We start from the raw sequence: 72089 nt of genomic DNA, 5'->3' as shown, positions 1-72089 counted from the left end.
AGATAGTAAAAAATTGTTTCCTACATTCCTGACCTGCTACTGAAGTCTCTTATGAAGGAATTTTCAATGTGAAATTAAAATGGAACAGCCATTAGAAATGTGGATTTCTTGTCTGTGTTTTCTGGTCCCTGACATTGGATTGACTTTTGAATAGTTTTTATAGCCAATTTAGGAATTTCTTATCTAGGTAGCATTTTTTACTTTCTAGTTTGTTTCATGATGAATCAATCCTCAGGGTCCCTAGTGTTCTTCTGTAAAATAACAACATGCTTGTCCCAGGAGAGAGGTGCTGATGGACAATGATAGGAATTGAAGCAAATGAAAAAAGTGGACAGGATAAATTAAATCAGGTATAAACTAATGCTTTCTAATATTTTTAGCATACATGATTTCTCTTTTTACTTTTATTTCTGCAAATGCAGCATCAACTGATCTCCAGCGTGGCTGTTTTCCCAACTGCAAATCAGTGTCATTTGCAATAACACAAATCTGCATTATGACATAACACAAACCAGGCAGGAAAAAAAAAAAAGAACTGTGTGTCCTGAAATGGCTGGTCACAGTACAAGCAATAGGAAAATCTGTGAAAAGTATAAACAGGGGTCTTTAGAAATGTTGTCACATAATTTCTAATCATGTCTATTTGCCTCAGACAGTTGAGGACTCTGAGAGTCAATGTGCTCAAGCACACAGTCTGCCCAGCTTCAGGAAGACACAGCAGGCTCATGTCACAGTGAAAAAAATCATGCATAATACTGGGTTGTTGCCATATAACTTGTGTGGATTCTCTCTCGAGGGTGTGCATGTGTGTGTGCTTGCTCTAATGCCCCACAAAATACCTAAACACCCCCTTATACGACTCTTTCCATTAAAAGAATAATTGGAACATAATATATGCAATTCAGCTGCTGTCACTCAGACAAGGCAGCAAATCCAAATCCAAACGGACAGTCGGAGCAGGAAAGTGTTTGCGAATGTAAGATGGTTAGAAGGGATCATCTGCAAAGGAGGCAGCAGCAGGTCATGTCGGTATAGCACCCATGAAGGTGTGAGAACTGCATCAATTTTGAAGGGACTGAAATAGAAATAGTGACAGAGGGTCACTTATTTCTTTAAGACAACCTTCCAAATATGTCCAGAATGTGACTTGTTGTTTCTTTTTAGAACGACACTGTCAGGTTCCATGGCCGTTCTCAGTGGCCATGAAGGACTCGAGGTATCTTCAGGAAGTTAAGTGAGAAAAAGCCAGAGGGATGTATAGCCCCCTAGGAAGTCTTTCTAGCTGGAAGGTTGCACTCAGAGTCCTGGCTAGTGAAGCCAAGATGGGTGACTAGAAGAAGAAGGGTCAATGAGGAGTCTCCTATCCTGTAGTGGCATAACCCATTCAGTGGAGATGTCAGTGGGCAGGCGGTCCTATACTTCGTGTCACCGAGAGCCCTGCGGGGAGCATAGCCTTGGAGCTGAGCAGGCTTGCGGGGTCTCAGCACAGGCTTGAGTGGGTGAATGTGTAAGGGAAAAACAGGAAATGAAAAGCTTGTTGCCATTGAGGAGGATACAAACATCTTCTCATGCACACAGAACACAAGCAAGAAATTGCAAAAGCAAGACCTGGAGATGGTTGTTGGGTTATAGCTATTTCCACCTGGCAATTTCTCACTCTTCTGCTCTGCAGAGTTCCTATGGAAGATGGTGCGTCTATTCCTTTTCTATCTCAAGAAGTTTGGTGCCATGTTTGTGTTCAATACCTGGTAAATAAGTACATGTGTGGCCTCCCAATTATTCTTAACTTCAACTATATATACAACTTCCCTCCTCAAAACATTTCATGATTTCTGTATTGCAGGATAAAATCCACACTTCTTTACTTGAGGTCCAAAACTACATATAATATTTCCTTTAATGGTATTTCAAAGCTATCTCCCCTACTGCCCTATATGAATAATGTACTTCCATGAAAAATTGCTCTCTGCATACATATTGCCATTTTTCCTCATTTTTTTCTTCTAGAAAGATTTCCTTTCCATTTTCCATGCAAAGACCTACTTTCCCGACACTTCTAGATAAATTACTACTTATATCATTAATTAACACTGATACAGTACCATGAATACCAGTGCTAAGCGATGCATCTTGAATCCCCAGGATCTTGCCCATCACAGATACTTAACATATGGTTGATGGCAATGATGCTGATGTAGTGGAGGGAGACCAATAGATGGAGAAGAGAAGCTTCTATACACTCTTAAGCCGGGATCTACTCCCAAGGATGAAACAGAAAGAGAAGAGAGCAGGATGGGGACAGAAAATAAAAATAGCCCCCGTTAGACATCAGCTGGTGGTGAGGAGGCAAGGCTAGGCTGTGGTCCTGAGTGACAAGAAGACCGTACGGTTCTCTGGATTTTATAACAATGCATCATTACTCAACCAGACACTAGAATCGGGGCTTTCATCAGTGCGCTTCAGAATATAAGTGCCCAATACCTCACAGCATCAGTTCTTCTCCCTCACTGGAACACAATGCTTTTAAAAATTGCTTGTGTCATTGTCTTGGGTCATTTTCTTTTTTATCTTCTTAAAACACCCCTATTTTTAGGTGCCACTGAACATCATGCTCCTTGTTCCCTCCTTCTACCTCACCCCACAACCTCAGAGGAATCTACAGATCAGAGGGGGTTGCATCTTCCCAGAAATGGTCCACTATCTGAGGGCTTGGGTTCATGAGGCCTCATGGAAGAGATCTAGTTTCTTTGGGCCTTGATGTACTGATTGGCTTTGGACAATTGTGTCTCAAGGGAAAGGGACTCCCAGTAAAGAGACAAATTCAAGAAAGCATAAGGACTCTTTTGGGGAAAAACTAACCTGGGTATGTGTAAACTAAGTCTTCCAACTATCAGCCAACAAGACTACTTTGTGGTCCATTATATTTCCTATTTTATCATGCCTTCTAGAAAACTAAAAACTACAATTTTGGATTCTATTACATTTCCTTTCTTAGCCATGATTTTTTTTTTTGTCACATCTTTCTTGTTTTGTCCTTCTCTTTTTTCTTGTTTTTTGGATTTTCATTTTCTCCTGTTTTGGTTTAGTTGTACCACATTTGTGCTTTTCCCTCTTATCAGTTGCACAAAACGTTCTAATATACAGGAAGGGGAAAAAATAGTAAATCCATCACAAGTAAGTTATACGGTATAATGTGAGAAATAAATCTGGAAACAGAAAATGGTGCTGACAAGTGAATAGCTTTGAATGTCATGTGAGAAGAAAATAACGATTAATTTTGGGCAAAGAAAAGCCATTGCATATTTAGCTGTAACAAAATGATATGAGCACAGTTACACATTATGAAAGAGTTGTAGAAGAGATGAAAGATTGGAGGAAAATGATGGCTTAGACAAGTGAACATCGCAAGATACTTGAAATTGTTCACTTAGTTTTAAATACTTATTAACCACTCCACAGTCTATCTAAAACTCACAAAGATCAAGATTAGAATAGAGGTAGCAAGAATAATAAGGAATGAGTGCACTGAAATCCTATGCAGCAGGAGCGGTGCTTCTAGTGCGGAGGAGAAAGAGTCCAAAACTGCTGAACACTGACCCGGTTTCCAGGTCCGCATGCAAGAGGCTTGGAAGTTGCTATTCCATCCTAACAAACAGTTGAGCAGGCTGAAAAGGAAACGAGCCTTCTTGGATCCATAGAAGAGGAAAGGACACAGGGCAAACCCTTGCCCACAAGACTGAGGGGCAGACAGTGAATACAGGGGGTCACTAGCATCCAAACAAAGACTCATGAGAGGAAAGCTCTGGGGGGGACGGTGCAGTATCGTCTGAAGCTGATTAACGGCTGAGGGTCAGTGTGATGACCCAGAGTTAAAAACTGCAGGGGAACCTGGCCACAGGGCCTCCACAGTATTGTGAGGTTTACCTCCAGGAGCTCCACAAGATTCCCACGGTAAACATCCAGAAGAATCCCCTTGGGCTTCCGTCAGAGAGACGTCAGGGCACTTTGCACTCAGGGGTCACTAGCGAGTCAGAGTCTAACCTGCTGGGCTATGATCAGGGCCCAGCAGGCTGGGGACAGGGAAGGGACAGCTGCGGCCAACTTTGACCATCCTGTCCCTGTAACGAGGGAGAAATAAAAACTGAGAAGCCCTTGTGAAGCTCACCGGGCAGCGGCTAAGTTCACTCAGTGCCCTCCCCGTACCTCACCGCTGCATTATTAAAGGTCTCCCACAGAGCTTCCTTCAACCTGGCACATTGTGTGAGAGAGAGCATGGAATGGCAAAAATTATGTTTTGTGAAATAATGGTCAGAAACTCCCCAATCTAAAAGACATCAATTTAGCATTCCGGTTCAGTGAGACTCAAGCAGGATGCATTCTAAGGAAAACATAACCGGAGACACACTAAGCAACCTGCAGAACACTAAAGATAAAATCTTGAAAATAGCTGGAGGAAACCAAGGCATGTCATAGAAAGAGAAGCTTTTAAAAAATTTTGTTGATGTTAATTTCTGGATTTGAGTCTAACCTGCTGATTTGAGCCCATATTTTAAACTTCCATACCTTATTAAAATATCCATTGAAATTACTTGAAGGATTACATTGGGAAAAAAATCCACACATCTGCAGAAACCAGGTGAAGATACATCTAGCTACTTGAAATACCCACAAATCTGACAGAGATACAGTGTAGCCAAACTTGTGATGGAAGATCCATCCGGGGAACCAGTGGTAGGAGCCACAGGGAACCCAAACAGAGTTACACTGCTCTTACTGCCGTGTGTAATACTACTAAAGCCCCTGAGGGAAAGTCCTAGGTACTGGATAGCGGGCAGGCATATGGAAGCTGCTACAAAGAGATTCTTTATCTTCTGATAACTTCTGAGATGTGTGCAGTTGTGATATAATGAGTCATAAGAAATACATATTTGGTCATTCAGGTGTAATATAAAATACATATAAATACATGTTTTCTAGATAGGTATATTTGGTCTTCATCCACAGTCCAGAAGATGCTACAGAGTCTTAAAGGTGAAATGGGTGTTTTGTCATGCTAATGAGAGACTTTAGGACCCCCGCCCAAGGGCGAGGGCTGGAGGTTGAATCAGCCAATGGCCAATAATTTAGTCAATCATGACTATGCAATGAAGCCCTCACAAAAACCCCTGGGGAGAGCTTATCCTCTTCTACTCAGTTGGATTCTGCTCTCTGTTGGCAAGAGCGGTCTTGCTTGCGGAACCAGAATGCCTCCACATGCCACTGAGCCAGGCCCCAAGCTCTGTGAGGATAGAAGCACATTTGTTTAGGACCTTGCCCTATGTCTCTCTTCCTCTGGCTGTTAACTTATATCCTTTACAGTATCCTTTATTAAAGTGGTAAACATAAGTGTTTTCCTGAGTTCTGTGAGCGGCTCTAGCAAATTAATTGAACCTGAGAGGGAGGTCACGGGAACCTCCAATCTGTAGCTGGTGGGTCAGAAGCACAGGGAACTAACTGCCTGGGGCTTGCTACCAGTGTCTGGAGTCGGGGTGGAGGGCAGTCTTACGGGACGGAGTCCTGAACCTGGGGAATCTGGGGCTGTCTCTGGGCAGATAGTGTGAGAACTGAGTTGAGTTCTTGGACGCCCTGCTGGTGTTCGAGAATTGTTCGGCGTTATGCCTGGGAAGACCCCCTCCCACACATACACACACTGGAATTGGGTTCAGGAACCCAAACGAGTTACACTACTATTACTGCTGTGTATAACACTATTATTGTTGTTGTATATGAAAAAACATATCACAGCCGTGGGCAAGATAATCCATTGATCACAGAGAGGGTAATTCCAATGCAGAACAAAAAACCTGAACCAGAAGTGATAGTTCGCTGCAGAAGAAAGAGTTCACTGAAAAAATACTGACTTCATATGTATGAATATAAGGTAAAGAGCCTGCTCAGAACATTTTCCATCACTTTAAGAATGAGGGGAAGAGGGAATGTTGGGTGTCTTTGGCCTCCAATTCCACCCAGAGGAAATTGTGAATCTCTTGTGCACAAGGAATCTGATGAAAACTTTTCTTACCTTTTTCCGTTCCTAGTTGTTACCCTGGGTACCTGCCATTATGTGTCTTACTTAAACGTTTGCTGACCTAATGAGATAGCTCAGGAAATAAATGTATCACTTTCTTGTTTAGTTTTTCTGGTTTGCTTCTTGCTCCTACTTAATAAATCTTAACAACTTTGTTTTTTTGTATTTACATATCAATTTTCAGAAAGAAAGCTGATCTTCAAAATTATCTTCATAATAGCTAAGAGGAATATAATGTGCTTATGAATTTTGCTTTATAAAATTGGAGTGTAGCAGAGCAAGAAATACGTTTCTTTTATAAAGGAAATAACTTATTAAAAACATAAAATAATATTTTTAAATAATTTTGCACATCAGAAAAGGCTTTATAGAAATAAGAAGAATAATTGCCAGTTTTGCCTGAACAAGTCTAGTTTACACTTTGGCTTCCCACCTGGAAGATAATGAGCTGTCCTCGCTTCCCTTCCCTCACTCCGTGTTGTTGGTGTCTTATTTGCTTGTCTTTCACCTCCCTTTCTCATTTTTTAGAGACAAATGACCTTAGAATATTCAAATGAGCATTTGAATATTTTTAAAATAACATATATCCTGAGCTAAGAGAATATTTCCCTACAAAATCATTCTGTTCTAGATGATTTGCACGCAGCATCCAGTCTAAATCACTCCAGATAATCCAAAATGGGCATGTTCTCCACATTGTTCAGATGAGAGTATTTCTGGACAACTTCATGACACTAGTGATAAGAAAAGAACAAGGGTTGGACCCCAACATGCTAACCACATCGCTTACCAGCCACAAAATCAGCCAGAGAGTCAATTAATTACAGATCTATATTTTCATTTAAGAACTCGCTTTCCTCATGATTTTAGATGTCAATTCAAAAGGTTTCATTATTTCTTCTATGTGAAGCAGTCTGAAAAAAATTCTAGCTCAAGGTACTAAAAGGAGATTTCAGGAAGAAAATTATTTTATCTGCATGAGCCATAGCCTCATTTCCGGGGACTTCTCCCTGCTCACCACCACACCCCCTCTGCAGGGACAACCACCTAAGGGCTGTGTAGAATTTAGTGTAGAGCACAGCACAAGAGCAATGCCTTAGAAAATTCTAAATAGTCTCACAGTTAGCTAGCATGATCGTGGGCAAACTGATTTCAGAAAATAAAAGGCTAAAAACTGTGATAGAATGATTGAGAGATTAACCAACTGTTTCACCCCCTCCTTCAACTATCCTGTTCGTCGCTGGGCCACCATCACTGGCAGGGAGGGAGGAATTGGCTCACAGAGCAATCACAGCAAGATGCCAGTTTCATAATTTCTGGGTTTAAAGGTACCCCTGGGTTTGTAATAGAATATATCAGCAAGGGAATGCAGAGGCTGAATCCATTCTTTCTCTGCCTCCCACCCCTCCAAATGGTCCTCTGAATCCTAGAAGAAGAAATTTGTTGTATTAAAAAGCTTTCAAGGAGAAGAACAGAGGCCACCCTCTTGCTCCCAGTCATGCCATAACCAAGAGCGTTGTGTGCAGAGGGCCAGGGCCTGCTTCTCATGATTCTTTGGACTGCTCTCTTAGAGAAATAGAATGCTCTGTGTCTACTTTTCTCCCTCCCTCTCCTTGCGGGGTCTGGTTACTTCACCTCCTACAGCTCTTGGATAATCCACACTAATGTCCCTAGGTGGGCATGAAATACCAGAGCTGTTTGGTTGCTCACCTATCCCACTGCACACTTCTTCTTTCATAAGCCCAAGTCCCAGAAGTAATTTAATAGTACTTAAGCATGGGCTGTTCTGCTGTTTCCACCACCACAAAGGGAACCAGTAAGAAGCCTTTTTCTCTTCCTCTTCTGAAGTTCGCTGCCTGTGGCAGAATAATCATAAATCGGGGACCGAGCTTTGGACATCAGCCACCCTTCACACTGTGTCTCCCTTCTGCTGACTTTATTATGTTGTGTTTCAGAGGTTCTAAGTAGATTGCTCCTGAGGCTCTGGAGGTGAAAACAACTTTAAAACGTTGACTCCTGTGGTTCAGGTTTTTATTTTCTTTGAGCACAGCACCCGTCTGCCCTGGCACCATCAAGCTCTCCCCCATCTCTCAGGAAATCACCAGAACAACAAAGTTGTTCAGCAATTTCTTTAAACTTCGGAAGGGTTTGTTGGAAATCATGAAAACATAAAACCTATGAAACAAATTCTTTCTATTTTTGACAAGAACATTTCCAGTATCAGTTTCAGTGTATCATGGTGTCTCTTAAATCAACTACAGCAGAACCTGACTGTAGTAGGTTGAAGCCTAACCCTGAAATGCCACCTTACAGGGGCTAAGACTTTGCAGATGTGATTAAGTTAAGGATCTGGACATTGGGAGATTATCCTGGATTTTCTGGGTGGGCCCTGAATGCAATCACATGTATCTTTATAAGAAGCCAGCGGGAGATTTGATCACACACAGAAAGAATTGAGAAGATGAAGCAGAGAGATTGGAATATGTTGGCTTTGATGGTCAGGACCAGACTGCCACAAACTAAGGAATTCGAGCAGCAGCCAGAGACTGGAAGGGGCACGGACCCAATTCTCCCTTGCAGCCTCCAGAGGGAGCCACTGCCCTGCAGACACCTGAACTTGCCCCCGTGATGCTGATTTCAATTCTGTTGTTTTTAGCCACACCCAGTGTGTGGTCATTTATTACAGCAGCCGCAGGAGACTTACCATTTTAAAAAGAGGCACGCTTTAAATTGTCATTAGCAGATGTAAAGTTGCAAAGGAGAAAAGATTACTATTAAAGAAAAGAGTCGTGTTTGCCAACATTATAGTTCTTCGCCTTAATTATGGACCAGAGAAGCTTCCTCAAAAGAACTAACATTTGTTGAGTGCTTACTGTGTGCTAGGTTCCATAAAACTGGCTTAGCATATGTTACTTCGCTTGATCCACAGCAACACCATAGGCACCTAATTATGCTCATTTTGCTCAGGAGGAAACCAGCTTTGATTCAGGTTAATTGCGTGGCCCTGGTCACACAGCTCTGGGTAGTATTTCCAGAAGAGCATTTGAGGGAATCTGTACAAAAGATTGTGCTATTATTATCTACATGGTGGCTTTCTTTGCGTGGGAATGTTTCATAATTAGACAAACATACTTTGCCTCCAAGCTGTCTTATAACATAAGACTTTATAAAATGTCATAATAAGGAGACCTTTTCAACTATTTCTCTGACTAGTCCCAAGAATTGTTTCGTATAAGCTGTTTTTGATTCCAGGGTATTAAGCTTACAAAGTTGGGAACAGGAATCAAATAATGAATGAAGATTAAATTCAGAGGTATTAGGTAAATCAGACTAAAAAGCTTTTTGGAAGGACATTTAAGGAAGATTTGAATAAATAAAGAGATAAACTAGATTTCTCATGGGAAGAAAAATATTGCAAATACATGACTTCTTCAAAATTAATGTGTGCCTGGAACTTAACACCATTTAAAGAAATAATGGAGAACTTTTTAACAAACAACAAGGTGATCTGGAAATTTAACTTGAAAAATAAGTGGAGGTAAGTAACCAAGAACATCTTGTAAAACATCAATAATTGAGGATGTACATGATCAGATAATAAAAAATATTAAAATTTTACCACAAATAAAAGTTTATTATTGGCATTTGCATAGACAGAATGGTGAAACAGAAGAAAAAGCCGAGAAGTGAACTGAAGTACATATGATAATTTAATATTTTATCAAGTGGCCATTTTAAGTGACTGAGAAAATGGTGAATTATTTAATAAAATGCCCTTGAACAGCTGGTTACGTATTTGGAAAAATCAAGGAAGTGGGGAACCTATCTCACAACATTATTTTAAATAGAATACATTACAGTTCAATGAATAACCATTGGTTTATTTTTTGAGTGCAAGTTCAATCATGATAGGGATATTTGCATTTCACCTATAATAGTTCTTTGCACGATTTTTTGTCCTAAGCCTATCATTGGGCTACATGGCCTCTTAATAAGTCAATAAACACTTGTTGAAGAAATGAGGACATAAATGAATGAATGGACAGATGGGTGGAATTTAAGCTAAATGAAGGCAGGATAGGAGGGAAGGGCAGTGAACACATGCAAAACTAATGGCTGGTGGGCCCCGTTGAAGCTAAGACTTGTTAACATTGAGGCCCCAGAAGGACAGAGCTGAGAAAGACAGACTGCGCAATTGTAGAACGGAGGCAGTTCCAGGTAATGACCAGGTTTCTAGGGTATGAGCAAGGGAATGAGGGACTGAGAAGCAAAAGGGCCAAGCTCCTGAGAGAAGGGCTGAGGGAACAGAAGGGCATACTGTGTGAAAATGAAAATCACCAAGAATTATGACAGGCCAGGAATTGGAGAGAGTGACAGGGAAGTAGGAGGGAGAACTCTGTAGGAGGAGAAACTCTGCAGAGAAGGAGGGAGAACCATCTTAGGCCAATAGTATTGTTAGGAGGGAAGGTGCCTGGAAAGGATGAAAATGTAAGGCTAAGACTTTTAGGAAAGATGCAGAGGACCTGGTTTTGAAGTGGCCACATGGAGCAGAGAGAGAATGAAGAGGACAGAGGCCCTCCGTAGCTGTGTGCTTTCCTGTAGGGCATTTACGTGCTTGGGGGATGAGATCTCAGGTTGGTTACAATTTCTGTTAAAAAAAATAAAGAAATGTGGTGCTGTTCTTTATTTTTTCTTTCCACTTCGTAGAGAAGTTCGTACCAGAGATAATGTAGAGATAGAGATGAACTAAGAAAACAAGAGATTGACATACATTCCCAAATCTTAAGAGTATTTCAGGCTTTAGTGATGTTTAATTCTTAAATTAAAAAAATATACATGTATGTGGGGTATTTTCCAAATGTCCAATAATAAACGTATTAATTTTTAATCAGAAGACGACCCACAGAGCATGTTACTGAAATAATCACTGAGACTTTATGCCAAAGCTTTCCTGTTCTCTTCTCCATCCAGGGACATGGGCGATTCATTTTGCTGCAATGTGCAAGCGCCCTAATTGTATTTCTAGATATCTGCTTCCCTGCCATGTTCTTTCTCCATTATTTTCAGTTCAATTAAACTTTGGAGCTCCCATTAGACTTTCTGGAGAGCTACCAGAGGGTCACTGTGTTATCCTGTGTCATCACACTGTCCTGTCCTGTGTCATTAGTGCTTAAATGCTTTTAGGTTGAAAAAAAATTCAAGGCCATTATTAAGTTCTACCCAGAGCTGCTAAGTCTAGTTAACACCTTCTGATCCATTTTGTTGTATTGTCCTCCTTCACCTTGGCTCCATAGTCCACCAGATAAAATAGATTAAAAGTTTAATTGGGCTCTAATATTAATTCACAAACACCACCAAGGTCAGGTCCCAGCATCTTAAGCTGAAGGACATACTAATTCAGCAATTAAGCCTACAGTTCAAAACAGATATTAAGTGAACATATACCATGCATATGCAGTGTTTCGTAATTAAAAAGCTTTTAAAAATACATTCTCTCATTCTGCCATCAAACTCGCTGAAAACTATTCACCTTCATTAGGACCTAGATTTAGAATTGAATACCCACTCTTGTGTTCCTACTCATTAACTTAAATGATAACAAAAATATTTAGTATGCAGGGCACATAAGTTAAGAGGTGAAGATAATCAAAACTGCCATCCACTGCCGGGAGGACCTTGCCCCTCTCCTCTCAGCAACCCCCTGCTCTAAAGAGAGCACGCAGACTGAAGCCTGTGGAAGGTGTCAACCTGCTGCCCAGATTGTGGCCAGCCCGAGGTGTTGAACATTTGAATGGTGCACTGATTTCTCCACTTGCCTTCTATTAAGAAAAAAACCCTTTTGAAATTTTATTTCAAAAAAGTTGTTTGAATCTTTTATCCACTTTAAATGTGCTTTTCTGCTTAAAAATGAGGTGATGTTATTATGAAAGCATGAGTGTTATAATACAGCCAGAACTAATCTGTAAAAGCCTGTCTTCAGAAACACAGCAACGTCTTCCCTCCCAGTGGCACCGTAGTTTGCTGGTTTTGATGCAGATAACTGAGGAAATTCACATTCCTCCTCTCCTAGCTGACAGTGAATCTTTGTATGGCCCACGACAACCAGCCCGGAGCATTTGTTGCCCCACGTGGTAATTAGAAATGAGTCAACCACAATGACACAGCCAATCAGGCATCTTCTACCAAAGGCAAACTATAGGGTCTACCACAATCTAAGACCAGGAAGGACACTGTCCACCCAGCGAGCCAGGGAAATGCCTTCCTGAACAAGAGAGAAAGTAATCCAGCAAAAGATGAGAAAAATGACAACTTCCAAGACAGATTAAATTTTGCCCACTGGAGCCCCGGGGAGAATTCATGGGCATTTTTCCTCCACGCTGTTTTTGGGAGGAACAGACAGCAGCCATTCCCCAGCAGGTGTCTTCTCGAGAGTCGGGAAATGAAGTGACCATAAGGGACTAAATCAGGGAAGTGGGTGTTCAGCGCCAGACAGGACAAAAGAGGTGCTGTCTGGAGAGAAAAATCGTGTTCCCTCTATCGTCAACTCTTGGCTGAGATGCCCTTGTACTAAAAGCTGAACAACAGAAAAACAAACACAAGCTTATCAGTCCCGGATGCACGGAGAGCCCCAGGAAAACTGAGCAATTCTCCCAAATGGCTCGAGCCACACCTCTTATACCATCTTCAGCTAATGACAAAAGAAAGATGTTGGGGGCGGTGTAGGGGTTCCGAATGAGTCACCCCAAGATGCATTACTTTGGCAGGCAGATTATTTCAAGCCCAAACAATCAAGACCCAGAAGACACTGAAGGAATTTTTGATCTCACTAACTGCCTGAAAGGATTTAAATGGAGGACCCGCCCCAGGAAAAGAGCTCTTACCAAAGATACCTACATTCTAATAGGAACCAGGGGACGTACACAGGGAGGACGTTAGCAAAGTCTGTTTCAGTTCCTCTCTGTGCCCCATTGCTTCTCGGTCCAGAAAACATTTGTTCACCAAACATTTTACTCTTTTTCATCTGCCTGTGAATTGCCTTCCTTCCCTTTGAAGTCCCAGACCTTACCTTCCAGTCTTCCAGTCTTCTTAGTCTTCATATACCCCCTCATTTTGCCTGTTTACATGCCTGTATTGTATGTGCGAAATTAAATTTCATTTTCTCCTGTTAATGTGTCTCATGCCAATTTGATTCTTCAACCAGCCAAAAGTAACTTGAAGGGTACAGGAAAATTATTCCTCGTCAACAACGGGGAGCCAGGGGTGGGAGGCTGTCAGGCAAAGCGCAGTGAACGAGAGAATGGTTGTCCACATTTAAGTCTCTGACTTCTTCACCAATCAGGGTTTCTGGAGATTTTTGTTATCCTTCTCTTCCTGGTACAGCAAAGGAGACACCCTTACAAATGGAGATTTCCCTTATAAATGTAAATATCTCTTAAAAAAGGGTAACTTCCTTTAGGTTTTCAGAGCTTCTCTTGTGTCTGTTATTTCTTAAAAATAATCAGCCTAAAGTAATCCTTATGGAAAAGAAACATATTTTGGGGTGCCATATTCTGCTCCTGTTCCAAAGCCAGGGCCGCCAAAGAATGCTGCCGCTCCTCAGAGCTTAGCAAAGGCTTTGGCGGACTTGCAGGAGACCTGAGCGCAAGCGCTTGTTTTGCAAGCTTTCATACACGTGTTGAGAACAGTCGGGATCGAGCAGTTATGAGTGAAGTGAATAGATAAGCAGACAGGTCTCCCAGGATCGCTCAGTGTCCATCTGCGTTTCAACTGTTGCATTTTTGTATCTATGCTATGTTCTCTAACACAGGAGTCTTTGAGAAATTAATTGGTGATACCACCTTTTTGCTACTGTACCCTTGCTAGTCAAAAAAGGAAGGATTCATCCCTCTCCCTCTCACAAGAAGGGCAGAGAAAACACAAATCCCTGGGCTGCTCTGAAGTCTGGTAGGATCTGGTGTGGCCCCTGAGCCTGGAGCAGGATGCTGGCCTGGGTCAGATGTCCGGCAAACAGGGCCCTCCTGAGAAGGGGACAGAGTGCTGGAGAAACAGGGGTGGCCCACTCCTTCCTGAAGGAGAAGGGAATGTCAGAGGGCGGCCTCACACACAAGTTTCTTCTAGACACTGACCAAGATGGCCTTAACACTCCCTTCAACTTGACTCGCTGTAGAGAAGCTTCATCCTGCCTCCAGGCGCCAACCTCCTCTCATCTCAGCCGTCATGGAAGCTAGCAGGCTTAACCCCAAAGCTTCCTGTCTCTCTTTTCTTAGAGCACTTACTTTAGATAACTTGTCATTGTTAAGTTCTTTACCTGTTCCCTTGGAGGTGTACATTTTTTTTTTGTTAAAAAAATTTTTAAAGCCCCTGCTAGTTTTACAACCCAGGACTGTCTTTCTCAAAGACCTGGGAGCCATCCCTCTGAAGCGTGGTCACCTGGGAGGACAGCGCCCTCCTCTCCCCGTCTCTGAGGGAGGCTAGGAGCCTAACTCAGTGGGGGCCTTGCTCCGAGTTGCACATCTACCTCCTGTCTCTGCAAAGGAGGAAGTTTACTTGTCCTTCGGGCAAAGCCAATTAGCAAACACAGACCTAAGACCTTCTCCCTCCACCGCAACTCTTAAAACTCCCCTGTCCTTGGTTACAGTGGAGCTGGGTATCTGGACTGGGTCTGCACTCCTGCCCAATGGCTGGCAACAGTATAGGAATAAAACTCATTCCCTTGTGCCCACCTTGGCTAGTGCCATTTTTCCTTACCAGTCCATACACAGGCCAGAAGTCCTCTAGGGTGACAGTGGAGGGACAGGAATCCCCAAGAACAAATGATAGTAACATTCTCATCAACATTGGCAAATAAGGATTTATTATTATTATTATTATTATTTTTTTTTTTGAGAGGGCATCTCTCATATTTATTGATCAAATGGTTGTTAACAGTTAACAACAATAAAATTCTGTACAGGGGAGTTGATGCACAATCATTAATCCACCCCAAGCCTAATTCTCATCAGTCTCCGATCTTCTGAAGCACAACGAACAAGTTCTTACATGGTGAACAAGTTCTTACATAGTGAATAAGTTCTTACATGGTGAACAGTGCAAGGGCAGTCATCACAGAAACTTTCGGTTTTGATCTCGCATCATGAACTATAAACAATCAGGTCAAATATGAATATTCGTTGGGATTTATTATTTTTAATTTAGTAAAATAAAGGAACATGGCCATTCTTGCAGTTGAATATTATGGAGCAATTTAGAACCTTTACATATATGTTTTGTTGATGTATAATGATGATATAAAAAGACAAAAACTAAGACAGGGTTCAACAAAGCAGACAAACAGATGTAGGGCTTTTTTGAATTTTTTAAAAATATTGCTTTATGTTTTTAAACTGCATTTACAGTGGCTAATAGTCTTTTGAATTTAAGCATGATCAGTACTGAAAGTGTGAACAGAGGGATGCAGCGCTTAATACAAATCAAAGCAAACTGAAGATATACTTGAGGTCTTCCCTAATATCCTGCCAGTCTCTGCCCGTTCTGTGGTAACTTACGGGGAACGGTCTCCGTGAGCTGATACAGGGGGGTCTGAGGCTGGCGTGTGCCACGGCAGCTCTGAGGAAGCATTATATTGAGCACTGGGGGTGGGGGTGGTCCATTTTCAGACACTGAGCCCTAGAGGAGATTAAAATGACACTTATGCCACCTATATAGGCACAAGGAAGCTCTTGGAAAGCAAATGCGGAGAACAGAGCAGAGGAAGTGAAGCAAGCGCTCTGGTCAATGAGGGACGCTCAGGAGCCCTTTGTATTTTCTCCATTGGTTCTCAGGGGTTTTGCCTGCTGGTGCTCTATTATCTGGCATGTAAATATTCGTGGCTTTTAGTATTCATTCAGATGACATGCTTTATATAAGTCTTTTCTGCTTCTTTAATGATTTTTTCCCTTGAATTCTGCTTTGTCAGCTATTTTGATCATAACCACAGGCTTCTGCATTGTATACCTTTTTCTATCCTTTTATTTTCCATTATCATAAATTGATTTGTATTAGGTGCGTCTCTTGCATTCAGTTTTTAATTGGATTTCAACTTTTGCTCTAATCTGAAAGTCTTTTAAGAGGTGAGGTTAGCACGTTTCCACTGATGCTATGGGAGATATATTTGGTAATGTTTCTACTATATTTTTTGTTAATGAATTTTAATAGCTTTTTAAAAACCTTACTGTAAAATAATTCAGTTTTGATTTGTGTATTTTTCTAATAGTTTGTAGTATTATTTTTCTCTACTTTTTATATTTCATTTTAGCAAATTATTATTCCAACACCATAAACACAAAAGAGAACTTGCATCTTTCAAATTACTGAGGCAGGAAAACATGCGTTGAGTTTATTTGAAAATAGAAAACAAGTATTTAGATATGATTAAAGTACAAACAGGAGCATTAAAGCCTGAAATCTATATCAAAGTCTTTATCAAAGTTAAACTTTCATAAAATAATCCTGACCTAAGAAATCAGTAGTAGATTAGAGATCAATACATATAATAATATTTTTTTATTGTTCTTAGGCAATTTCTTAATAAGATAAAAGAGTATATCTATGATTGTTTGAAAAAATATTTTTATCTGAAATAGTCTTTACTTTGAAATATGTATAGACATATACATGCAATTTAAATATATGAAAAACTTAAAAATCCAAATTATGATACCTTGATAAAGAAATCGATGAAGACTTTTAAAAACTATCATGACAAATGTTGAGCTGCAAATTTGGGAGTATCTGATGGCTGCCCATATAGGTAGGCAGATGATGGCCTCCAAAGATGTCCATATACTAATCCCTAAATCCTATGAATGTGTCATATTACATGGCAAAGGGGAATTAAGGTTGTAGGTGGAATTCAGGTTTCAAACAAAGCTTTAAATTCAAAGAGATTATCCTGGATTATCCCATGGGCCTAATGTGATCACAGGTGTCCTTGAAAGATGGGAGACAGGCAGAAGGGCAACATCACAGAGATGCGATGTGAGAAAGGCTAAATGACTGTTGCTGGGCTGCAAGATGGAAGGAGGAATGCTGGCAAACTCTAGAAGCTAGAAAAGCCAAATCATAATGTTTTCCCCTAGAGCCTCTGGAAAAAATACACAGCCCTGCCATCACCTTGATTTTAGCCCACGGGAATCCACCTCACACTTTTGACCTCCAGAACTGTAATATAATAAATGTGTGTTGTTCTAAGCCACTAAATTTATGATGCTTTGTTACAGCAGTAAAAGGAGACTAATACATTCATTTTTGTAAACATGTGTGTGTGTGTGTGTGTGTGTCCACCGCAAGGATGCTCAGAAGCTCAGTGTGACTTTTGAAGCTTATCTTAAGAGGTGAATACACACATTCCCAAACTGGAACACCATGATTTGCATTATTCCCAATTCTGAATGAATTCAAATACTGTGAGGCTTAGAACATTGAAAGCGATATACAAATATTTAACTGTAAAGACAAGTATATAAGTAATATTTTTGAACAGACCTCACCATATTCTATACTGCATACTCTTCATAAAATAAATGTGAACTTTCATAAAAAGCTTGCTAAGTACCCAAACCATAGTTTGCAAACTAGAAAATTTCATCAGTTTTATTGAGGAAATATTAATGCATTCAGAAATGTAATGTGTTTGACATTTTGCTGAATTTCAACATGCCTTTTGCTGGTCTGCCATGGAATTTGTGAAGCCATAGGATCAAATAGTGGGTAACATATTGATTTTGCCAGGGCCACCTTTTTTGTTTCTTTGGATACCCTGAAATAAAGTTCTTCAGCGGTTGTCTGGATTTTCCTCTGTGTTGAATAGACTGAGTGAAAGGACGTGACTTTAATTGACAGTCTAGTTATTTAAAGGAAGCAGATGAAAGATTTCTGCTCTGCTGGTGGGTTTCAGGTCAAGGTATGAACATTTGAAATGGTAATAAACTAAAACGTCAAGTTTGCTAAGCTTCTCACAGCTTTTCATGCCATACTTATTGAAAACGCATAAACCATGTATTAAATATCTAAAACTAGGCGTCAAATATATTCTAAACAACAGGATGTGCCTGATTCTTGTTTATTACTAAATAACTCTAGAGTGACAGCAGCCACCAGTGATAAACTTTAACTTTGAATTAGCCCTTTGCTTATATTGAATGAATTGAATATTATGAATATTTGAGGCCCTTTGCTAGTTTCTTTCATCATAAGCATAAAAAGCAGGTGAAAGAAGGATGATGCTGGTAGAGCCCAGGGGCCAGGATTGCCTGCTGAAAATCTATTCGATGGGATGCATCTCTGCATAGCTGAGATGCCAAAGAAAGCAGAGAGAGGAAGAGAGAAAAAACCCTGGCATCTTCTCTTCTCCACCCTTACATCTTCCTCCAGTGCTTCTCAGTGACTGGATGTACCTAGAAACCAGAAGACAAAAAAGCCTGGGAAATATATTTCCTTAAGATACACATAAAAGCAGGAGAAGCATAGAGAATTAAGCTGAGGGGAAACAGAAAGGTGATTGACACACCAAGCATTGTCACAAATACCCAAAAGGGAAAGGATTCTCCACTTCTCTTCCACATAAGGATGCCAACATGCGGAAGAGGTAAGGTAATGTTTGCACCTCGTTTTATTTTCACTGCGACCTCATCAAAAGAGACTCAGGGGTGTAGAGAATTCCAATGGGTGTAGCATTCCAAAATTAATTTGGGTTTTCTTGTGTAGATACATATATTTTTTAACTAAACAATGCTATTGTTTTGGCCACACCCTCTAGTTACATTTCAAACACAATGGTTAAAACCCCTATTACATGCTAACTTATCTTGTGTGTACAAGATGAAGAACACTGCTGTTTATTTTCAGATTTCTGCTTTGTTTTCATAAATGATTCATCACTTATAAACATGTCTTTGTAATCAGTTTTAAAGGTCAAATCGTGTAAGTCAGAGAGAGAGGCAGGGAGAACTTATTATTTATTATCCACTTATACTTTTCCACACTGTAATACAAAGTGTTAAGCATTGAATAATTCCAAACTGTTTTTTTGAAAATTAAGACTCTCAACAGAATAGCAGAGCTATTTAAATTAGTGAAATTACATTTTATAGTTAAGTTGGTTTTGATGTCCATTATTAAGTGAATAATGATGATTTTGGCATATAAAAGAGCATAAATAAATAGAATTTTAGGGATAAAAATAAGATTTTTTTTTTAAGACTTCTTTTTATTTTGCAAGACTAAAGTGAAACATAACATAAAGTGGTGTGTGTGTGTACCCAAGGGTATTTGCTAACTTCTTCCCATTGCTTCTCAATGTCTTACTGGCATGTAAACTATTACATACTCTGTTAACATCTTGTACTTTTGGTCATATCTGTAGTAGGCATATTTTTGACCCCACAAAAATGTTCATACTCTAATCTTCAGAACTTGTGAATGTGCCATGTTTACATGGTCAACAGGACTTTGCAGGTATAACTAAGTTTGCAGACCTTAAAATAGGTAAATAATCCTGGATCATGCAGATGGCCTACTCTAATCACATGTGCTCTTAAAAGCAAATAATTTTCTCTATCTGGAGTCAGAGAGATACAGCAGAAGGAAAACTCAGAGATATTAGCACAAGAAAAATTTGACTGTGACTGGCTCAGAGATCATGGAACTCACGTGCAGGACCAGATAGAGTTTCTAGGAGCTCACAGTTCACCTGGGAAAGAATGTGGCCACCTGTAGAAGTAAAGACTGTGCCCTGGCTTACAACCAGGAAATGACAGCCTCGGTCCTACAGTCCCAAAGAACAGAACTTGATCAACAAGCCAAATGAGCTTGGAGGCCGATCCCCAGAGCCTCATAAGAAACACGTTCCACATCCAGTAGCATCCCTTGCCCTGCCCCCTGTGCTTTGTTCCTTTCCCCAATCTCCCTCCACACCATTACACCCACAGCAATGGCTAAGATGCCCGCTTCCCACCCTGACAGAGCCCTCCTCATCTGTAATTTCATCTTCTCTGTCCTTGTCTGTGGTTCTCCCAAACTGTTTTAATCACATCCCCATTTAGTTATTCAATCAATATTAATTGAGCATCTATGTTGTTGCCTGATAGTCTCCTAGGGATGTATTGGTGAATGAAACAGATGCGGTGTACGACCTTTTAATGAAAAGGATACTGTGGGATGAAGCATAATAAAGAATGGGATGAGGAGATTGAACTCCTCATATAGATTTGTTGTGGCATTTGTCTAGCTGGGTATGATTAATTCCTTTACATGCATGTCTTCAAAAGAAGCCATTGAACTTTGCAAAGCATAGGATATATTATGCATCATCTGATGAACGAATTCTCCTTAACACAGCAATTACATGACCCATGAGCTTACTTAGGCAAGAGTTAGAAAACCAGGGATTAGGAATTCAGCTAAGAAACAGAATCCACCTTTCCTGAGAAACAAATGACAAAGCTGAAGACTCAGTGAGAGGCCAGGCCCATTAACTGAGGAGCTGCTCCTTTAACGGGGAAGTGGTATCTCAAAGGGTTCCATGTTCTGTGTGCCAGAGAGCTGGCAGCTGGCAGGCAGCATTAGAAATAAGAAGCAATGGGAAAAACAGAAAGGATCAAAGGAAAAATTTTAAATCTGAAAAGTGAAAATGAATATTCACATTTCTGCTTAGTGCTCACTGTTGGATAATCCAGGCTTGCCTTCAAATATGTGGGCATCGCTGTGAAAGGGGAGCGCTGACTTGGGCCAACACCTCTAGTGGGACCCCCCCATGGCAAGCCTGGTCCGTCCTTGATGATGTCCTGCTGGTCAGTCTGTCTTTATGTTTATTTTGTGCCAAAGGGTCTTGAATTCCAATCTGTGAAGAGGACAGATGAATCATACTATGTCAGTCACATACAAAGAATCTCTAAGCATCGTAATGTTATTTTGATGCGTAGGATGATCATAAGAATTACTCTGTTGTAGACATAAATAATCCAAACCCTCAAATGAGTGTTTCTTCAAATTCAGTCTATATTCTTAGATATTCTTCATTTCCAGCATTCCACAAATTGTGCTTAGTTTGAGGAATTAAATTTTTAAATGGATTCTCCTTCCTTCCTGGAGGATTCCTTCCCCAAGCCTTATCTCCTCAGTGCCAACGTGGATTGTTGCCCTGTCGTCTGGCACTAATCTTCGTCATCTTGTCATCCCAGAACCCCCCTCACTGATAACTTCCAGTTGGATGCATTATTGCTCAGATCTCATTTCTTCCTTTTTCCTGGCATATCATCTATTATTAGCAAGTATCTTCCTTGTGGAAAAAATTTGTCTATGCCCTTGAAGAGCAAATGATGTGTTTTCAGTTTTTAAAATGTGGATGATCAATGTCTATTGCAGCTAGATATAAACTTTTCCTTAGAGATGATTTTCTTTAAGAATTTTTAAGGTAACTGCTCAGTTGTTTCTGGCACCCAAAGTTGCAGGTGAAGAGTCTGATGACAGTGTTTCTCACTTATTTGTAAATAAGGTATCTCTCTACCCTAAATCCCAGAAATTTTTAGTATTATCCCTTTACCCCTTGGTATAATAAAGATTTAAAATTGCATGTCTAGGTAATATCCCACTGTAAGGATTATGATTCAAAAGTACTAAGAAAAAAAATGTTGAGAGTAGGATAAATCTACAGATATCTTATTTTCTTGCACAGTTTTCTTGAACGGATAAGCTACTAAGTAATGAATCAGACAAGAAATATTCGCTCTCCCTCTGGCAGATGAAAGTGCATTGAGAATGAAGCACTGGATATTGGGCACGTCTTGAGCCAACACTGGCCTTAACCTTAGTGTTTTTCCTAAAAACGTTACCACTGGGAGGCTTTGTCTACACCACTAGCTTCAATAAAAATCTCTATGCTTATGAACATAGAAGAAGCAGGTAATAAAATAAAGCCCTGATGGGCTTCATCAAAGATGCTCTTGGCATCTGGCAAAATGAGTGAAAAGCTTTGGATTAAGATGGGTTAAAATGAATGAAAGATCTAAATCAGACCTGCCCAACAGAAATATAAGATGAGCCACAGAGGTAATTTTAGGTGTTCTAGCTTACTAGCATTTAAACAAGTAAAAAGAAACAGGTGAAATTAATTTTAATAGTACATTTTATTTAAACTTACAAGCCCCAAATACTATCACTTCAACAGGCAACAAACACGAAAGCAGAATTACTAGTGAGATATTTACATTCTTTCTGTTTTTATTCTAAGCATCTGAAATCCAGGGTGGATTATACTGATAGGACGTCTCAGTTCACACTGGCCACATTTCAAGTCCTTGACCTGTCAGTGCAGGACTAGAAAAATAGCTATGATCTACATGGACAGTTGCAAAGTTCTTTACTATAACCTCTCAGCCTAATTTTCAGACTATATATAGTATTGTTTCCTCTAAAGGGTCTCATCTTGTAGTTAAAATGACAACAAAAACAGAGTAGGAAGAAGAGGCAGGAGGAGGCAGAGGAGGAGGAACCTGGGCTGTGGGTCTCCACACACGCTGGAGTTTGTCTGGGTCCCATCCTTAGTGTTTTTCCTAAAAACTCAACCACCAGGAGGCTTTGTCTACACCATTAGCTTCAATAAAAATCAATTTGCTTATGAGCATAGAGGGAGCAAATAATAAAAAACTTTCAAAAATTAAAAAAACTAGTAGATAATCAATAAACATTATATTGAATTTACTTACTTATGCAATACTTAATACACCGATTTCTACAAAGGATGAAAACGTAGCTCCTGAGTGACTGTGGTTTTGCTTTAGGCGATGGGTGCAGGGGGGAGACTGGCTCTGATGTATGCTTTCAGCAAGTCCAGATGCGATTTCCACACTGGGTACAGGCGTCTACAGTGAACCGAGATGATTTCATTGTTTACAAGGAAATTAAATGTTTTGAAAGCCCTCAAGTGACCTGATAAAACCCCATAGAACAGTGTTTCTCAGACTGTCGTTTCCAGACCAGCCCCGTTACCAACTCTGGGGAACTTGTTGGAAATGTACTTCAGACCTTCAGAGCCACAAACTCCAGGGGGCCGTCTGTGGTTTGACCAGCTCCCCAGGTGACTGCTGGGCACTCACGTTTGGGAACAGCAATCACAGAGCTCAGTGCAGACTCTTTTTTTGTTCTTTTATTTTATCACATAGCTTATGTTTGAAAATAGCAGTGATTAATTTTGGTTGCTTGGAAAGGAGCAAGGTATGATACATGATAAATTTCCTTTGGGTCCCAGATTTAGTTTACCCTTGACAAAAACTCATGTATTTCTTTCTCAAGGTAAGCATTTCTCCTAATGACTTGTATTTTACTTCGGCTGCTGACAGTCTCAGAACTAAATGTGAGAGGAGCCCTTCTCAGAGTAGAAGCACAAATTATTCTTAATCCTTCGCTAAGTGTCACCTCAGCATGGGCAATAAAAGTTGAAGAAGAGTTGTAATACATCCCCCAATTTTCCCTATTATGCTCAAACTCATCAGATTCTGTAGTTCACAAAAAATGCCAGTATTTGAGGCTGTAAATGCTGGCCTGATGGAGAGCACGAAACAATGTTCTTTCTTAGCAAACCTCGTTTAGAATATAAAGAACTAAGAGACTCATATTAATGATGCTTATTTCCCATTCCATTTGGCCTCATCCTCTCATGCTGCAACATAGATTCATTTACAATATGCTGATCAAAATGCATAATTTTAATGAGTGAAATGGAACTTTTGCCTATTATAAAAAAAGTGGCTACAAAGGAACCAAACACAACAGCAAATGTGTTAAGTCAGATCTCTACACACTTCATACAGTTTTGTCCAGGGTCATCACAAAGGCTTGCTAATGATTAAAATATGGATATAGGGCATAGATAAAGGACTGTCCCCTTGAATTCTGTTTTTATCTAGCTTTTTAAAGCCAAAACTCCAAACCAGAGTAAATACCTAGAATCACAGGGCACAAGCCAGTAATGGAATGGCTCTTTTCTGTCTGTATTCATCTCTATCACCTGTGAAAGTCATTGATTGTGAAAGAGTGTCATAGCCAGAAATGATTGGACTTCACAGGAAATGTGGCTCATAGAGTCTCTTTAGCAGAGCCAATGAGGAAACGACCAGAGGAGGCATGTTCTCTGATACAAAGCCTACCTCAGGGATACAGTGGTCTCCATGGGGCTGTCTATCTTGGGTTCCCTCCCCCCACACCAGTACAACAGAACTGATGTTGAAGAATTCTCTGAAAAAGGGTAGGATAAAGAGAATGGAGGACAGGAATGAATGTATGAAATCTGCTAAGTATTTTACATTCTCTCAAACAAAATAATGAGGAATAACATCAGTAAGCAACATCATTGGTAAATGACAAGAGTGTCAGTGGCGTCTTAGGCGTTTGCTGCTGATATAATGTAATGCTGTGTACAGTCACTGGTGCCCTGAAAGCTTTTCAAACTGTTCCTTCTGTGCAGTTTCAACAAGGTGCTTATTCATGAGTTTCCATTATCAAAGGCCTGTCAAAAAAGTTTTGTTCTGTGTCTGGCCCTCCTTCCGAGTGCTCATTTTCCATCTAATTCTGTGGCTGGGAGGTTTTGCGCCTGGATCTAGGGTTGTTCTGAGGTCCCTGGGATATAGTTTACCCAATGCTTCAGTGAAAAATGTTTACCCATTTGGCATACTCTGTTTAACCTTTTTGGCATAGCCAGGAAGGGTGCTCTGATAATACATATAATTAAACAGCAGCCTATTTAATTATGAATGGTGTCAGGAGATAAATTAGTACTAAGTATCCCTTTTAACTGAACCACAAGAAGATTAAAAAACTGCTAAGACCTGTTCACAAACTCTCTGTACTTTTCTATGGAAGATTGGTGATGCTAAGTGCATTTATTTGGTGAACAGTTGATAAACTGGCACTAAGCAATGATTATTTTTCCTGGAGAAAGTCCCTTCCCAGAGTAAAATGTGGCATCATTTATAAGTACTAAGAGCCACATGGAATCCTTTTTTTAAGCACATTTGAAGGATTTGTGTGGTGAACACATTGGGAAGGAAATCCTGTGATCTGTGACAACACGGACAGAGCCAGAGGACCTTATGCTAAGTAAAATGGCAGACACAGAAGGACAAACGCTGCATAATATTACTATGTGAGCTCTAAAACAGGCAAGCTCCTAGAACCAGAGAGTAGAATAGGGGTTACCAGGGGTGGTGAGGGGAGGAAAATGGGGAGTTGGTGGTCAGAGGGTACAAAGTTTCAATTATACCAAAGGAATATGTTCTGGAGGTCTACCGTACAATACAGGACCGATAGTTAACAATACGGTATAAAGGTTTAAAATCTTGCTAAGAGAGTAGACCTTTTTTTAAGTGCCTATTCCACCAAAGAAAAAAATTAAATTAAAAAGTAGAAGTATAGGAGGTGGGGGAAGCAGTTGGTGGTCATGGGGCATAAGTTTATGGCATAGATTGTGGTGATGGTTTCTTGGGTATATACTTATCTCCAGACTCATCGAGTTGAATACATTGTATACATAATAGCTTTTTGTATGGCAGTCACACCATGATAAAGTGCTTTGTTTTGTTTTGTTTTTTTAAAGAGCTCATTTTCTGGATCACCTCCTGGGGACAGCCTCTCATTGGAAACTCCCTCCCATCTCTGATTTTTCTGGTTTTTAGTAGAAGCATATGCTAGAACACTCAGACACCTGTCATTTTAAAGAACCCCGTCAATGTGCAATACAATTAGCATGTATTTAAAAATAGACTAATTTGATTCCATCAATATAAAAAGGAAGAAAAACAGATTTCTTAATTGATATTACCTATGAATTTAAAGAGTTTGATAAAAATGTGCACTAGATAGTTCTCAATAGATTTCTCAAGATTTTGTAAGATATTGTTAAAAATCTCAAGACTGCTAAGAGTGGAGATGAGAACTCCACTTGATAAATAATATCAGTTTCTTAAATGTCTTGTCATATTTATGGTCCTTGTAGTGCCTCTACATACATCATGCAAGTGATTTCCACAAGAAATCTGTGTTACTTTGACCTTACAAAAAAGGGATATGAGACATCAGGGACATAGTCAGCTTGCTTAGAGTTCTCGACTGGCCATGCCCCACTATTGTGGTAAAAAATAGGAAAGATGGGCAGCCAGTTTGTACCTGGGAGCTGCCACTTAATTAGTATATAGAAGGTCATATTGCTGGTAAGAACCTTAATAACTGGGATGACCATTTATTCACCTTCCTGTACATAGCGGCATCTAGATGCTCAATAAACTCTTGCTTAATTTAGTAAGATATTAGAGTTTCAAAAATGAGTCAAACATGTAAAATGAGAGAGACCACTTCAAAAAGTTATCCTTTGGGTTGTTAATTTTTTTAACAGCACAGTAATTTTTCTCAAGATTTAAGAAATGTGTCTTGGTAATTTGTTTTATTTTTAAAATAAACTACTGAGGCTTTACCTTCACTCTTGTATAAAAGGTTTGAATCTTGTAAATAAGCAAAATTTACTTGCAGCCATATCTTATGAGTAAGATTTTTGTTAACAATAAATGATGCGATTTAAGGTTAAAAATTAAGAAAGTTTATACAGTAATGAAACAAGCTTTCTTGCATGACCGATTAATATATTCTAAGGCAATTTTCCAAGAAAGTTATCAAAATGTTCTGAGCCATGGCTGATTGGCCCTTTATTTATTTAAGTTCCTAAAATAATGTTTTTAGTGAACTCTCTCAAACACTGCTATTTCTTGAGTGCACTTTGGAAATATATATACATATGTCTATGCCCTTTGAATTGGAACTGTTGTCCCCAGTTGGAATTTGGTGTAACAAAACATAGAAATAATGCAAAATTTACACACAAGGGTGCTCATAGGGGCAAAGCTTACAAAATCTAAAAATAATGACACAACTTAAATAACCGTATGGGGAGATAATTAAATTATAAATAATAAGGAATAAATGAAATTATAAGTGAATAGTCATTAGTCATTAAAATTCTTACTGTCATTTTATTAAAATGGAAAAATCAAAATGTAAATATATTTATTTAGTTCTTAACATATTCAATATTGACAATGAAAACACATCAAATGTTAAGCATAGTAGCAGCTGAGTTTGAATATCATGAGTGATTTTTATTTTGGAAACTATAATCATCTGCATTAACATGCCATAGCCGTTAGGACTGAGAAGTGGGACCACCTGGGTCAACCTGACTTTGTTATTTCTTCCAAGAAAACATCACCAAGGAAAATAGGACTGTAAGATCAACAACTGGCATTATTCATCACATGTTTGTATTAAAAATGCATTGTCTTTATTAACAAAGGTTTTAGTTTTCTGGACTAGATTTTGCCAGTTGAAGAACCATAATCCAACATAGAAAAACAGTGAGTTAAACTGTATAAATCTCATAATACCTAATGATTTTTGGATTATGAATGTATTTCAAGCATCTTTCTCAACACTTTACATCTAGGAAGTCATGTCATCCTCAGAATGGCCCAGTGAGACCAGCACTATTGTACCAGGGACACACGACTGGTGTGTCATCTGTCCTGGAGCCCAGTGTCCACCACCATACCATACTGTTGCTTATATAGAGACATTACATGTTTCTAGAAAGAACCAAGGTACAGAAAATTGAGACAGATTCAGGGGATTGACGGCTGGAGTGAAGGGCTCTGGGTCTATTTAGAATATCCTTAGAGAATCCAGGGGAGGGTGATTTTTCACAGACCTTCCTTTCCTACTTTGTGTAGCTGATACCCTCTCAGAGACCCCATTACTTATCTTTAGACTTAATTTTCCTAAACACTGATGTTCATTTTAATCTAAATATTTCTATCCAAAGTGGAAGACCTTCATGATGTGATTGGATGGGAATCTTTTCTAAGGTCCTAAGAACAATATTCCACTTATGTAGGACGCTTTCCTATGGCTATTGTACAATACCCCGGTGAAAGTCACAGGCAAATCATACACATGAAATTGTACTGTTTTACTCGGGCAAGGTAAAGCCTCGCCCATACACACTTACACACTTTTTGTGAACATGAAATGTATAAACTGAAGCTGTGTGCATGTGTAGGAGTGTTCACAAGTCCCAGTGGGTTTTATAATGTGCTGGACTAGACCTAATTATTCAGCAGGAAAAGTGAATGTTGTATTTTCCACCCAAGTCACTTTTATCTACCTTTCTAGCCGTAATGCAATTTATATGTATTGGAGCTAGGAATGTGTTTACTGACTTAAATTCAAACAGCTGTCAAGAGATCTTTGATAACAGCAAAGTGGGAGTTTGAAAACCAGCCCCTGTTCCTGAATACTTTATTTCCCACTAACTGTATAATACAGAAAACTGACTTGGTTCCTTGAATATCATGAGTTGGAAAGGGGGCCTTCTTAACAGGGATATAGAGATTTCTGTAAAACTTCTAGAAAAAACTTCGGCAAAAGATATAGTAAATGAAAGGTGTTAGCCTGTGATTTTTATACATTATCCAGTGCTAATTAGCAGCAGCTGAAATACTCTCTTTCTAGCTATGAATATAAAGTCCTAATTAATCTCATTCCTTATTCTAAGTCTTATGTGAGATCTCCTTGAGTGAGGTGGAACCACCCTGCAGAGCAAATATTGATGGTTAATCAGCATTTTCTCTGTAGAGCTTCCCTGGAGCCCTTTTTGAAATAGCAATTATTTATGGCATTAATAGAAATTACCATCATTTACACATCGAGCCTGACCAAAAGAGTGCGTCCCTAGGACTAAAGGTTAGCACATTCCTAAGTCCAAGCACAGAGGACTCGTAGTGGTGATTAGAAATCAGGAATTGACCATTTAGCTACTATTTCCGCATTGGCCCTATTGTTGCCCAAATACCCATGCGTATGGCCCGAACAGTGGTACAGGATAGCACTTGTCTATTCATCTTTAGACCTTTTCATCCAAAAGCCCAGTGGAAGCATGATGTGTTAGAGATATTTAAATTTGAAAATTTAATGAAATTCTTTTTATCAAGGTAACATTTATTTTCTGAAAGACTCCTGGATGAATAGGATAAATTCCCTGTAAAAGATCTATTTTTTAGCTCAGATTTGAAAAGCCCTTTCTTCCAGACTGCACTCTGTTGACCTTGAAGTATATGTGATAAACACAAGACTTTTCAAATCTAGCTTTTATTACAAACTGAGCACAAGGAGGAACTGAAACAATAACCTCCACTGAGCAATAAAGACAGCAGAAGATGGGATGCTCGGGATGGATGGGCTGGCAGCCGGGAATGATGTCGGCTTTCTAAATGGTAAGGTTCTTGGGTAGGGTTCTTTTCCTTATCTGACTCTTTCAAAAACATGTTATGTTTCTTATCAGTATGACTCTTGTCCAAAAAGTACAAAGAACTAATTCCTTGTCAACAAATATTTTATCATAATGGTCAGGAGATTCTTGAATCGCTGCTCTTATTTTAAACCACTAAGTACTTCTTTGATAAAGGTAATGTATTCTGAATCTTCGTTATCAATATATGTAGAATTAGAAATGTCATAGGGATAATCCAAGTTTACCCAAAAAAAAGATTTGTATCACTGAGGAAGTAGCATATAAAACACCAAAACTCCGTAAGAACTTAAGGGGAGGCCAGTGTCTACACATTTTTCTTTCCAGACGCAATGGGTTATCACAGGAATGAAGGGTCTTTGAAAATAACCCAGAATGATCTATCCACTTCATACCATTATAGATCTCTACATCCAAGTTTCAGAAGATGAATTTAAAGTTACATATTCGGTGACATTCAGCTAGGAGTCCGTAAAAATCAATCATATTTATTAAGTGTAGGGTTGAATTATTTTTGATTATTGGGACATCATAAAGCTCAGAACTTTGCGTGTATAGTGCACATAGTCAGTCCACTTGCTCAGAGAAAAAGAAAATTCTACCTCCATTTTTGAAGAAGTAGTGACTTTTAAACACTCTTTTTTTCATCGTGTTGGTTTGGACTTTCTCTTTAAGCAAACTATCTTTTAATCAGATAAATGTACTACCTTGTTAAACTTTATTTGGTAAATAAAGTTTACCAACTTTATTTTTAACATAAAATAAATGTTAAAGCTCAAAATATCTTGAAGAGATTTCTTTTTACTTATAAAAAATGTATTTCATTTCTCTTGTCACTCCCAAAGGTTGGCAACAAGATTATTAGGGAGTAAGTAAGTGGTATGAGTTGGGGAAATAAACGTAACGGAAAAGGCAAAAGCTGAATGTTGAAAATAAGCAGTTTGGTTCATTTTGCCTTCATATATGTGGTGCAAAAATGAGTACCAAAATCGGGGTTGACTCGCTGACAGCCAAGGACTGTTGATGCTCAAGCTGGTAACCAGACAGTCCAGAACATTCAGGCCCTCAGCACCCCTTGCTCCCAGGGGCTTGGCCAGGATGCAGGCTGTGAGCAGCTCAAAAGCCATCCAGACACCCTGAGCTAAGTCTAATGACTTGTGTTGGAAATAGCTGACATTTTTCTCTCCACAGCCTTCTGCCCTCAACTACCAGTTACTATAGAACTGAATGAGAAGGTAGAGGTTCCACTGACTTAATGAGGTGCCACTATATGACTTTTACTCTGTTAGAATGACAGTTTGGGAGATTTCCTGTTTCTCTCTTGGTCTGGAGGCATATGGCCTTTTGTCATTAAGTGGTCATTGTGATCCTTGGTGTGAAGTGACAGGGAATGAATGCTGTCAGAAGACAAAGTCAGGATCATCACGCGATCTGGGCTAGACACAGCAGGCATTTTTTGACGTACCAGTGTGACCTACTCTTTCCTTCCAAATGGTGAAATGGTGAAGGGGTGGGTGAATTGCAGGCCAATTGAAGATTAATAAGCAGCTGCTTCACTGCTAATCCTAATGATAAGTTATTGAGAAAGTACCTAGATCCACACACTGAGTAATTAGATAAAAACTTCAGACCAATTTCAGTTAACTGTAAAAGTCAACTTTGGAAAGACCAACATTTATGATAATACAGATTTAATTTGTGCTAAGTATTCACTTCCCACCCTCTTTTCCAAGAACATCTAGCTCCAACAAATAGTGTATTTGGTCTTTGTCTCCCTTTCTTTCTCTTTTCCCCCAAAATTGAATCCATCAGTCAAGTTGCTAATCTTGTGAATATGTGAAAGTATTACTGGAGATGGGTCCCTAGTCTTACTGCAAGAAAGACTTAAAGAATGGATGTTGAGCACTAAGAGTTTATTTGGAGAATAAAGTTCAGAGAAAGATAAGAGTATCCCAGAGGGTTGAGGTGCAGGGAATGATAGGGAGCCCTTTTCATCTGCAGGGAGTTGAACATCATTAAGTGGGGTTAGGTTTCAAAGGAAACAGGTGAAGTCTTCCTGGAGTTCAGGCTTGCTTCATCCTCACATCTGGCAGGGGAGGTTTTTTTACTATATTTGATTTTACTGTGTTGGTGACTATAGAATGTATTTGGAAGTGAAGCCAGGGTCGACTTCTCCTCCATGTTAGAATCAGCCAGTTTTGGCCAGTCTATTATCTATACCCTCCCATGGGAACAGCTTGTACAGAATATGAAGGATGTAAGCAAGCATCTGACCAAGTCCCCCTCCCTCTCCCTGCTTTTTTCCTAGTTATCTACCCACTCTAACTAAATGAACACTTAAAATTCCCAATTACTCTTTCTCCATACTGTGACCTAGAGACTCTGCATTTCATGTTATGGTATCAGTAAATGTAGACCAGAATGAGTCACTTTACAATTATTTTTTATTCATTAATGTTAGTGAAATACATGCTGTCTGTAATTATTTGGAAATGTGCTGTTTGCATAGTGTGAAGCCCATCCACATTGATAGGCACAGAATTTAGAGATACCGAATTTCTCTTTGCCAGAAGAAAGCTTTACCTATTCTTCATTTCAGCTCACTAGCATCTAAGATGGGAACATCTACTGGAAACTACCCAGATTCTCTGGATTGCCTCTCTTTTATGCCCCAGCATTCCCAGAAATAGAATCTCTTCTCCACAGCTAAGGTGTGACATGAGCAATGTCTATTGCACAAGTTTCTTGTGAGGATTTAATGAGAACATAGATATAAAACACCTCCTATCACGTATGCTACATGATAGGTAATTGTTAAACATGAGCTATTATTACTTATTAAATGTTTAAATCAAATTCCTTGTCTGTTAGGAGAGAGAACTCAGGCATGTTCAAACCAACCCCAGGAAGTCCTCAGAGGTGTTGAATGCCAGGGCCTGCAATGGTACTTGTAACTCCGGGGAAAGGAAATTCCAGGGCAAAATACCTCTACAACCGAAATCAGTCAAAGGGAGAAATAAAGTTTAAAACCCGTTTATTGCTTACAAACTGCGGTTGGGGGCCATTTCTCTTTCCTGCCCCGGCAGAAGCCAGCCAACACCCCTCTAACCTCTCAGGTTCAGATAAGCCCCCAGTTGCCCAGGTAATTACCCACTGATACGGAGATGGACTACGGCTCTCCATCCCTGAGGAACACCAGTTGATAATGCATATGCACTAAAGCCATACTTCTCTCCACCCCTGAGGACTAAAGCCAGGCGAGATATTCTGGAACTACTACAATTTTACTCATAGTACCTGACCACTATCTGCCCATTATTTAGCCTCCAGTCCTGTGGGCTCCTTTGCCCACTCCTAACTGACTGGTGCTCTCAAGAATCACCTTCCATAAACTGCTTTTAGTCAGGTTCTAATCTCAAGAGTTGGTCTCAGGGAGAAGCAGACATTCCTTCAAACATCTTGTTTGTCCTAACTGTTCCCTTGAGAAGTCTCAAAAATACTTAGAAGTTTCCTTCAGCTAAACAGTAGACAGGCTTCTTTCTGACCTTCCTCATATTTCCAGCTCTGATGGAATCCAGTTGGCCTAACTACACAAGGCCTTTCTTCTCCCTTTTCCTAGAGTATTTACTTTAGAATATGAACATTGTGCTCTTTCTCTGCCCCTTTGTGGGTAAAATTGTAATATTTCCAGAATATCTCACCTGGCTTTAGTGCATCTGCACGTCAACAGGCGTTCCTCAGGAATGGAGAGCCGTAGTCCATCTCCATATCAGTGGGTGATTACCTGGGCAACCAGGGGCTTATCTGAACCTGAGAGGTTGCCTGCAGGGGTGTTGGCTGGCTTCTGCCAGGGCAGGAAAGAGAAGTAGTCCCCAACCGCAGTTTGTAAGCAATAAATGGGTTTTAAACTTCGTTTCTCCCTTTGACTGATTTCGGTTTTAGAGGTATTTTTCCCAGTATTTCCTCTCCCTGGAGATACACCCTTTGAGATAAAAATATTTGCAAAAGTTTGCTAATTTTATAATCCAGGACTAACTTTATCAGGAACCTGGGAGCTATCAAGGAAGGCAATACCCTAATCTCCCAGGGAGGAGATTAGGGAACCTAATCAACCCAAATCTAGCCCTTAAAAACTATCTTTTTTTTTCAGTGATTTTGACCTCAGACTGAGTTTGGACTCTCCCACCTATTGCAATAGCCTTGAATAAACTCTTTCTTGCCTACTTAATTTTGTCTAATGCAATTTTTGCTTTGACAGGTAATATTACGGAAAACCAAGTTTAGCTTCAGCATTTTCAGAGGTTATTTTGCTTTGAATCTAGGAGCAGAGAGTTAATTGCCAAATGCTTAAAAATAAAGCCTTGTAAGAATTCAAAATTGGGGCAAATAATTATGGTGATTTGTTATTTTCTGTGTAATAAGTACAGGACAAACAAGAAGTTAGAACATTTGGAATCCTAGATCATCCCAAATTAAATAATCAAGGGGAAATTATTTAATGCCTTGAGCCTCAGTTTCTCATTTATAAAATGAAGAGCTTTGACAAATTTACTTCCTACTCTAATATTCTATGATTATTTGATTATACTTTTGTCTGAAAGATTTGGTTTGATCCCAGTTAAGAAGCAAGCATTCTCTTATATCCAGATATAATCATTAAACCTCATGGTATCTTTAGTTGGGAGCATAGACTCATCATGATGTGAAGTAATGTGTTCATTGCAATGAGCCCATACATTACTAGCCAATTAACAACCTTTCAAATAACATTCCTAAATGAATAACAAAATTGGTGCCAAGGAACACAGCTACCGCACCAACACTCCAGCTGTTAATTATACTCTTGTCTGTACTGAAGCTCAGTATTCCAGCACTTCCTCTTTTCTTAGTTATAATTAATCAATGTGTTTATGGAAATCTAATATCAAACTGTAATTTCACAAAATGCATGATCTGAGCCCCTCATCTTTCTAATTCATGTTGCACATTCATTTTCCATAAAATTCTTTTGAAATGTGTTTCTTCCTTTATGGGAGGAAGTTATTATTTATTAGTTTTTGGTCCTCTTCATCTGTCTTTATGATTTTGCTTTAACCCCTAAATACTTCAGTGTATATTTCGTATAAACGGGGGTATTCTGTTACATAACCATTGTTCAGTTAACAAAATTAGGAAATTAACATTGATACGGTATGATTTCTTCTTCAAATGTCACCAGTTGTCCAATAATATCCTAATATAGCAAAATAAAAGAAAAAAATGTTCTGGTCCACGATCACACCTTGCATTTAGTTCTCATGTGTTTTTAAACTTCTTCAATCTGGAATGAAATGTTTTTCATGGTTCTTTCATCATCATCATTTAGTTAGGTCAACTGTTGATAGACCAATATTTCAGAGGGAAGAAATTCTTACATCATGGCTAAATTATTTCCATTTGATGATATAACCTTATCAATTCTATGGCGACACGTTGTTTTTTCATGTTTGTTGCTATTTTCATACGGTGGGCAAATGGGCCCCTGGCGACCACCTGGAGTTACACCTCTGCCTCCTCTCCTAGTGGTCAGCACTCTAAAAAGAGTTGATATTTAAATGCCACAGATTTATGAAATCTTGGAGCTAGTGTGGATTTTGTAAATCATCCAGTCTGACAATCTTTTACCAATAAGAACACTGAGTGATTTAATTAACTTGTACCATTCAATTTCTACTTCCACCATTTGAACTACTTTTCATATTTTATTACATTAACCAACATGATTATATTTTTATGTGAAACATAACTTGTCTCTTTGTAAATGTAATTTTTTTACTGTCACATACCTGAAAGTCTTCTGCACAGTGAAACAGACCTAATATCCCAGAAGAGTACAATCTTCCATTTTCTGTGCAGATAACACACCGTAGGCTGAAACAAAGGATTAGCAGTTACATGGACCAAAATATAAATTCACTGTGGTATTATGCTAGAGACTGTGGATATTAAATCCCCTTCTCTATTAGATGCAATGGAACACAGATTGAGAAGTGAAGAGAGTGGGGTCTTTCAAGCAGGATGCCTGGAATGTCCTTGCTCCACTATTCATTTTGGGCAAATTATGTGATTTTTCCATGCTTTCCCTTTCTCATCTGTAGAAAAAAAGCAACACTAATAATCATTTCATGGGCTGTTTGAGCCTTGAGTATGAAATAATACACGCAGAGTACCTGGTATATAATTGAACAAGCAATTAATATACATGCATCTAATGAGATCACAACATCCTGTCCGTTATCCTTTCCTTTTAGGAGGTTTATTACTGGCTTACAAACAGGGGGAACACTTATCAAATGCAGAGATGACCCAAGTTAGAGATGGAATGATAATCCATGGTGGGACAGATTGAAAATCCAAACAGTTCTCAACAGTCTGGACCAGAAGTCAGCCTTCACCTCCTGAAACTGAACAGGAATGTGATACTGTTCAGAATATACAATTCTGCATTGCAATTCTCAGCCTGCACCACATAAATATGAAACTGAAGGGAGACAGAATCTGTCTTAAAAGTAATTAGTATGGAAAGAACTCCAGGGTTCTGACTGACAGCAAAATTAACACGAGCAAACGGTGATGTGGCTGTCAGAAACGTTCATGGTTTCTTAGATTAGATAAATAGAAGCCTAAAGTCTAGGTGAGTCATCCGAGGATGGCACATCAGACTCAAGCCGATGTTTGACGAGATGCAGATCGCTGGTCCCCACACAACATTCAAATGCCTTCAAGGGTCTGGATGTGGTGCCCTGGCATCTGCCCTTAACAGTCTGATGGTTTTCATGCTGGTACTCAACCTCAGAAGACTCGTGTAGAGAATAAATATATACTTAAGTATGGTGCTAACACAGAATGTAAATGCTCAGTAAATGGGAGTTGTAAGCATTTTTTATGGTTATTTTATCAGTTACATTGGCACTTTTGTGAAATTCATTATCTGGATCAAACTTACCAATTAATTATATATGTGAAACTTTTTCCTTCCTCTTTCCCTCTCTTCCTGCTTTTCCAGTTTTCCTAAATTTCTCATTTCTGCCTTTCACCATTTATTAATTAGGGCCTACCATGTGCTATAGTATTATGCTTGGCATGTGGAGATTTAAAAAACACGGGTCTTGCCGTCAGGCAATGTAGCAACCTAGTAGGGGAGGGTTTAACCTACATACACAACTGTAAGAGAATCAAGGAGCCCGGGAGCATGGGGGAGCTTTCTGGAATTGCCTGTGCTCTAAAAGATGCAAAGAGCAATAAAGAGCAGCATAGAAATAAGCCCTCAATTCCTGCACTCGCTCAGTGGAGGACAGTCTCTTCAAGAAGGCCACCCTTGCCAGAGGAGGTAGAGAGGCTCTTGGCAAACATAGTTCACGGTTAGTTTCCCTCACCAGGCCCCCAACCCCCCACCCTCTGCCCACCATTCTCAATACCCACCACCAAAGCTAACTGATCTGTTCGATATCCTCGCAATTCTCCTTGACGTTTCTGGAAATTATTTCATGCTCCACCAGCATGAAATTTCATGCTTAACCAGCACTTCTCCAAATTTACTGTGCTTATGAGTCACCTGGGGATCTTGTTAGAGATTCCAATTCAGTGAGTCTCAGGTAGAGCCTAAGAATTTACAATCCTAACAAGCTCCTGGGTAATTCCTACACTGCTGTTAGAAAAACTATAAACACTAATAAATACAAATTAAATATTAGTATTAATTAAACACCAGCTAAGAGTTAAAATGTTACCTTGGCAAGCAAGTGTAATAAATATTCAGAAGTCAATAGACAGAGGGGAGGAAGATGGCAGCGTGAGTAGAGCAGCGGAAATCTCCTCCCAAAACAACATATATCTATGAAAATATAACAAAGACAACCCTTCCTAGAATAAAGACCAGAGGACACAGGACAATATCCAGACCACACCCGCACCTGAGAGAACCCAGCGCCTCACGAAGGGGGTAAGATACAAGCCCCGGCCCGGCGGGAGCCGAGCGCCCATCCCCCCAGCTCCCGGCGGGAGAAGAGCAGGCAGAGCGGGAGGGAGACGGAGCCCAGGGCTGCCGAACACCCAGCCCCAGCCATCCGGGCCAGAGCGCAGACACAGTACGTGCCCAGGGGGCCCTGGATACTGGGGGAACAGGGCAGCAAGACTGGTGAGCAGATGCCTGAGGCTGGCGCCAGAGAATAAAGAAAAATGAGCGGCCACTTTTTTTTTTTTTATTTAAATATATATATATATATATATTTTGTGATCGTTGTTTTGTTTTGGCGGGTGCTTTTTGGAAGTCTTAAAGGGGCAGGGCGGGACACTTAATCCAGAGGTAGGGAATCCGGGGATCTCTGGGCACCCTAACCCCTGGGCTGCAGGGAGCAGGGAGGCCCCTTACGGAGATAAATAGCCTCCCAGCAGCTCCTGCTCCAACGCGACTCCACCATTTTGGAGCAGCTGCCCGAGCCAGGCCACGCCCACAGCAACAGCGGAGATTAACTCCATAGCAGCCGGGCAGGAAGCAGAAGCCCTGTCTGCGCGCAGCTGCCCAGCACAAGCCACTAGAGGCCGCTGTTCTCCCAGGAGAGGAGGGCCACAAACCAACAAGAAGGGAAGTCCTTCCAGCCGTCACTCGTCCCAGTTCTGCAGACTATTCCTATCACCATGAAAAGGCAAAGCTACAGGCAGACAAAGATCACAGAGACAACACCAGAGAAGGAGACAGACCTAACCAGTCTCCCTGAAAAAGAATTCAAAATAAGAATCATAAACATGCTGACAGAGATGCAGAGAAATACGCAAGAGAAATGGGATGAAGTCCGGAGGGAGAGCACAGATGCCAGGAAGGAGATCGCAGAAATGAAACAAACTCTGGAAGGGTTTATAAGCAGAATGGATAGGATGCAAGAGGCCATTGATGGAATTGAAACCAGAGAACAGGAACGCATAGAAGCTGACATAGAGACAAAAGGATCTCCAGAAATAAAACAATATTAAGAGAACTGTGTGACCAATTCAAAAGGAACAATATCCATATTATAGGGGTCCCAGAAGAAGAAGAGAGAGGAAAAGGGATGGAAAGTATCTTAGAAGAAATAATTGCTGAAAACTTCCCCAAACTGGGGGAGGAAATAATCGAACAGACCACGGAAATACACAGAACCCCCAACAGAAAGGATCCAAGGAGGACAACACCAAGACACGTAATAATTAAAATGGCAAAGATCAAGGACAAAGAAAGAGTTTTAAAGGCAGCTAGAGAGAAAAAGGTCACCTATAAAGGAAAACCCATCAGGCTAACATCAGACTTCTCGACAGAAACTCTACAGGCCAGAAGAGAATGGCATGATATATTTAATACAATGAAACAGAAGGGCCTTGAACCAAGGATACTGTATCCAGCACGACTATCATTCAAATATGACGGTGGGATTAAACAATTCCCAGACAAACAAAAGGAGAACAATCCTAAATGAATGATCTAATGTCACAATTATAGAAATTGGAAAAAGAAGAACAAATGAAGCCTAAGGTCAGCAGAAAGAGGGACATAATAAAGATCAGAAAAGAAATAAATAAAATTGAGAAGAATAAAACACTAGCAAAAATCAATGAAACCAAGAACTGGTTCTTCGAGAAAATAAACAAAATAGATAAGCCTCTAGCCAGACTTATTAAGAAGAAAAGAGAGTCAACACAAATCAGCAGTATCAGAAACGAGAATGGAAAAATCACGACGGACCCCACAGAAATACAAAGAATTATTAGAGAATACTATGAAAACCTATATGCTAACAAGCTGGGAAACCTAGGAGAAATGGACAACTTCCTAGAAAAATACAACCTTCCACGATTGTCCCAGAAAGAAACAGAAAATCTAAACAGACCAATTACCAGCAACGAAATTGAAGCGGTAATCAAAAAACTACCAAAGAACAAAACCCCCAGGCCAGATGGATTTACCTCGGAATTTTATCAGACATACAGGGAAGACATAATACCCATTCTCCTTAGAGTTTTCCAAAAAATAGAGGAGGAGGGGATACTCCCAAACTCATTCTATGAAGCTAACATCACCCTAATACCAAAACCAGGCAAAGACCCCACCAAAAAAGAAAACTACAGACCAATATCCCTGATGAACGTAGATGCAAAAGTACTCAACAAAATATTAGCAAACCGAATTCAAAAATACATCAAAAGGATCATACAACATGACCAAGTGGGATTCATCCCAGGGATGCAACGATGGTACAACATTCGAAAGTCCATCAACATCATCCACCACATCAACAAAAAAGAAAGACAAAAACCACATGATCATCTCCATAGATGCTGAAAAAGCATTTGACAAAGTTCAACATCCATTCATGATAAAAACTCTCAGCAAAATGGGAATAGAGGGCAAGTACCTCAACATAATAAAGGCCATCTATGATAAACCCACAGCCAACATTATATTGAACAGCGAGAAGCTGAAAGCATTTCCTCTGAGATCGGGAACTAGACAGGGATGCCCACTCTCCCCACTGTTATTTAACATAGTACTGGAGGTCCTAGCCATGGCAATCAGACAAAACAAAGAAATACAAGGAATCCAGATTGGTAAAGAAGAAGTTAAACTGTCACTATTTGCAGATGACATGATACTGTACATAAAAAACCCTAAAGACTCCACCCCAAAACTACTAGAACTGATATCAGAATACAGCAAAGTTGCAGGATACAAAATCAACACACGGAAATCTGTGGCTTTCCTATACATTAACAATGAACCAACAGAAAGAGAAATCAGGAAAACAACTCCATTCACAATTGCATCAAAAAAAATAAAATACCTAGGAATAAACCTACCCAAGGAAGTGAAAGATCTATACTCTGAAAACTACAAGTCACTCTTAAGAGAAATTAAAGGGGACACTAACAGATGGAAACTCATCCCATGCTCATGACTAGGAAGAATTTATATTGTCAAAATGCCCATCCTGCCCAAAGCAATATACAGATTTGATGCAGTCCCTATGAAACTACCACCAACATTCTTTAATGAACTGGAACAAATAATTCAAAAATTCATATGGAAACACCAAAGACCCCGAATAGCCAAAGCAATCCTGAGAAAGAAGAATAAAGTAGGGGGGATCTCACTCCCCAACTTCAAGCTCTACTATAAAGCCATAGTAATCAAGACAATTTGGTACTGGCACAAGAGCAGAGCCACAGACCAATGGAACAGACTAGAGAATCCAGACATTAATCCAGACATATACGGTCAACTAATATTTGATAAAGGAGCCATGGACATACAATGGCAAAATGACAGTCTCTTCAACAGATGGTGCTGGCAAAACTGGACAGCTACATGTAGGAGAATGAAACTGGACCATTGTCTAACCCCATATACAAAAGTAAACTCAAAATGGATCAAAGACCTGAATGTAAGTCATGAAACCATTAAACTCCTGGAAGAAAACATAGGCAAAAACCTCTTAGACATAATCATGAGTGACCTCTTCTTGAACATATCTCCCCGGGCAAGGAAAACAATAGCAAAAATGAGTAAGTGGGACTATATTAAGCTGAAAAGCTCTGTACAGCAAAAGACATCATCAATAGAACAAAGAGGATCCCTACAGTATGGGAGAATATATTTGAAAATGACACATCCGATAAAGGCTTGACATCCAGAATATATAAAGAGCTCACATGCCTCAACAAACAAAAAACAAATAACCCAATTAAAAAATGGGCAGAGGAACTGAACAGACAGTTCTCCAAAAAAGAAATACAGATGGCCAACAGACACATGAAAAGATGCTCCACATTGCTAATTATCAGAGAAATGCAAATTAAAACTACAATGAGGTATCACCTCACACCAGTAAGGATGGCTGCCATCCAAAAGACAGAGAACAACAAATGTTGGTGAGGCTGTGGAGAAAGGGGAACCCTCCTACACTGCTGGTGGGAATGTAAGTTAGTTCAACCATTGTGGAAAGCAGCATGGAGGTACATCAAAATGCTCAAAACAGACCTACCATTTGACCCAGGAATTGCACTCCTAGGAATTTACCCTAAGAATGCAGCAATCAAGTATGAGAAAGACCAATGCACCCCTATGTTTATCGCAGCACTATTTACAATAGCCAAGAATTGGAAGCAAGCTATATGTCCATCAATAGATGAATGGATAAAGAAGATGTGGTACATATACACAATGGAATACTACTCAGCCATAAGAAAAGGGCAAATCCAACCATTTGCAGAAACATGGATGGAGCTGGAGGGTATTATGCTCAGTGAAACAAGCCAAGCGGAGAAAGAGAAATACCAAATGATTTCACTCATCTGTGGAGTATAAGAACAAAGGAAAAACTGAAGGAACAAAACAGCAGCAGAATCACAGAACTCAAGAATGGACTAACAGGTCCCAAAGGGAAAGGGACTGGGGAGGATGGGTGGGTAGGGAGGGATAAGGGGGGGGGAGAAGTAGGGGGGTATTAAGATTAGCATGCATGGGGGTGTAGGAGAAAAGGGAGGGCTGTACAACACAGAGAAGGCAAGTAGTGATTCTACAACATTTTGCTATGCTGATGGACAGTGACTGTAAAGGGGTTTATAGGGGGGACCTGGTATAGGGGAGAGCCTAGTAAACATAATATTCATCATGTAAGTGTAGATTAGTGATACCAAAAAAAAAAGAAAACGGGCAGTTCCTGTGTGGTAACCTCCAATGAGTTCTACACAAGAGTATAAAGGGCATATAAAAGTGTAGGCAAAGGGTCTGTTTGTGTTTATACAGAGGATCAAAGCCTAATTGGGCTACCCCGAAAATGAACTAAGATACAGTATGAAAAAGAACTTCCAACATCAGCACTCTCTGGAAGACTCATGACAGAAGATGATCATCAAAAAACCCCAACAAAGATCCACGCACTGCTACAGCTGTAGATGCACTCATCCCACCAGTTCCTGGACTTGCCATGGGAATGAAGAAGGAGATATCTAAGCTGGCCTGTGCATACAGTAAAACAACAAATTTGACTGGATCTATACTGTTGGAACTCAATCAAGAATTAGGAGAAGTGCAAATTGTAGCGCTTCAAAATCTTACACCTATAGACTATTTACTGTTAAAAGAACATAAGGGATGTGAACATTCCCCAGCAATGGGTTGTGTTAATTTGTCTGATTTCTCTCAGACTGTTCAAGTTCAGTTGGACAATATCCACCATATCACAGATAAGTTTTCACAAATGCCTAAGGTGCCTAACTGGTTTTCTTGGCTTCACTGGAGATGGCTGGTAATTACAGGTATGCTTTGGTTATGTAACTATACTCCTATTATGTTAATGTGTGTGTGCAATTTAAGTAGTAGCTTAAAACCTATACATGCTGGTTTCTCTACAAGAAGATATATCAAAGAAATAATAAATCTTCCCATGTTTTCTGCCGCCTGCTACTTCTATAGCTTTTCTTCTTCCTTCCTAATTACAACCCTTAAATAGAATTCGTGCCTCATATCAAATTTACCGAGTATCATAATTCTTCCAAGTGGTAAAGATACCTCAAGACAAATGCTGGGCATAGAAGCTACAGGGCAAAAATATGCAAAGAAATAAAAAGCTAACCATTTCAAACAATAAGGCTTCTCTCTCTCACTTACCAACTTTACATTTCCCTGTATGGCCCCGGAAGATGACCGGTTAGCCAGAGACGGGTAAGATTCCTCAAGGGAGGAACAACCTAAGACAGGCACAGTCGCAGGGGGGTCATCAGGTGAGAAATTGGGGATCAACAGAGGTGAGGCTTAGAACCTCACCCCCCTGTTCTGAGAGAAATCTTCTGCATACGTGGATGTTTTATTGCCCTTGTTTAGCTTGGATTAACTCATAGTCTACAGGCACACACTTGATCATCTACATTTGCTCTCTTACAACACTAAACTATGTTTTCTACCTTTATCTTGTATCTACCTACCACTTCAGCATTTTATTAAAAATAATAATAATAAAGAGAGAAATGTGGTATCCACATATAAATCAAGTATAAAAATCAAATGAGTATTCATATTTGTACTGATTGTTTATAGTCCATAATGCATGAGCAAAACCGAAGGTTTCTGTGATGACTGCCCATGTACTGTTCACCATGTAAGAACTTATTCACTATGTAAGAATTTGTTCTCCATGTAAGAACTTGTTTGTTATGCTTCAGAAGATTGGAGACTGATGAAAATTAGGCTTGGGGTGGATTAATGATTGTGCATTGAGCATTGACTCCCCTATACAGAATTTTATTGTTGTTAACCATTTGATCAATAAATATGAGAGATGCCAAAAAATAAATAAATAAATAAATAAATAAATAAACAAACAAACAAAAACAAGTCAATAGAGTATCAAGAGCAAGAACTTTAGACCAAATTTTTAAGTGTGAGATAGAAAAGTTGTAGAATTTCATGTGTATTTAGTGGTGCCTGAGAAATGTTGCCTTGGGTTTTGTTTTTCTTCCCTTCCAAGATATTATTGCAGCTGCAGTTAGTTGTATTTCCAATGCTACCAAAACACTTTTTCATGCTACAGTGATTCATGACTATCCCATTATGTGTGTTTATTTATTGACACTCTTGCTGACAATGGCAGAGAATAAAATGTTTCCAGAGAAAGCAAGAGATTACAGGTGTTTGCCTTTCACTTATGTGATGTCAGTTTAGTCCCATTGTGCACCAGGAAGTGCTTATTATTTTGTGATATGACTTCAGACAGGTTTAGATTCCAGATCACCATCTTATCTTTGAGTATGAAGAAAATAAGTGATTAAAAAATTAAGAATAGATCCTTTAGATAATAATATAGATCCTCAATTTAAAATAGTTTATGAAATGAAGAAATGTACCATGCAAATGAAAAGCCATTTTAGCAGAGAAATGTTCTACCTCATCACAACTAATTGTTATTTGAGTGTTTATTAGTAAGGTAAGAAAACTCATATCTGAAATTGGAACAACATTGGAAGAAAAGAATGGATTCTGTTTTGTCCAGCTAGATAAAAATGTAAAAGTTTCTATGTTTTTGTGATGTTTAACAATAACAACAAAAAAAATGGTGTGGCCTTTGAAGTATTTGTATTTATTTCAATGAAAAAATACAAATGCATTGTTAAACAAAAGATAACCATGATAAAAGGAAGTCATGGGTATGACTTAGAATGACTAAATGGGCAAACTCTACATTCTAGATCTTATCTCTCTCTGAAAGTATCAGAAATAAAATCATAATAAGGACACTAAGGCCTCAGATAGTAAATTGATAATGCTTCCAACCCTGAATAATAAATGCCACACTTAGAACTTTTAAAATTCAGTCGATAGAAGTTATTGTGCACAGCATATTACATGCTACATATAAAAAGATTGTATCTTTTCTATCTTTGCATCTCAGGAATATTGCTCGATTCCTGGTACCCAGGCAGCTCTTAATACATGCTCATTTAATGAATGCATGACTGCACGAATGCCTGAATATTCCAGGAGTCACAAGAAGATGTGAATGAAATAGAGAAGAACTTTGTTATTGGCAAAACAGTTCCCCAAAATGGGGCCTCTACCCGTTCGGTGTCACAAAGCCGATATAGAAGATCAAAAGTGAGGGTGAAGCATTGCAGGCTTTATTCAGTGGCCCAGAGACTGTAGAAGCAGGAGCGCAGTTCACAAACCAACTGCTCAGTCGGTGAGACCTGGGAAGTCATAGACAAGGGGCATATTTAGTGAAGAGATTTGGCACTAAAAGCAAAGGAAGGAATATCCCTGTTTTTTGTTTGTTTGTTTGTTTTATTGGGATTGGGGAGAACTGCTCAAAGCCAGAATATCACATTTCTTTTGTCCTCTCTGGTTGCTTCCCCGTCGTTGTCACGGTGTTGTCAACCGTCATGGCACTGGTGGGAGTCTTCATTTAGTATAAAAAATACATTACAATTAAGGTAGAGGTTCTTTTGAGGTCAAATGAACCACTGTCTTGGATCCCACCAGCTTCAGCTGGTTGGGCCCCAGGGGTCCCCTGACTGTAGGTATCTATCTCTCAAGGCGGGTTCAGCTCAGCTGGGACACCTCAGCATTTAGGCAGAGTCAAAGCAGGGTGAGGGTTCAGCCCCAGCAAACAACTATAGCTCAGGAGGGAAGAACACCTTTTGCCTTCCTTTATATACTCTGGTTAAGGGAACAGCACCATATATTGGCTGTTGATTTAGCACATTTATTGCAGCTTCTATAAAAGCATTGAGTTCCTATCATTAATTTTCTCCCATTATGTATCCATTCCTCATATCATAAGGTCAACTGTTCTGATGATTAATTTTATGTGTCAGCTTGACTGGATCATGGATGCCCCAATATGTTAGACATTATTTGTGGGTGTGCCAGCAAGAGTGTTTCTGAAAGAGATTATCATTTGAATCTAATGCTGAAAGGAATACACTCAGTCCCTTGTGTATGTCATGTAAACTCAAGTTTCAGACCCGTGATAAGCTGTTCTTTCTCGTGGACAGCACTCCTTCACATCCTTCAACATCCAGCTTAGTCACTTTCTCTTCTAGGAAGTCTTTCGTGAATCACTGCTTTCTGCATCTCTTATGCCACATTTAGACTTATTGTCCTTAGAATTTGGACAGTAATCAACATCTAAGAGATCAACAAATGTATTCTGAATTGAGTTAGATTGGTTAGACATGTTCCATAAAGTTTGAAATTTAGTGAAATATTATTATTTGCCCCAATTATTATAGTTTGAAAGATAGATTTTATTTTGCCTATTTAAAGGGTACTGTATCCACATGGCAAGAATGCTGCCAAGATATGAACATCATCATTGCTTCATAAGAAACTAGGCATTTATTTGAACTAAAACCTAAAGCCATTTCTGAAATTTAAATTTTCATTGAGATATGTCTAGGCAATTATGAGTCACTAAACATAACTAAGGATTAAAATTATTCTTCTTTTATGTAATCCTAATAAGTTTTCTCTATATTTTATAATAATAGAGATTTTTGAAAAGTATGGTAGACTGTTTTCAAACATGGGCAACACATAGTGGAGGTGTGTGCCCGGAAGGTAGAACCTAGAGCTAAAGAGAACTTTGGGTGAAGGAAGCACCCCCAGAAAGCAGGAACAGTCACATCCCCTGCCCCTGGAGAAGGGGCTGAGGTGACATGTTCCCAGCTGGATTTTAGAATTAATAAAGACCAGTGACTGCAGCTCACAGCCTTCCCCACTTGTGTATTGAGTGTTGGGGGCTTGAAGGGTGGATGGACCACCTTTCTTGCTGACCAGTACAGGATCATGAGTAGCTGTACGTGAGAAGTCTTATCACATTCAGACCTGGTTAAAATTGCAAGGACCTGGAGGTTGAGCCTGATACCAAAATTGAGATAAAATTTGGGAGGAAGGCATGAGTGCATTTGGCATGAGGGAAGGATGTAAATTATTGTAGCCAGAAAATGGACTCTAGAAAATTGCTTTCAAAATGTCCATGATAACTTCTCCTATTTGTCTATAGAAATCCTTTGCCACGTCTTCCATCCAAATGTGGAGTCTACTTCCCCACCTCTTTAAACATGGGATGTTCTTGGGAATCGCACTGGCCAAGAGAACTGAAGGCTAATCCCAAGAGGCTTCCAGCCTCCACTTTCAGAAACCTGAGACCTCAGTGCTGTGGAAAAAACATTCTACCTGACCGGAGGACGGTGCACACCTGACAGCACCTACTACTGGCTGTGTGGGTGGGACCATTTTGTACCCTTAACCCAAGTTAAGTCATCAAAGGAAAACAGCTGCCTGAGTGTTCCCAGGGGACAGCAGCCTAACTGCCCTGTTTGCCAGCTCAAAAATCTATGAGAAATAATAGTCATTGTTTCTGGTCTCTAAATTTTAAGTTGGTTTATTATATGGTATTAGAAAATTGGAATGTTTACCTACATTTTTTTAACAAGTAAATGAATTTGTCATACTTCTAGGTGATTTTATACAATTAAATATTATTGGTAACGATTTTCTATCAATATTTAGTAAATAAACAAAGTAAGTACTCAGTAAATGTTTGTTGAATGACTAAATCAACAATGTGGGCATTTTTGATCCTTAAATCAATAATCAACTTATTTTTTTATTAATAAGGATTCCATAAATAGTAAGACCAAATTAATAATATTCCTTTCTACTGATTATCAATCATAGTATTTATGTTTATTATTTTGTGCTTTTTCCTTCATTTTTCCACTTTTCAGTAAACCAAAATATAATAGTGATGATGGAAAAGAAAAAAAAAGTGAACAAAAGACCATAATCATAGTTTTATTTACATAATGGCTTAAAGGGTAATAAAATATCCTTCAGAGATTTTTTTATGAGCCCCAAATGTGTTTTTATCTAAATGAGAGGATTAGAAATAAATACTGTGGAGCTGATTTATTGATATATAACTAGCATTAGACTTAAAATCAATACCTGATTCAACTTTTAACCCTCTACTTTCTAACTGTCCAAGTAGATAGAGAAACTTCTCCTAATTACCATATTCTCAACTATAAAATGGGAACATTGATATAATCTCAATAGATTGTTGCATTTTATGAATATTGAAGTGCTCTAAAACGCTATTTTTATTTGTTCTTATTGTAGAAAGTGCTTTGCGTTAAATTACAATCTTTAGCATTATACCTAAGGTAGCTTGATTTAATAGAAAAATGTAGACCATGTGACATAAAATATATGTTGGCTTACTCAGGAACCCACCCCAACCACCTTCTGGATTGCCTTCCTAAACTCTCAAAATACAGAACCTAAAAATCTCCCCTGCGGTCTTTTTCAGCCAGGTATGGCCACATGATTTGCTTCTGTACACTGAATGAGGTTCAAGCATAACTAGAAACAGCATCTTCTCTCTCATCTGTAATACAGATGTGATGGTAGGAATTGCAATAGTTACTGTGCAACCATGAGAGAAAGTGCAAAGAAGCAGAGATCTCCGCCCTGAACCCATGCTAGTAACTTCCTGCCACTAGATTTATGTTACATGAGACAAAGAACGTCCCCAATTTCTTTAGGTCACAAGTTAATTGGATTCTCCCTTACAGCTGAACACATGCCCTCACTGAAACACCCTTCATTCAGTGTGGAGTGGACAAAATCCCATTTTATCATTTATGAGTTGTGTGACGTGGACAAAAGCAGGTTGGAGGAGCCAAGTGTTGGTGAGGGAAGCGTCCTCCTGTTGGGGTTATCCAAGGACTAGCGTGTTAAGTACCTGACAGTATCTCTGGCTATAGCAGGCTGAGTGGCAAATATAACATTTAAGGATTATTTCCTGTCTTCTATAAGTTGATCACTAAGAGATTGTGGATTTCCCTATAACCACTTTTAAATGGTTTTAAAAAGAACACCTCAGGCAAATTCATCAGAGTCAGAACAGGAAATAAAGGCTGTTAGACATATTAGGCACTAAACAAGTGTCAGCACTGTCTCATTTTGTTGTGCGCTTAGACAGTTTCCACACAAATCAACCAATTTTTAAAAATAATTACAACTTGAACCTAAGAAGATATTTGATATTGAAAATATTAATACATTTCAAATAGTTTAAACTGTCCTATGTTTACTGACAAATGTGGATTCATATTCAATGACTATTTTAAAGTAGAAACAGCAATAACTACTCAGTATAGGAACAACTACTCTTCTAAGTACTTACATTTTATCACATCCTGGATACCAAGTTGCTTACCATCAAGAAATAATCCAAGTCTAAGAAAATGTTTTCCTAAAAAACTGGCTTCCAAGAAGTTTCTTTTTTCTTTTTACCTGTATAAGAAAACTTCCAGATAGCACTGGACATTGTAGTCCTTGGAATATGTTACCTCACAATATTTTAAAAATAAAGCCCTACCCATTCTATTTTCAAGAGTGAGAATGGGTGAGACATGAAAGAAAATAAAAATAACTTGACTCTCTTTGGGGTTAGAATTTGTTGACCTCTGTGTAAGTACCTAAAAATAATCTCTCCCTCTTCGGGTTTCAGTTATGATGAATTAGGTAATCTGGGCCATATGTCCTGTTGAAAAGTACTAAGCATAGAGGATAAAAAATTTTTTTTCAATCTTAAAAGCATCAAATAAGTAGTAAAGAATTAGCAGGACACCTTATCAATGAGGAAGCAGGGAAGCAACTTGGTAATACAGCAACTTCTGCCCTGAGATATAGGACAGTCTCTGCAAACTTAAACTTTTATTTTGATAGCTCCATGAAGAGAGAGAGAGAGAGAGAGAGAGAGAAAGAGAGAGAGAACAAGCACTGAATCAAAGCCCAGGGCACGCATAATAGGGATTCCAGTAGAAGACTCATTCCCATAATAAGATGGAACCTGAAAGGACTACTGTCTCAAAATAAATGCTAATAAGACATAGTGCAGCTACAAGGGCTTGTGCATTCAGGCTTCTGGTTCTTGACTGGTCCAGGGAACCTCAGCATGGAATTAGACTTAAGGTGGCCTGTGGCTTGTAGTGCCCCCAGTGTCTGGCAAGAACAAATGTAAATCCTCTTTGGAGGAAAGTGCTAAATCCTAAGTCTTAAATTATTCATCTATTTTTTTCCCTGAGTACACTTGCCAGCAAAGGTAAGGTACTGTGTAACAGAACAAGCCAAAAGTAATAAACTGAGAAGTAATAACAGTAACTAACAAATAAATAGATGTGCAAACACATCAGATGTTTGAATACATGTTAGACCACAAAAGTATGCTTACTATATTTAAACAAATAAAAGCGATAAACTGAAAATATTAGTAGAAAACACGAAGCTATAAAAGATGGCAAAGTAAATCTGAAGAATAAACAAACTATGAATAAAAAGATAGCTAAAATTTAAAATTCAATGCATAATGAGAGGGGTGGAGGATACACTTAAGAAAATATTGGCCATTTATTGACAATTATTGAATGATGGATATGTCAGATTCATTTTATGATTCTTCTCCTTTTGTATATGTTTGAACATTTCTATAAGGAATATTCAGAGACAGACAAACGTCTCCATGACTGCTATTAACAGAACACTGGACACAGCTAAAGAGAAAATTAATGAACTGGAAATTATCTAGTGTGGCATAAAGAATCAATATGCAAGAAAATACAAAGTTAAGTTAAAAGACTTAGAGGATAGAGAGAAAAGGTTTAATCGTCTTAATAAGAAATCCATAAAGAAAAGAGAAAAAGAATGGGGCATAAGTAATGATAGAAGAGATAATGGGTGAGAGAATACAAGTGATCCTTGATACTAGGATGATAAGCCAAACCCATCTTAGGTTTTTTGTTTGTTTGTTTGTGTGTGTGTGTGTGTGTGTGTGTGTGTGTGTATTCATGGGGAGTTCCATATGTAGTAAGAATTCTAGAGTTCACCTAAAGAGTCCATTGCTAGGTAGGATCACCAAGGACATCATCTTCATAAGGGACATGGGTGATATTGGCAGGTGGGTCCCATAAAAAAGATAGCTTCTTGGCAGATATTCCATCACTTGTCATGGATGTTGAGTATTGATTGGTGATGGCAGTAGATGAAGTAGAAGGAGATTACAAAAATGTCATGGAAGAGAGTGAGTTTCAAATAGGGTAGATATCTAATTTATCCAAAGAGATATGCTAAGAATGAAAGGAAAAGCTATTAATAATTAAGTTGGGACAGTAGGTATAAACAAGTACTATGCATGGCAAAATAGGGCATATAGTCACCTTATTTCTTTTTATTAAGGTATCATTGATAAACAATCTTAGGAAGGTTTCACCTGAGCAACACTGTGGTTATTGCATTCACCTATATTATCAAGTCCCCCCCCACATGCCCCATTGTCCATCAGTGTAGTAAGATGCTGTAGAGTCACTACTTGTCTTCTCTGTGCTATACTGCCTTTTCTGAGTCACTTTATTTTTAACTTTTAAAAACATCTATCAAAACGCAGTTAGTGAGCTAAAACCATCGCCTCTTCCTATTCATGTTTAATCAATGAGATGCTATAAAGTGAGTGGATTGTGGAGTCAGCCAGCATGAGTTCAATTCCCAGCTCTATAATTTACTAGACCTATAAACTTCCGAGCTATTTGACTTTTCTGTTTGCTGATTGTCTCATCTATACAATGTGGATAATAATAATAAAAACTACATCAGAGAGTTGTTATAAAGTTTAATTGAGTACTGGCTTTGTCACTGCATTAGTCACCTTTGTCTGTAGTGACAAAGAGCCCCATTTTTTAGTGACTTACAACAACAAATATTTATTTTCTGGTCAATTAAATGAACGCTATGGGCAGACTGGCTCCTAGGCTTGGCTCAGCACTGCATGTCTTTTTCTCCCAGTCCCAGGCTGAAAGAGCAGCTCAACATGACCTCAGTATTCTCATGCCTGAGGGCAGAAGTCCAGGAGGGACAGGGATAAACCATGCAAATGGATTTAAAGCTCTGCTCAGGCAAGGAATATTTTTGCCAACTCATTGTCCAAACATTGTCCAAAGCAAGTCATAAAACCAGGACCCAGCCAGGGCTGTAATGTCATGGACTCTGCCTGCAGGGAAGCGCGGCAAGAGTGGCAAAGGAGTGAATGCTTGTGAACAAATCATTCCATACTTGAGGAACATAAAACAATAACAAGCGCTGGCAGGGGGGCACAATCACTCAATAATTGTTGGGTGTTATTAACAGTACATGTATATATAATGATTCTTAAGTTCCCATTATGTGACAGAACTTTTCTGCCTTGTGATAAATAGATTAATGAATATATTTCACTTTCAGTGTTGGTGATTTCATTCACATATGAGAAGTAGTAAGAGCACCAATAAGAGAAATGTCAAATATTTGCCCAATGTAGAGAATTAAAATTGGCCCGTATCCAGAGGTGTCTCTGTAGTAGATCGTGAGAGACAGCTGCATGCATCTTTTCCACCTCTGCATTTAATGATGACACATAATAGTAGTTTGAAATAGAGTGTAATAATATACATGAGTGTTTATAAAATGGAAATAAGTAAATGCTATATATAAATCAGGTTATATATATATTAACATATATATGTATTTTTTTTTCTTAATTTGAGAGGTGGATATTTGGTTCTTAAACATTTATGAGTACACTGTAGGTTATGCAATAAATAATCCCCTTTCCCCACTCCCCTTTCTAATATGGCCCAACAGTCCATAAAAGAAGGGAAAACCAAACAGTAGGCTACTCATATTAGCTCTGATTTCAGAAAAAACATATCCCAGGGTTTTAACTAAATGAACTCATCTATGACATCATCTAGATAATGATGCTGATGAGTTAAACAGATGATATATAACCACATAGACTTGCTCAAAATTTATTTTAAGTGCTTGGGAAGTCACTTAAGTGTTTTAGGCAAAAAAGTGATGTGATATGATTCAAGTTTTTAAAATGATTCTCTGATATAGGCTCTATGGATAGGGGGTTTTAGACTGTCAAGAGTGGAAACAATGAGGGCACAAAGTGGGTAGGGATGTAGTTTGAGGGAGCTGGAGGACGTGGGATAATATTCTGCCTAATAATTTCAGTTTGAGAAGAGATAATTATCAGTGAATGGGGAGTCGGATAAGGAAGAAGGTATGAATGGTCCTTTAGAGAGGACTTAAGCAACGATGATGTAAAGCTATATTGGTCTCCATCCCAAATTCCTGAGCCAGAGATCCTAAAGTTCTTGTATCCCTGAGTGACAGGCTCATCATAGCATCTTCGGTTACAATGTTTGGTCTTAGTTCACAGTTCCTGACACAAGAACTTCAAAGACACTTGGAATCTCAGGAACAATGAAGGCTTTTGTATACTTTTGTATATAATAAGATGACTGCTGGCTGGGGGCCTCTAGTTGTCTTGAGGACAGGGTGGTCACCAGAAATACCAAGGCATGGTTAGAGTTTGAAATTTGTATCCTCACCCCAACTTCCTAGGAGGAGAGAGGTGCTGGAGATTGAGCTATTCACCTAAAGCTGATGATTTAATCAGGACTAGTAATGTAATCTCCATAAAAACCCTAAATGGGGGTTCAGAGAGCTTCTGGATTGGTGAGCACATTGAAATGCTGTAAGGGCTGGGCTCCCACAGAGGGTGTGGGTCCCCCACCCCTTTCCACATACTTTGTCTTATGTGTCTCTTCCATTTGTCCATCCTGAGTTGTATCCTTTATAATAAACCAATAAATATTAAGTAAATCTTTTTCTGGGTTCTCTGAGTTGTTCTAGCAAATTATTGAACCTGAGGGTATCATGGGAACCCCACATTTATAGCTGGTCAGTCAGATGTGGGGAGGCCCAGGATTTGTGATTGATATCTGGAGTGGGGCAGTTTTGTGGAACTGAACCTTGTGGCACGTGACATTAATTCCAGGTAGATAGTGTCAGAGTCGAACTGAATTGGAGGACACCCAGCTGGTGTAAGAGAATTGGTTGGTGTAGGGAAAAAGAACTACACATTTGGTGTCAGAAGTGTCCTATGAGTAGAAACAGATCATAATAGCAAATACTCTTGGATGTAATTGGGCTATAAGGAATTTTGGATTGCCTACTTGATATTTGTAAGCCCAAACTGAAGGTGGCGTGAGAAAGCCTAGGTATAGTACCAGGATACAGATGGATGTCTGGGTAAGAACATGTGGCCAATGATCTCCCAAAACCCAGCATAGTCTTCCCAAAATTTGCAAGTTAGATTTCTTTCTGTCTGTTTCATTTCACAAGTAACTTTAGGAGACAATATAAATATCAGTATGCGTGTTAATTTTATGTGACAACATGGCTGGACCCCAGTGCCCAGGTATTTGGTCAAACATTATTCTGAATATTTTTTGTTAAGTGTTTTTGGGTGAGATTTACACTTAAATTGGTGGACTTGGAGTAAAATATATTGCCTTCCATAATGTGAGTGGGCCTCATCCAGTCAGTTGAAGGCCTGAACAGACTAAAAGCTGACTTCTCCTGAGCAAGAGGGAATTCTGCCAGCGATGGCCTTTGACTTCACCTGCAACATCAGCTCTTCCTGGTTCTGCACAGATGGGCTTTTTGCTTTGCTCTTCTTTCCTGAGTCTCCAACCTGCTGGCCTCTCCCATCAGATTTTGGATTTACCAAGACTCCACAGTCACATGAGCCAATTCCTTCAATTAAATCTCTTACCATATATATGCATGCATGCACACACACACAGACACACACACACACATCCTAACATCGTATTGGTTGTTTCTCTGGAGAACCCTGACTAATATAATTAATAACAAAACAAATCACCTATATTAGGTACTAAGGTTAGAGAGGTGAACAGTTGCCATAGACACAGGGCATAGATGAAGTTTATAGGAGTGCTTTTTTCTGAAACAGTTGAGTGAAATGTTACTAATCATAACAAAACAATATAATTTTGTATCACACACCATCCACTGTAGACACCTAGAACCCCCTCGGCTCCCTTTTGTTTTTCATTTCTCTTTAAAGTTGTCCCATCAGTGGATGAGGGAAATTTTTTTTCATTTTCAGAAGAGGAAACTGAGGAACAGTGTATCGGTGTCTTTCAAAAATTGCCATTACTCTTTTACCTAATTTCACTTTTAGAAATTCAGATTTGCTTTAAAAATTAATGTGTTGTGTAGCTTCCTAGACAAGGTAAATCTTGACATTAGTCCTTAATTATTTCTTTTCTCCACGTATGGATGAAAATTGTATTGAGAGTTTGTAAATAAGTATTGAAATTGGTGACAAGATGCAGTTGATTCTCAGCCAAGTGGAAAACACATCTCTGAGTGGTATTTTTATTTCTTAGGAAATGAATACAGGTGCATCCAAGTTGTAAGCAAGGGGGAGATGGTGCCCTAACAGGACGCACACTGGAGGTAATATCACATGAGCTAGTGTTCCCAGCTTACACCTCCATTTGGGGATTTTATGAAGATACAGAATTCAGAAGCCAAGGGATAAAGATCTATTTCTGTCAGTATGTAAGGACACCATTATCCCACGTCCTGAGTGATACAAATGAAGACACCAAGAAAATGCATTTTTTTAAAATAAAAATTATGTAGGAGAAGACACCATGCCTCTTTGCAGGGTACCACAATGATTGCCATCGCCCTATTTAAAGAAAAGATAAGGTCTAGTTAGAAAAGGGCCTTGCTGCTTGCATACAGGGACATCAAAACAGCAATCAGTCAATTGTATGAGAATAAAAGGATATGAAAAGAGTATGAGACAACAGCTTTAAAAAAGAGAGGAAATCAGGTGGACAGAAAGGGATATGTGGGCGAGTGCCTATCCTGAGGGTGACGCTGAAGCAAATAGCCTAAGGAAGTAAAATACAAAAGGGGTAACGCTTCTCCAGTTTTCCCTCTTTAATCATATTAAACAATTATATTACATTGAATAGGATACAGTTTTGGATGTTCAGTTTTGGGCAGCCTTATGCCTAATACATTCGGAACAAGTCTGCTTATCAATAGCAAAATTGTCAAGTTTGATCTTACTTCCCATGCATTCCTCAATTTCTGCTGCCAATTTCAAAAACAAAAAATTCTCAAAAGCCTTCTATGTGACTCCATCAGCAACTTTAGCACTGCCAGTAATTTGAACCAAACAGAGCTCAAGGGATTGTGGCAGCTATGGTGTGATAAAAGAAAATAACAGCAGGAACTTTTAGAAAACAACACAAATGAGAAAATAAAATGAGAGATGACGAGCCTACTGGTGGTGGGGAGTGGGGCTCGGGGACCTAGGGTTCAGTGGGTGGTGGGGTGGTGGTGGCGGCTGTTGCCTGTGGCTGTAAAAGGTTCGCAAAAGGAACCCCTATGACGAAGAGCTCTGTGTCTTGATCGTGGTGGGGGACACATGACCTGACCCAGGTGACAAAACTGCAGAGACCTAAATATATGCAAAATGAGACATGCAAACCTGGGGAAATCTGAACAGACTCTACAGATTGTATCAGTTTCTTGGTTGTGATATTGTACTATAGTTTTGTATAAGATTACACTTGGGGGAAACAGGATGAATGGTAGAGGGGATTTTAATATAGTTTCTTATAATATCATGTCAATCTACAATTATCTCAAAATTGAAAAGTTAAAGACAAGTAAAACACTTCAGCCTTTTTAATTTTAGTCATTCTATTAGACGTGTGTTGGTATCTCATTATGGATTTAATGTGCATAATTTGTATTTATTTGCCATCCATGTATTTTCTTTAGAAAAGTGTTCCAAGTCCTTAATTGTTTTCTTACCAAGTTTTTAGAGTTTTTAGGCATTCTGCCTATAGAATTTTATCAAATATGTACTTTGCAAATATTTTCTGTCTGTGGCCTTTCATTTTCTTAACCAAGCTTTTGAAGAGAAGTTCTACTTTTAGGCAGTCCAATTTACCAATTCTTATTATGTGGATTATACTTTTGATATTGCATCTAAGAACTCTTTCTAAACCTCAGGTCACAGAGATTTTTCCCCATATCAAATACTGGTGAAGATATGGAGGAAACAACTCTTATACACTGCTTGTGGGAATGTGAAATGCTGCAATCTCTTTGGGAGTTATTAAAAATGTTAACATATTCCTAATATATGACTGGGACATTTCACTCTTAGGTACTTACCCAAAAGAAAAGAAAGCAGGTGGTCATGTAAAGACTTCTACATGGATTCTCACGGCAGCTTTGATGTACTGCCATAACACCAGAACCAACCCAAATCCAAATGCCCATCAATAGATGGATGGATGAGTGTACAAACGGTGCTGCATCCATACAATGGTGTACTACCAGGCAATAAAAATGAAAGAAATATTGATACACTCAAGTATGGCTGAATCTGAATCATGGCAAGCGAAAGAAGCTAGAACTGTTGCCCCCCTCCCCACCAAAAAAGAGTCCATATTGTATGATTCCATGTTAAAAACTCTAGAAAATGCAAACTAATCTATATTGACAGAATACTGGTTGCCTGGGTGGGTGGGGGGAGTCCATAAAGGGTAGGAGAGAAAGCTTACAAAGGGTTGCCAGGGATGGTGGGTCACTGGCTGATTGGGATGATAGGCTCACAGGTGTATACTTAGGTCAAGTGCACCAAATTGTATGCTTTAAATATCTGCAGTTTATTTGATAAAGCTGTTTAAAAACTATAACTCTGAGCACTTCCACTTCTGCTTAGGCTGTAGAAGCTGCTATGGGGACAGGACAGAATCCTGCCTGCTCTCCCAGACTGTCCACTCTTAGCAGCAAAAGTCCGAGCCACTGAGAGACGGGCAGAAAATGCTCGCACTCCCAGAGCCCAGAAAAAATATTTACTGCTTTTAGACAGTGCAGAAGCTCAGATCATCTGTTCATGAGGGAGACCAAGAAACCCTCTTGGACACAGAAGACAGCTCTGATATAAGGTCAGGTGACTTTTCCCCGTAAGAATTGGCACACGGTGAAAGCAGGGTTTGGTGGGAGAAGGAGGGGGTGTAGGCACTAGGAAAGGCCTGATTCACAAGGGAAGCTTAAGACAAGCAGGGCCAGCAGCACCGAGAAAGAAGGAAAATACGGAGACTTGTTGACATGGCTCAGAAAGAAGCGTCTTTTGAGTGAGCTGGATCTATGTGACATATTGTCTATTGAGCCATCCTAGACTGACAAGCTTTGGCAAAGTTTCTACCCAAATGGCAGTTTTCTAATGGGTGATGAGCAGGGCCCAGGTCCCACTACATGGGTGAAAGTCAAAATGGAGATAAAGGTGTGTCGGTATCTAGCCCTGCCCATCCCACTTACGCCACCACCAAAGAGCAGTGTTTAATATCAGGGGAGAGTGATTCAATTCCTTCTACATCTCATTGTACATGCTTTTTAGGCAGAGAGAATCAAGTATAAACTGTCATCTATTTGAAATGCTACACACATTCAGCGCATTATTTTTTCCCTCCAAATGGTTTTTGCAGGAAAAGAATGATTATTATTAATTTTGCTGTCTGATGATTTTTGGAACTAGTCATTGGTTGGTAGATGTTAACTTTTATTCTTTATTAAAAAGAAAAGACATTGCTGCATCATGAGATATCTTGAATAGATTAAGTTGCTTTGGAAAAAGATTGCTATGATGAAACACTAATAGGCTGATTCATATGGAGTTTTGTAAAAAAATGTCCACCCTTATTGTTTATTGAGAGACATTTCTGAACATTTTCCCCCAGGAAATTTTTGAAGCACTGCAGAAACATTGCTTGATTTAGAATTAGAATTAGTTTCAACAGTTTCCCTAGGATTTGGAGTATAATAAACACATAGATGTATTTTTTTTTCTTTCATTATATGTTCCCTTGAAAGATTTTAGCTGTTTTTTTTTCCTAAAGATACATCAAGTTAAGCAACATTTTAGCTAGAAGCATTTCAGTAGTATTGAGTTTTCTTTTTGCTTCTTCTATAAAGAAAACGAGTTAACTGATAACCACTAACACTTGACAAAATATTTAACGTTAGCTAAAGGAAACAAGGAAAGCTAAAATGATGGTGATTATTTAAATCTGGGAGCGTGAGGTTCCAGTTAATCCATGGCAACTCCAGGCGATGCTTCCTCCCACCTGGTGCACTTAGGAATCGATCATCACACCAAACAGACCTCCATTTACCTGACGCCCATGCGTCATATACAGGCATCCACCGCACTCAGAGTTTAGTTTGAAATGGAGGGGTACCCTTCTCTCTTTTAGAGTAAGCATAAAAATCAGGGGTGTTGGAGGCCGACAAAAAGCTTCAGCTCAGCTTCGCTGTTTGCACTTCAGGCCAGTGAATAACAATGATGAGAGTGAACAATGATTGAATACTTACATGTGCCAGTCTTTATAATAAACACTTCATATGCATTAGTTCTTTCACTCTTCACTATGATATTATATCATCTGCCTGTTAGACAGGAAGGCCTGGAGGGGCTGCATAACTTGCTTGTGACTACACAGCTTCTAAGGAGCCAAATGGCATGACTGACGTTGTGTTTGATAATGTCACAAATGTGCAATGACCTTCCGTTATCTACTAGGGAAAGCTTTGTAATCCAGGTCAATGAATGGACCTCCCTGTAAGGGAAAACAAGGAAACTGACCTGGAGGGAAGCCAGGGATCAGCCAGGGAGCTGTGAAACAAGTCTGCCCAGGGTCCCCAGCATGACACAGCTCAAATTTTAAGGCCGAATGTGCCAGTAGCATAAAGTCAGGTCCCAAGGTGGGGTGTCCTAGACCTGCAGACCAGTGGAAATGTAATCGCACCTGCCCTGGGAGGTCATAGGAGGAACAAAAGTCTAGGTGGAGCCTGACACCCGGAGACTAGCCTCACCGAGCCGGAAATCTTCCCTCAGTATTTAACCTCTGTTATCTGTGTTTGATCATTTTCCAACATAAATCAAGTTTGTAAACATAAAAGAAAAGATCAGCTCCCTTGAAAATTGTTTTGTATTCTTTTCTGTGATGGTCAGCAAGATTTGACCCCAAGGGAAGCACATAGCAGGTTATTAGGCTCACAGGGCCTAGAAGTCAGAGGCACTGCCACCCTGGCACTCAGGGTCACCGGAGGAAGCATCAGGGTGGTCAGGGCGCAGAGGACACAAGTTAGGCCGTGTGGTTTATGGGGGTTTCTGAGGGATAGGTAAGGCCAGGCATGGTGAAGTCGAAATGGCTGGGGGGGGCTCTGAGCTCTGCAGGAGGGCCCTATTGGCCGGGCACCTGGCCCTGGGATGATTTAGATGGAAGAATATTGCCTCTTGGGTGTATGGGTGTGAGGAAGTGTGGCTCAGGACTGGTCGATGTACATATCAAATATATTCTCCCTCTTGAGCCCTTTCCTGCCCCTGATAACTGGCCAGACCCAGGGTGAAAAAGGGTTTTTAAGATGTCAAAACATCACTGTATTCACGATACAAAAATAGAGTCCACAGTAAAGGGGAGCCAGGTGCCCACATTGCTCAGTCATCATGTTCCACATGTTGTAGGTTTCCAGTGACATGCCCTCTGAGCTCACAGCCTTGCCCTCTTTATCCCAGAGCCAGGTGTGCCAAATTGTACTGTGTTATTTCATAAAACTGCTATATACTCAGAATCCTGGACTCTAATATTCTGATTTAATATGTCTAAGTAAAGACCTAGAAACCTGAAATGTTAGCAACTGTGTGGATCCCTGACCCTGGGGGACAAACCTCTGCCTCATGCTGGTGAAATGCACACACACATTCACACTCAGACACAGGCTCACACTTGAACCTTAAAGCCGGCAGTCCCATCCCCTCTGGAGAAACTTTTCCAGACTCCTTTGCTCTCTGGATTAAACCCCTACAATTTCTTCTAGTCAGTGCCTTTAAGAAACAGCATTCTGGATGGGGGCCATAGACCCAATGCCTGGCAACTTCTACTTTTGGCTCAACGGTATGAGATCTGTTACTCTCCTGAAATATGGCATTTAAAACTCAGATCGCTGAACCTGGCAAACTTGCTGAGATGGGGGAGGAGACTGCTTCACATTTCTTCCAGGCTCCTCCACCAACAAGAGCAGAGTGCCGCAGAGGGAGGAGACGATTTTAGGCCGTGCCTTATTGCATATTGAGGGAATGAATGGTTGTCCACGACGCACCTAAAGTCTCTCGACACTGAGCAAGATTTCAACTCCACTTATGGAAGACTTATCACTGAAATGGTGGGGACCTTCAGGAATGCCAGCAGAAAATTGCCCTTTGAATGCCAAACCTCAGTTAAGTTAGCGAGACAGAGGTTTGCCAACAGTAGTGGGCTGAATGGTGGCCCCCCAAAAGATACGTCCACATCCTAGTCCATGGAACCTGTGAATATTACCTTATGTGGCAAAAAATGAGGATTAATTAGGGATTTTGAGAGGAGGAGCCTATTCTGGATTATCCAGGTGGTCTAAATCCAGTGACAAGTGTCCCCGTGAGAGTGAGGCTAGGGAACATGTGCAGATGAATAGAGGAGAGGCCGTGTGAAGGAGGAGGCAGAGACTGGCAGGATGCAGCCGCAAACCCTCGAGCCACAGGGCTGGCTGGCCGCATCCACGGCCTGGAGAGGACGAGGGATCGAATCTCCCCAGGACCCCTGGAGGGAGGGGGGTCCTGCTAACAGCAACGGGTCATTGTTTCTTAAGTTCTGTGTATTTCAGATATCAGAACCTTTAGCTGAATGAGAGCCAGTTCAGACTCTAGAAGTGTATATTAACGTGTGTTGTTGAAGCCACGTTTGTCACAACAACTATAAGAAACTAAGACACCAACTAATAAGGAAGTTGCAGATTTGGAAAGATAATCTAAACTAGAGGGCTTCAAGTGCTAACTCAGCCAGAAACTGGCCATGGGACAATTCTGGGTCGTCTACTGTAGAAAGGAGACAATAATATTGTCCTCCTAGGGTTGTGAAGATTACAGGAGATAATCCAAAAAGTGTCAAATAGTAGACTTACAATAAGTGATAACTAACAATGTGAGTCCTAGTTACCAAACATTGCCAGACAAACTCTACATTCCCACGTCTTCTATACTCAGAAGGTGTGTTTTAATTTAAAGAAATCTTGTGGGAATCAAAGGTCTAAAAAAACTGTGTGGAGTGGAATGCCTTGGACAGCACAGTGGTAACAAGTTTATGACATTCGGAGACCTCTCTGGCTCTTCAAACAGCAAAAAAAGGCAAATCTGTTGTTTGGCACAAAAGGAAGCAGGCCCAAACCAAGGCAAAGGGCAATATTAAGAACTTAGGATAAGAAAAACCTACCACCTGTTGCTGTGTGACTTGCTTCCTTAAATGTTGATGCTACTGTCAACCAATGTCTGGGGCTGCAATTGGAGGGGGTGGTTTGGGTAAAACTTAGTGATTATAAAATAGATGCATTCTTGCCTCTGAAAAAAATATTTCTTCATTTGTTTCTATTGTTATGATCTTATAAAAAAAAACCAAACATTTCAGATGGGTCATTGTTTCTTCAATTCCATATAATTCAGATATCAAACCTTTGCATGACTGGAGATAATACTAAGAAAGCTCTAACCTGCAGCAACTTTCTAAATTCTATGCACTGGGAAAGCAAGCCCAAGAAATGAGACTAGTCAGGGTCCCACACTGGCTCACCATCCCTCTTCTTCTTTACCTTATCCTTGAAGGTGGACTACTGACCTCAAGGGCAGGGGATGGGAACATTTGAATTCCTAGGACAAAGTCTCCTTTTTGTAATTCCATTGTCTAGACTCCTGCTTTGTTTTCAGATGACCACATTCCTATCTAGTACTCTAACTCCCCTGCAGGAGCTACGTGTTTTCTTCCTGTCTTGGTACTGTGTTCAGTGGTCTGGCTTCTCTGGGAACCAGTCCCAGAACTCTGGTCCCGAGATCCCAATTCTGACAACTCCTGGCCGCACCTTGGGTGCTGCTGACTGTTCACTTGCCTGGCATTATTGCCTGACTGTCCCCTCAGTTAGCTTCTCTATCCTGATGGGCTGGTAGGTTTTCTGTCCCCATTTTGCTGCAGATTAAGCCACTGCTATGCAACATGCTAAGATGCAAACTAATGGAACTGTATTAGGATAAGAAATGTAATTTCACATGCAAGAACCCCTTGAAAGGTTAAGAGAAGTGACATCATTTATCAGCTGTGTGTAAACTTGCTTTTAATTTGTAGTTTATTTAATATATCTAATTAGGATAATAGGAGTTTGGATATGAGATACTTGGGGATAAGGAGAAATGCCCAGAAAGTTAAGTGAGGATGCCACACTGCTGTGGGGCAGTCTGGACAGGAAGTGTTCAGACCATGATCCCTGAGAAGTGGGCAAGAGGTGGGATGAGAAAATGCTTTGGGGAGGCGAAGCTCAGCCAGTACACACACAGCTGAGAAAACTGACAAAAGCCAACTTTTCTACTTACAAATAAATTTTGGGCTTTTCATTCTCACTCTCCTGTGTTTTAGGAGACCAGATCACTTTTGCAAACAATTTTCACTGGGTGATCAGGAGGAGGCATGCCTGGGAAGAGGACCTTCCTGATAACACTCACACAACAGTAGAATTGGATGAAAAGGAAGATGGCCATTCATTCACAGTTGCCCAAGACAGTCCCAATTTATACTGCAGTTTTGGTGTGATCATTAATATCTCCCCTCCACAAATCAACTTTCTAAAGTGGCTATGTTTGATTGATGATTAAGCTAACAGCACGTTGTAAACTTGAAACTCCTTCACCCCATATAGAAATGCTTATGGATGAACTCACAACTCATCCACTTCCAAGAGTCCTTTCCATCACAGTACCAATCTACCAGTAACGTAGATTGAGACAAAGCCATCACTGGGATGAAAATCAACTTCCCATTGGCTGTACTTGTGCACTTGGGGACCCTTCTGAATAAGTCTGATCGACAAGTATTTTTAAATATTTGAACCATTTCCTCACCAAGCTAAGCCTTCCCCCTGCCTTCATCAAAATTGTCATCTGTCACCCCCTCAACCACATCTCCTATTACAATACAAAAAGCTTACAGCATGAAAAATGCCAGTTTCTTAATATACCTCTCCTACTCTTTATATTAAAGTGAATATATATTCTTCAGTCATGGCTGATCAGCCTTAAGTTAGAAGCTGTATCTTTTTGGTTGCAAATAATATGCCTGTATGGATGGACTCATGGCCACTTCCTCTCTCTCACATTCCCCTTTACAGATTAGCTGGACTACACCTTCCTAATTAAATGACAGCTAGACCTCTAAGTAGTCTTAGGTGTACATCTTTTAAGTCATTTCTTCCTCTTTCTCGAATTATGAGATTGATTTCATTTTGAACTTGATGAAAAAGTTTACAGTTATCATCACTGAATTTAATCTTGTTAGTCGACCTATTATATTTGTCTGTTAATATTTCTTTGGATCCCAATCTTAAAATCCTACAGGGTTATGACTTTTGACAGTTTTGTGAAATGCAGATTTTAAAAACATACCTTTCAGGTTCTTATTATGTTCCACCTAAGAAAACAGGAGATATTGAGACAAAATGACAGAGAAGAGAAGAAAAATAAGATTCCACATGTCTAGAACATGCCAGAAGTTCCATGGAGCTGAACTGATGTTTTCATGAAGGAGTGAGCAGATTTTTCCTAGCTAGAACATGCCAGAAGTTCCATGGAGCTGAACTGATGTTTTCATGAAGGAGTGAGCAGATTTTTCCTAAATTTTCATGCTGTCTGATACTGCTAGAATAACATCCTCTTTATCCTCGTCCATTCTGCAATCTCTCCAGCAAACGGGCTTTGTGGAGAGTCATATAAGAGTTCAGTGAAGCATGTAGTTACAGTAGCTCAAACACAGCCAGGTATGTGTTTAGGTTTTTACAGGATATTTAAGGATTTGCACAACATAGATTTCAGAAATTCCTTTCATCTTCAAATGAGGCAATGAGATCGATCTATTAGACAGTTATGTTTGTCAAGATCATTGTCTGACTTTCCCCTTCACTTTGTTTAGGAAGGCATGGAAATGACATTACATAGCAGAATACAGATTAGGAAAATTCTGTGTCTGAGTTACATCACTTGTCCATGTGTTTCTCCATTAATTAAACTTTTTTATTGGAGTTTTTGGGGGAGGCATACTATTTGCCAGGTACTAGGCTACTTTAGTGCAAAATAAAAATTGGTGAAGACATGATCATTATCTGAGGGTACTCATATTCTGGCAATGAAGGCAGGCATATAAGTAAACTGTAGTATAATAGAGACCAATTTTAGCTTCTAGTAGGAATTATATCTTATAGGAAATAACTTTTTGTCTTATAGACTCAAAAACAACTAACCAGAAGTTATAAAAGAACGTGTCGTTGCCATTAGATTCAGTGGCACAAGTTCTTTCTTTGAAACTAAATTTAACCTTTAATATCCCTCAATTTCCTGAAATGCATTGTTATAAAAGTTGTATCTTCATAGAGGCATTTGTCTGGGTCTTCATGACAACAAAGTAATGACACGAAAACTACCATCTTTTTACTGTTTTGGTTTCACAATGTTAATAGTTCTATTTGGTAGATTTCATTGTTTTTTAAAGCTTCCTTATATGATATAATACAAACAACACTAAACTTTTTTTTCAAAGGGTAGAAATGAATATCTGTGAGGTAGGGAAATGTGATTTGTCATTCTGGATGGAATCAAATCTCATATTCCATGTCTGACAAAGGAACTAAGGCATATTTTGCAGGAGATAATTATTCTCCTGCTGTACCTATAAAAGTGGCACCACCATTACCCTTTACATAAGAGCTTTCTTATAATTGAAAGTCAGCATCCCTCTTCCTTCCTAAATTGCTGTAGTTACCTCATTTAGAAGGTTATTATTGAAGCATTTCTATAAATGGAATGCAGCTCTCTTATGGGGCAACAGAAGTCTATTTCCTTGGCCTCTTCATGTGGAAGTTGAGGATTACATGCAAAAAACAAAAATACTGAATCACCTTCCTTCTCTTCATTCCATCTGCACCCTCTAACCCTGAGTGCTGCTCCTGACAATGGTCTTACTCTTGATACTAGTACTATTATTACTCTTCTGCTAGTACTTACACTTCTACTGTTGATGATGGTGATAACCAGAGCTAATACTTTGAACATTTAGTCTTCGCAATAACTGCATGAAGCTTGATAATACTATAGTATCCATATTTAAGCCGTAAAACAGAGGCAGAGAGATATTGAGGAATTTTTCGAAGGTCCAACATCTTACAGGAGGGAGGGTCAGGATTCATCCCGAAGCAGTGTGGCCCCAGAACAAACATTCTCATCCATCGTGGCCTGCTACCTCTAGATGAATCATCACCTATACCAGTTATTGCAAATACATGTTACACATCTTAAAATGTTTTACTGCATATTGAATCACCATCATATAGATGATTTTTTTTCTTTGTATTTATTCATGCATCATAAGTATTTGGTGTTTCCTAAAAGGTGTCATAATTTTCAGAGAATAAATAACAGTTATCACACAAAGGTTAAGTGTTCACTTTGAGAGGTGGAAAGTAGAAAAACAGACTGAAGTTCTCTAAAAAGTACACACTATTATAATTTTATAAATGAAAATTGTGAGTTGTATGCTTTCCACAAACAGATAAAGAGATACCAATTGAAAATTATTTCTTTTTTTGATGATTCAGGACAATTTAATTGTAATTAGCAAATCACAAAGGATGTATTTCTAATAATGAATAGCTTGGAGTTTAGTTTATGGGTAAATATCAGGTTTTCATTCCTTTTTCCTTTCTTTCTCTGTCCTATCCAAAGCCTGGAGATGCAATCCTCTAATAATACTGACACAAGAAATGAACATGGGGAATATTTTTATTACAATCGGGATAAAAATCTATATTTAACTCATACTATTTGGGGACTTTGATCAAGTGACCCTACTGCAAAGAATTTGGATGCAAAGTCACCTGGGACTTAAGCAGTCAACATTCAGAGCAGGACTTCTGATAATTGAGTTAGGGTGGTTGAAGAATAAAGCAAATATAACATTCCTACATAGGCCTTAACCCTACCAGGTCAGTTTGTGTCTCATAGTCTTCTATACTATTTAGATCACAAGGCAGGCCTTCACTTCTCTAAAAGATGCAGAACAGTACATTAGTGCCGGCACCTGAATAGTCTTCAGCTCCTGCTGTTAGCCATAGCACTCACAGCTCAAAATTCCCAGAAGAAAGCAGATAATGGGTTTGATACAAAAGCAAGTCTCAGGCCTTACCTCCCAAAAGTCACAACAAATCTCTACAGTCGATGCAAATTTCCGAATACTATTTAATAGGCTAAGGGATTTATCATGAAGCCACATACTCTCTCTAGACCTGTGTAGACTTCTTAAGAAACATATGTTATCATAGATCACAGAAAATATGCAATTATTTTGGTGGTGTCTAGGAGGTTCTTCACTAGTTGTGCATGGGGGGATACCAACAGAGTTCCTAGTCCAGGAACAGGAAGGCAACATTCTTTTAATGTGCTGAGTTTGAAATAAATGATGAAACATTCGAATAAAGATTGCTTCTGAGAGATATAGCACAACATAGACCAGGCTTAGGGCAGCAAGTTTAATTCCAAATTTCTGTGCACTGAGAAGAGAAATCTTCACAATATTCTGGCAATTTTGCCCAAACCAGTTTGACTGGGCACCTGGAAGATGTGAGTCGGCAGCTCCCAGGTCTTCTGCACCTACAACTGGATGCTGCTGGGGAAGGCAGGCAGCACCAATTACATGGCCCAGCTTCAAGAGATTTACTTCCTAAGAAGAGTAACTGATATTTGGAGGAGGACACCAACACACATTATAGTCACTGTCTTTGAACAAGTGTCTACAGTAGTTAATTCTTCCTTAGAGAGTTAGTGTTTTACATCTGTATTAAGGAATTACTAGTCATGCTATTTGTCAGTCTGATCTTGTGAACAATTTTTTTGAAGGGCCTGGTTTCTTAGTGAAAAGGAAGAAAATGACTTTGTGGAAGGAAGGACATTTCCAGAGAAGAAACCATAAGTTCTGAAAAGCAGGAAGAGTTTAGTGTTCCTCCTCCAAGCACCAGAAACTTGATTTTTCACAATATCCTTTCAGAGGAATCCAGGTTAATATGCTTTTGTTCAAATAGAAGAAATAAAGCAACTGCCATATATTTAGATACTTTTTTCTTCTTTTCCAACATTCATTACATCAAAACAAATTCAAGCCTCTCTACAAATTAAGATTTCATGAAGATACAAAAACTAAATTTGAAATGACTATTTTTAAGTCAAGAGAATCTTCTCAAGGATTTTGGGGGGTTATGTTTTTCTTCCCTTTAATAATGCCGTTGATGGTTAACCATGAAGAAGTTTTCCAAATTAACTCTGAATGTAAGAACAGAGACTAGTACATTTCTGCAATTATGAAATGGTTATTGTGTTACCTTACATTTCTGAAAATCTGCATTATTATTCTATTCTGCCTGGGTAGCAACTAATTAAGCAAGAACCTGTGGCCCACCTGAAGTTCAGTTCTTTCTATATGCAAAGAGAAGATAACACAGGAACAAAGCTTCAATCAAATGTTTCTGCATTTGAATTTCTTTAATTACTTCCAAGGGAGAGGATATATCACAGCCTGTCTTAGACCTGTTGTCTATTTATATAGATTTTAAAAATAGAAGCTTGAAGTTGATATTCTTACAAAATTCTTTCCCAAGGCCACTGTGGCACCACTGTAGACTCTCCCAGATAAAAATCAAAGTCAGGGATCATTGTGTAAAGGACATGGTTGGTTGTGTGCTTTCCTAGGTATGTGTAGGCAAAGACCTGCATAGGAATTTGAAACTAACCTTATGGTTCAAACACAGACCCTCTTTAGGCAGCTAATGTGTAGCCCACAGACCAGGGCCAGGCCCTGTACATTCCTTCCAGCACACTAAGGAGATAAGATAAGAATAGCATTTACAAGTAAGCATTTATGAGTTTCCAAAACAATTTGGTAGAGTGATTTTTATGTGCAACGACTTGAATGATTTTTAAAAATTGGGGTTTCCATATTGTAGGTCATTTTTTTATTATTTTATTTTTTTCGAGTGATTCATTTCTTTTTCATTTGACAAATTCTGATTCTCTGACAGATTGAAAAAAAGAAAATATTTTTTCAAATTTTTACTTTTGGCCACCAAGTTTGAGATTTCTTTCTCTAGTCATGAGTTGAACAGGTTAGAAATTGCCTTAGAAATGATAGATTTTTTAACATATTACTTACTCTCTTGGTTTCCAGTTCTTTGTGTACTCAGTGAACTGACTGAACTCAATTAACAGTTCAAATCCAGTAGGTCACAGCCACAGGTGTTTTGCTTGCATGTTAACAAAAATGCATTAGGATGTTTACAGTCAAGGAACATGCTCACTGGTGGGGATGCAGTCACTGCTCTTCACAGTGGGCACAGATTGCCATAGTGTTACCAGCTGAGATGCTGTTTCTCCCAGGACTGTGTTTTGGAAGCAATGAAGAATGAAGCCAGCCAACAAGAGCATGAAGCAACCAGCAAAGTTTCATAAAAGAATGAAAGAAGAAAAGCTCCCACTCATCAGGAGGAGCTCCAAATCAGGTCACCGATCAGGACACCGCCAGGACTGCAGTGTCAAGTGTTTATAAGCTTCCTGAAAGGAGTAAGGGGCTGGGAGTTGTTGCTAGGATCTGTTTTGCTAGGGCTGATGAGAAATTGGGAAACTCACCAGGCTGAATTTTCCCAGATGTCCAGGATGAGTCGTCTTGTTTACTGCAAAGCCTTGACCCTAGTTCCCTTCTGCCTGTGCCTTACCGGGACCTTGAACTCTATCTGCCTGCATCCCCCAACACCTACCTCAGCATGTGTGTATTGCATACATGTGTGAGTTAATGACTTCCCGTCTGTGATCGCTAAGGTTCCTTCTAGCTCTACAACTGAGAGCAGGACACAAGATAATACAACATTATTCTTGTTATTTATTTTCTATGAGAATTTGACCCCACAGAGTAGTTTTTAGTTCTAATAATTTCCAAACTAAAGCTCCGAGTCACGGTGGGCTTTAAGCAGGCAGAACTCAAGGCCTCCTAGATGACTGCATTTACAAGAGCATTTCATCTGACTAAGTCTTACATGTTTGGGTTCCATGTAAAGTTTCATTTTAGAAATGGAGTTCACAACAAAAACTTATCACCTTAAATGTTTAAATCCAGTACAGTTTTTCCTTTATCATATTGCTTCTGTGTATTTGGTCTGCTCTGCTTTCCACGGAAGCACCCTCAGTGCCGGTCACCGCTATTTCCCTTGGAGGATATTAGCCAACAGTCAACCAAGCTGCTCTGTCCACAGATTTCCTTCTAAATATAAGCACACATGGGTAAGAGAGGACTGGGCCCCATCTGAAACACGGAAGTAGGAGGACGACACTCAGACTAGTATGTGTTGTTTCATGGCCAAATAAAGTTTGTGTATAATTCAGCATGAATTATGAATAATGCGGAAATGAATGGGGTGCGCCTTAGACATGATATGGTCCGTGTACCTCATAAAATATCAAATTTGATTACTTGTTGAGGGCAAGTCTTGGATAGTGTCCCTTACTGCCTAAGAACACAAAGTCTCTGTTATCTTTATCCGAATGTCTTGTTTTTAACAGAGCTATCCATATACCCACACATACCTTTTCTTTTCACAGAGTCCCAGCTCTATGCCAAGCAGAGTTCTGTATACATAGCGAATTAAATTCAACATAAAAATAAAACTAAAATGAGGAGTAACAGGATGGGAAAGGAGTAAGCTAAAGATAACCGGCCAGTAAAATCTCACAATTCTGGACTTCTTGTATATTTCCTTCCTGATTTCACTCACAGACTGACTTCCATTAGGAGCTATGATGAATCACTGGGCCAAATTAAGGTGTCATTGTGACATTATCAGCCTAAGATAGTGTTTTGTTCACAGTACATATTGGAACACTACTTTTATTTTTAAAGTTTGTTTACTATTTGCTGGACTCTGAATGTAGCAATTTACTTGCTTTATTGCATTTAGGCATGATATGATCATATTATTTTTAGGTTTGTTTTTTTTTTAATATGAGGATGTTGACTCACAACAAACTTGGGCAATTAGCCTAGGTCACAAAGCTAGTATGTAACTGCACAGTTAATCTCAGCCAGTCTATTTCTAACCTGTGCTTATTATCCCCAAGGGGGCTCCTGAAGTCCTAGAGCTAACCCATGGGCATTTCAGAATGAAACACACTATCTGATGATTAATGTATTTCCACACAAGGATTCTGAAGCATATGAAGGAAGAGGCATAGACAAGCTGGTCAGCCTTGTTTACAGAATATGTACCGATTAATAGTTGGTGCCTGGTTTCTGTTAATGTTCTCATAATTTCTGTTATTGAATTTGGTCATGTAGCCTGCTTTTGGCTACGTGACCAAAGGGGCATTAAAAAAATACCCCCTTGGATGAAACTACAGATTTCCTGAGACCAAGGCATTGTGGGTATATCTTGACAGTTTGTCATCCAGAGACAGAGCCTGTCTTGGGTGACCAAGAAATCCGGAAGTTGTACATTGATGCCTTGGGCTTCTCTGAATAGTGAGTGTGATGTCTCTCTCCTCCTGACCACATCCTCTGTCTTTATTAAAGCCTCGTTTGGGTCCACCTTGTGGAGTTTTGTAAGACTTTTCAATAATCCAGAAAAGCATACTTGGTACAGTTGACAGTTTTTGAATGGTCCCAGGTTCAAGTGAAATGGCCAGAGCTTTGTTCTGTAAGAAGTATGGAAAGTCTTTGGTACAAAGCTGGTCACTGAGCCAGTCTGACTTTGAGGTTACATGCATTCAGATAATTAACTAGAAAGGTGTCACAATAGGATTTAGAGGTAATATATCTAGAGGGGGGATAGCCAAATGAATAAGGAACAAAATATAAACTGATTAGTAAATACAAAGTCAGTTCCAGAGAAATCCAAAGTGCAGAATCAAATTTCAATAGGCTGTTGTCTGGGTTGGGAATCAGAAAATGGTCCCAAGGAGA

At 39.4% G+C, this 72089-nt stretch overlaps 1 long non-coding RNA gene across 1 annotated transcript; it reads right to left on the bottom strand.

Annotated features, from left to right (window-relative positions):
• Window positions 1-19045: 19045 nt before the first annotated feature.
• LOC130684220 (uncharacterized) lies at window positions 19046-49421 on the bottom strand. Its single transcript, XR_008998407.1, has 5 exons — window positions 49208-49421; window positions 45072-45200; window positions 35276-35360; window positions 22810-22965; window positions 19046-20945 (listed from the first exon to the last, which is right to left on the bottom strand). It is a non-coding gene; the product is annotated as an uncharacterized LOC130684220 (long non-coding RNA).
• Window positions 49422-72089: the final 22668 nt, after the last annotated feature.

The sequence above is a fragment of the Manis pentadactyla genome, chromosome 6 (assembly GCF_030020395.1).
Source record: "Manis pentadactyla isolate mManPen7 chromosome 6, mManPen7.hap1, whole genome shotgun sequence".
NCBI classification, from domain to species: domain Eukaryota; kingdom Metazoa; phylum Chordata; class Mammalia; order Pholidota; family Manidae; genus Manis; species Manis pentadactyla.
The sequence above is the reverse complement of the archived record's forward strand: the minus strand, read 5'-3'. Positions and strand labels throughout refer to the sequence as shown.